This window comes from Salvia splendens, chromosome 11 (genome assembly GCF_004379255.2).
Source record: "Salvia splendens isolate huo1 chromosome 11, SspV2, whole genome shotgun sequence".
Lineage (NCBI taxonomy): Eukaryota > Viridiplantae > Streptophyta > Magnoliopsida > Lamiales > Lamiaceae > Salvia > Salvia splendens.
The window spans coordinates 25,129,292-25,191,045 of NC_056042.1; the positions used below are offsets into that span (position 1 = coordinate 25,129,292).

Below are 61,754 nucleotides of genomic sequence, written 5' to 3' on the forward strand. Positions count from 1 at the left end.
TAAAAACTAAAAATTATAATTCCTACCTTTTTCCTGGTTTCGGAGAGGTTCTTTTGCTGCCGACGTGGTAAGGTTTCAAAGAAAACCTTCGGTGACTTCGGATTGTGAAGGAAATTCAAACTGCAATCGGTGTGAAGCCGTCACCGATTTGGTGTTTAATGGAGTGTAGTCACCGTCCTCCTCCTCTGTTTCTCCGTTTACGACGGAGGAGGCGGCTAGAAGGTAGAGGAATTTGGGTTTCGTCGCACAGAGTTTTCGCCGATTTGTGGTTCAGTGGAGTCCTTGTGTCGTCCACCGCCTGAGAACGGGCCATTTTTCGTCGATGGAGGCGTGGAGAAGGTGGTTGAAATTAGGGTTCCCGTCTGATGCGGCGCGCATACAATGTGACAAAGATCTATATACTCCTATATTTTTTATATAGTATCGTATTAAACACTAAGTTTTGTTAATTATGCTTATAATTTATTTAGTTTGATAAGTTATGTAAGTTTGTTTGAAATATCGTATGGGCCTATAATTAGTATTATTAACATGAGAAGTTGGACTTCTCAATTTATTTTTTTGTTTGGGCTTCTGTTTATAATTGAGTTGGGCTGTGAGAAAAAACCATTACAAAAAACGATCCATTTGTTATTTTATGATTCAATTTTAAAACATGGGCTTTTGAGTAATTGTTTGCATGATCGTGTCATACTTGCTCATACTTTAGAGGTTGTTGATGAGGTTAACCAATTCATGATGTCGTTGGATCAGTGTCAGGGTCGAGTTTATTTGAGTTCTGATAGTATCTCAAACTCAGATTTGACATCAAATGGCTTAGCTGAGATACATTCTGTTGAATTTTTGAATAAGTTGAAGTGTTCAGGTACACCTAATCATGAATTGTTGTTGAAAGTTGGTACTCCTGTGATGTTGTTAAGGAATATAGATCACTCGAATGGATTGTGTAATGGCACCAGACTGATAATTACGCATTTGGGTGATTATGTTTTGGAGGGACAAGTATTGGGTGGCATAATGTTGGTCATAAAGTTTTGATTCCCCGTCTTTAATACCATCTGATCCAAGGTTGCCATTCAAATTCCAACGACGACAATTTCCTTTGGATGTGTCGTATGCAATGACCATTAACAAAAGTCAAGGTCAATCTCTGTCTCATGTTGGATTTATTTTACGAAAACCAGTCTTCAGTCATGGACAGTTGTATATTGCTATATCTAGAGTTACGAGTCGTGGAGGTCTAAAGATTTTAGTTTGTGGAGATGAAGATGATAATAGAAGCGATGATATTGTTAATGTTGTTTATAAAGAAGTTTTTCAAAACTTATGAACTATTGGTTGGTTTGTTGTTATTTTCTAATTTTTCTCTTTAATCATTACTCAAATAACATGTTCTTTATTTTTGTATCTTATTCTAACTAACTTATACTATTTGATCATTAGTCATACATCTCTTATTTGTCGTTTATTTTACTTCACTTATATCATAAATTAAAATTGTATAAAATTGATTGCCGAATATGAAATATTTCAGTTATAGTTGATGAGTAAATTCTTCATTTAGTATAAATGTTTTACTTATAATCACATTATGTTTTTATAAATCTTTATATTGTTTTTAATTCTTAGTTTCTATATTTCATTAAAATTTACATTCATTATTTAAAAATTATATGCCCCGTGCATAGCACGGGTGTAAATACTAGTTATGAATAAATCGATAGTAATTTATCATTTTAAACATTGGATGCTACATATACTTTTATTTTCTAATTAATTTGAATATGTAAGTACATGTTTGTAATATGAGAAATGCCCCCAACCTATGGCTCGTGGATCTCGTGACGTGACAACGTCGACAAAGAGTATGGATTAAAATGAAGCCTAAATTGAAGTATACTAGTAGTATTAATATGTAATCAACAAAATAAACAAAAATTGTTGGGCCGAGCCCAAAAACAGTTTGCTTCAGGAATTTTTAGGGCTTTAGATTTTATCGCAGCGTACATATAAATCTACAACTTCTTAACAAGAGCGGCTTAGGGTTTGATTACCTCGTCGGTTTTGTAATTTTCATCTGCCAAAATGGTAAACTGTTTCATCACCTTCAATATTCTTGTATCGTTATAATATGTACCAATTTATTAATGACTTAGTTGTTGATTTATTTCTCTATTTTAGTTTCTGTGATGTATTTGACTTCCTGTAATCGGTCTGTTTAATATTTCTGAATAACGAGTCCATTTTTATCACTTTTTCGTTTTCGATAGGTGATGCATTTGTTAACACGTATTTTCTGTGTTATGAAACACTTGAATTGATATGTTTAGATGTTCTGTTTCTGTATTTTCAGATGTTTTTTCTACTTATATTTGTTTCTTAATGATCTAGGAAGATAAGATGTATACAGTAATAGATAATCAGGTTCCTATCTCTTTATTAATTACTGTGGCATTTCTCCTTAATTTGGTAATTAACGCCCAAATTTTATACTATATTCTCGTGTATGGTTTTTACATTATTAGTACCTGTTTTTAACATTGTGATTGACAGACTATTGTTCAATTTAGTGTTTCTCTCAGTAAAAGTGTATGGTTTGAGCTTCAATGAGGATAGCACTATGGTTTGACTGATTAGGTTTTACCAGCGAACTTTTTAATCAACTCTTCCTCTGCTCTATCGTGTAACTTGCAGCCGAAGCAGATTCATGAGATAAAGGATTTTCTTCTGACAGCTAGAAGGCCGGATGCACGTTCCGTGAGGATCAAGAGGAGTAAAGAAGTGGTTAAGTTCGAGGTTAGGTGCTCAAAGTACCTATACACCCTTTGCGTGTTTGATCTCGAGAAGGCTGAGAAATTGAAGCAGTCCCTTCCACCCGGTATGTTATTTCAACTTTATTTAATCGCTTGATTTTTCTTCCTTGTACATATTTGTTGCACAACTTGCGATTGATTTAAAAATGTATTAGCTTAGCTTTTGCTTGTTTAAAAAACTTGATTTTTATCAATAAACATTGATTTCTATTCATATGAACAATTTATAGTTGGAGCATAACTGTTGAGATTATGAGCTTCTCACTGTTACTTCTGTTTTTTCCTATACTGAAAAATTGACCCTTTAACTTTGTTTCCAGGTTTGAGTGTGCAAGACCTGTGAGCATGCTAGCCCAAAAGTTTTTTGGTGGATTTTTGTAAACAGATGGTGAAAGATTTCTTTTATTGGGATTTTGAACATGTTTTGAGATGGATTAGATTCTAGAAGTTTGGTGACTATTTTGCCATTCTTCTTCCTGATTAACTTTGGTCAAGACGCATTTATCCTATTTATGTTTTTTAGGTATGTCTATAGTAAACATTTTGAAGTATGATTTTATTCAAAATATTTCTCGTTACTGTCAATGACTATCCAGTCCAGTTAAGAGCGTATTTGGGAAATAAATGTTGCGGGAAAAAGGCTTGTCATATTATCTGACATTTGGTTACATTTACAAAAATATGTATCTTAAAACATTCGAGTCGAGACCCTTGTGGACGTATGTAGTTTACATTGGGAATAAGAAGTCAAACGTTGAAAATATATAAATTAAAGGTTAAAAATTTTATATTTGAAGTTTCAACAAGCGATGCAATTACTCATTTAAGGGAAAATTGCTATTTAAATTATGATTTTGGTTGACTTTATGGCTATCCCACAATTTGTAATGATATGAAGACCGAAAATTATGATCTAATTGAGTAAAGATCACTGTTAACAGTTTCTAAAACCCAAAATTTTACATGGGACCCCAACAAAATGGTTTAAAGTTTTTGAAAGAATTGAAAAGCATATACAGTAATAAAATAAAATAAAGCAAAAAACTAGTACTACTATATTAAATTTCGTAACGCTCACGATGCAAAAACTAAATTGTTGCATTCCCCCAACTATCCCACCTCACTTATCAAACGGGCCTCAGTAGATGTTTGCAAAATTTTGTTGACACCTATATTTCCATGCAGATTAGAGCATCTCCAAAGAAGAGGTAAATGAAAAGTTAAACTAATTGTTAAAATTCATAATTCTTGTCCCATATCGACTTGGTAACGATCCTAGCTCACCTATATAAGTGTGGATAACCCTCCCCCTTATGAGGTCTTTTAAGGGGTGAGTGTCCAATTTCTAATATGGTATCAGAGCGGGCCCAAGTCAATGATGGTTTTCTCTTTATATCTTATCTACCTCACGAGTGGAAGACCGATGTCCTTTCCGGCCCACATCGATGATGGTTTCTCTTGCATTGCCTACCCACGTGATGGAAGACCGATGTCCTTTCCGGCCCACACGTGAAGGGGCGTGTTAAATTCTCTAAATTTTGTCCCACATCTCTTGCATTTACAAAAATATGTATCTTAAAACATTCGAGTCGAGACCCTTGTGGACGTATGTAGTTTACATTGGGAATAAGAAGTCAAACGTTGAAAATATATAAATTAAAGGTTAAAAATTTTATATTTGAAGTTTCAACAAGCGATGCAATTACTCATTTAAGGGAAAATTGCTATTTAAATTATGATTTTGGTTGACTTTATGGCTATCCCACAATTTGTAATGATATGAAGACCGAAAATTATGATCTAATTGAGTAAAGATCACTGTTAACAGTTTCTAAAACCCAAAATTTTACATGGGACCCCAACAAAATGGTTTAAAGTTTTTGAAAGAATTGAAAAGCATATACAGTAATAAAATAAAATAAAGCAAAAAACTAGTACTACTATATTAAATTTCGTAACGCTCACGATGCAAAAACTAAATTGTTGCATTCCCCCAACTATCCCACCTCACTTATCAAACGGGCCTCAGTAGATGTTTGCAAAATTTTGTTGACACCTATATTTCCATGCAGATTAGAGCATCTCCAAAGAAGAGGTAAATGAAAAGTTAAACTAATTGTTAAAATTCATAATTCTTGTCCCATATCGACTTGGTAACGATCCTAGCTCACCTATATAAGTGTGGATAACCCTCCCCCTTATGAGGCCTTTTAAGGGGTGAGTGTCCCATTTCTAATATGGTATCAGAGCGGGCCCAAGTCAATGATGGTTTTCTCTTTATATCTTATCTACCTCACGAGTGGAAGACCGATGTCCTTTCCGGCCCACATCGATGATGGTTTCTCTTGCATTGCCTACCCACGTGATGGAAGACCGATGTCCTTTCCGGCCCACACGTGAAGGGGCGTGTTAAATTCTCTAAATTTTGTCCCACATCTCTTGCATTTACAAAAATATGTATCTTAAAACATTCGAGTCGAGACCCTTGTGGACGTATGTAGTTTACATTGGGAATAAGAAGTCAAACGTTGAAAATATATAAATTAAAGGTTAAAAATTTTATATTTGAAGTTTCAACAAGCGATGCAATTACTCATTTAAGGGAAAATTGCTATTTAAATTATGATTTTGGTTGACTTTATGGCTATCCCACAATTTGTAATGATATGAAGACCGAAAATTATGATCTAATTGAGTAAAGATCACTGTTAACAGTTTCTAAAACCCAAAATTTTACATGGGACCCCAACAAAATGGTTTAAAGTTTTTGAAAGAATTGAAAAGCATATACAGTAATAAAATAAAATAAAGCAAAAAACTAGTACTACTATATTAAATTTCGTAACGCTCACGATGCAAAAACTAAATTGTTGCATTCCCCCAACTATCCCACCTCACTTATCAAACGGGCCTCAGTAGATGTTTGCAAAATTTTGTTGACACCTATATTTCCATGCAGATTAGAGCATCTCCAAAGAAGAGGTAAATGAAAAGTTAAACTAATTGTTAAAATTCATAATTCTTGTCCCATATCGACTTGGTAACGATCCTAGCTCACCTATATAAGTGTGGATAACCCTCCCCCTTATGAGGTCTTTTAAGGGGTGAGTGTCCCATTTCTAATATGGTATCAGAGCGGGCCCAAGTCAATGATGGTTTTCTCTTTATATCTTATCTACCTCACGAGTGGAAGACCGATGTCCTTTCCGGCCCACATCGATGATGGTTTCTCTTGCATTGCCTACCCACGTGATGGAAAACCGATGTCCTTTCCGGCCCACACGTGAAGGGGCGTGTTAAATTCTCTAAATTTTGTCCCACATCTCTTGCATTTACAAAAATATGTATCTTAAAACATTCGAGTCGAGACCCTTGTGGACGTATGTAGTTTACATTGGGAATAAGAAGTCAAACGTTGAAAATATATAAATTAAAGGTTAAAAATTTTATATTTGAAGTTTCAACAAGCGATGCAATTACTCATTTAAGGGAAAATTGCTATTTAAATTATGATTTTGGTTGACTTTATGGCTATCCCACAATTTGTAATGATATGAAGACCGAAAATTATGATCTAATTGAGTAAAGATCACTGTTAACAGTTTCTAAAACCCAAAATTTTACATGGGACCCCAACAAAATGGTTTAAAGTTTTTGAAAGAATTGAAAAGCATATACAGTAATAAAATAAAATAAAGCAAAAAACTAGTACTACTATATTAAATTTCGTAACGCTCACGATGCAAAAACTAAATTGTTGCATTCCCCCAACTATCCCACCTCACTTATCAAACGGGCCTCAGTAGATGTTTGCAAAATTTTGTTGACACCTATATTTCCATGCAGATTAGAGCATCTCCAAAGAAGAGGTAAATGAAAAGTTAAACTAATTGTTAAAATTCATAATTCTTGTCCCATATCGACTTGGTAACGATCCTAGCTCACCTATATAAGTGTGGATAACCCTCCCCCTTATGAGGCCTTTTAAGGGGTGAGTGTCCCATTTCTAATATGGTATCAGAGCGGGCCCAAGTCAATGATGGTTTTCTCTTTATATCTTATCTACCTCACGAGTGGAAGACCGATGTCCTTTCCGGCCCACATCGATGATGGTTTCTCTTGCATTGCCTACCCACGTGATGGAAGACCGATGTCCTTTCCGGCCCACACGTGAAGGGGCGTGTTAAATTCTCTAAATTTTGTCCCACATCTCTTGCATTTACAAAAATATGTATCTTAAAACATTCGAGTCGAGACCCTTGTGGACGTATGTAGTTTACATTGGGAATAAGAAGTCAAACGTTGAAAATATATAAATTAAAGGTTAAAAATTTTATATTTGAAGTTTCAACAAGCGATGCAATTACTCATTTAAGGGAAAATTGCTATTTAAATTATGATTTTGGTTGACTTTATGGCTATCCCACAATTTGTAATGATATGAAGACCGAAAATTATGATCTAATTGAGTAAAGATCACTGTTAACAGTTTCTAAAACCCAAAATTTTACATGGGACCCCAACAAAATGGTTTAAAGTTTTTGAAAGAATTGAAAAGCATATACAGTAATAAAATAAAATAAAGCAAAAAACTAGTACTACTATATTAAATTTCGTAACGCTCACGATGCAAAAACTAAATTGTTGCATTCCCCCAACTATCCCACCTCACTTATCAAACGGGCCTCAGTAGATGTTTGCAAAATTTTGTTGACACCTATATTTCCATGCAGATTAGAGCATCTCCAAAGAAGAGGTAAATGAAAAGTTAAACTAATTGTTAAAATTCATAATTCTTATCCCATATCGACTTGGTAACGATCCTAGCTCACCTATATAAGTGTGGATAACCCTCCCCCTTATGAGGCCTTTTAAGGGGTGAGTGGCCCATTTCTAATATGGTATCAGAGCGGGCCCAAGTCAATGATGGTTTTCTCTTTATCTCTTATCTACCTCACGAGTGGAAGACCGATGTCCTTTCCGGCCCACATCGATGATGGTTTCTCTTGCATTGCCTACCCACGTGATGGAAGACCGATGTCCTTTCCGGCCCACACGTGAAGGGGCGTGTTAAATTCTCTAAATTTTGTCCCACATCTCTTGCATTGCCTACCCACGTGATGGAAGACCGATGTTCCTTTCCGGCCCACACGTGAGGGGGCGTGTTAAATTCTCTAAATTCTGTCCCACATCGACTTGGTGAAGATCCCATCTAATCTATATAAGTGTGGATAACCCTCCCCCTTATGAGGCCTTTTAAGGGGTGAGTGGCCCATTTCTAATATGGTATCAGAGCGGACCCAAGTCGATGATGGATTATATCTCTTTATCTCTTCTCTTGCCTACCCACGTGATGGAAGTCCGATGTGTCATTCCGGCCCACACGTGAGGGGGCGTGTTAAAATTCATAATTCTTGTCCCACATCGACTTGGTAACGATCCTAGCTCACCTATATAAGTGTGGATAACCCTCCCCTTATGAGGCCTTTTAAGGGGTGAGTGGCCCATTTCTAATACTAATATAACTACCATATTAATTTTTTTTTCATGAAAAATCATTCTCCAAGAAAATAGGTATTCAACAAAGTATTATACCTTTTCCCATTTTGAGAGGTAAAATATTATAACTACCATATTTACCTTCTTTTTATGAAAAACCCTTCTCCAATAATTTACCTTTCTATATACATTTTCCCTTTGAAATATGTTACTTTTTAAAAGGGTATATTTCACTTTATAAAAGGTAAATACATACTATACCTTTTCTATATACCTTCTTCTCCCGTATAGATGCTATTAGTGAATTGTAATTCCATATGATTAAAATTTGGTGGTTCTAGAAAGTAAAAGATACTACTACTATTTAATCTTTTCATACACACAGTTTTACTTACCTGCCTGTCCACACACTTGATACAAATTGATGGAAGAAGCAAAAAAGTATGATACATTGAAACATGAGTTGCAAAGATTCGAGGATTGATCATCTCAGCTCTCATTTATTCCTCAGTGACATCTCAATTTCTTCAAGAGATCGCCCTTTAGTTTCAACTGTAAAATAGTAAGCAAATGCAGCTGCTACCAACGACACCCCACCGAAGCCTGCGTAAACTGGACCCAAACCAAACTTCTCCACCAATTCAAGGAAAAACAGTCCCACCAAGAAGTTGAACACCTGATTTCACCACACACCCAAATCTCATATTCATACTATTTTTATTGATTCTAGTTATCTTTGGAATCCCTTTAACGAGAATGAGGTGATGCCCATGCAATTCTAGACTACAGAACATAATGCAACTTCACTATTTCTTTATGATGACTAATTTAGAGAGACTTGAGGAAATAATTATTCTTAATTTGGATGTGTTATGATTTTCTGTACATACCCAGTGAACAGAGAAGCTGAAGCCCATGATTTTCCCTCGTGTCCTGCTGCTGCTAAGCTCTGGAATAATAAGTCCAGTAACTGGACCGGCTCCAACAGCAAACGAAAATATATACCTACAAAATTTAACATGACATGCATTGAATTACAAGTGCTGAAAATTCACCAATATGGATAAGGACAACAGAAAATCACAAAGCTAACATGGAAACAAAGGTGTAAATGTAATGCATGAAAAAATAGGAAGGCACATAGCAATATCTGTTGTTTCACTTGTGGTATTTTGTTAGTGGACATACATGATAGTGCCCAATATTGATAAATTGCTGCTGATCTCAGAGTCAACAGGAAAGCTGATGGCCCCAACTGTCACAAACATAGACATAGCCTGCAAAAAAACAGATATGTAAATTTTTGTATTCTGTTTGTGTGTGAAACTAATTAGCACCCTTGGAAAATCAATTGCTGAGGTAATACAACATTTCTTTTAGATACTCCTACAATACACTTGAATGCCTTATTTAAAATAAACTGAGCTCCAATTTCAAAATAGCAATGTTATGATCTACCAGTGCATCGTTCTATGTAGATATGCATGGTTAACCGTAACCGAAGCAGAACCGCCAGTAATTGAACTGGTGGCAGCACGTCTAGTTCTATGCAATAGACATAGACTTAAGTGGCTATCTGAAAATATGCTATTTTGTCACGTTTATTTAGATACCATTCCAAGGTAACTTCCAATCAGAAGCACTTGTCTCCCTTGCTTGTCCATCAAGGACAACGCACATAGTGCACCTGAAAATCAGAGCATACCAGAAAAATGAGGGCTTTACATGAGGTTAATGTGAAAAGCCAACACATTTGGTAGAGTCCACACCTGCAAAGTTCGTAAGTCCAATAAACAAACTTGCTAAAGCGCTGCTCGTGATTCCAACGTCTTGAAAAGTCAATGATGAAAAATATAGAACCCCATTTATGCCAGCAAGCTGCTGCAATATAAAAAGGGCACCCCCAATGGAAGCAACTGCACAAGAGCCACAACACATATCCAATAGTTAGTCCCATAAACGATAATGCTAAATTTTTTTCAGATTTTTAATAGCATCCAAGTTCTTCAAGCACATAATTTTTTTCAGACTACTAATAGCATTCAAGTTTTTCAAGCACATACGTTGCCAAACAAGAAATGAAAATACACCTTGTCACCACCTCTAAAGTGGGGCTCCTCAAATAGATCCAACCAACTGCTATCTAAATCAGCACCATCGTTTCTGATTACGGACTGAATTTCTTCAATAGCTTGATCTACTTTAGATGGCCCCCAGAGGTTACGTATAACTCCTCTAGCATCATCAACTCTCCCTGCCTACAAAATTCGTCAAGAAATACAAAGTCAAGAGGATGAGATCAAAGAGGCATCTGAATAGACAAAGAGAACATTATTTCATACTTTCCATAGCCAGCGAGGGCTGTCAACAGCAAACTGCATGCCAAGTGCCAGAGCAATCCCAGGTGCACTAGCCATGTATAATATTGTTCTCCACCTAATAAATAATAGTACAACTATCAGCACTGGATTAATGAAGTACTGTCATGGAGCCGATTCTATATGATTACTGGAAGTAGATGAGACGAAAGATAGAAGTAGTGAATAGTCAAGAAGAGGATGGCTGAATACATACATTTCAAAATATAGAATAGAAAGTAGTTCCATAATTCTTATAATAAAGTGAGAATCCATACAAAACAATTTGACAGGGGGGTGCTTTACTATCCACACGAACCTGGCCAAGCTAGAAGAGTTGGATAGTAAACCCTTCATGATAGGGGTATTCAAATTCCCTCTGAAAAAACTATACCTAATCCCTCCTCCAAGATAGAATTAGAACCCATTGCATCAAATTACATATTTTCCCCTAATTGAATTGCAAGAATCATTATTAGGTAGACAAAAGAAGGATTATAATTCAACATAGACAACATGTCACATTATAACCTTGTTGCCATTTTTCCCTCCAATAGTTACTCCAAATAGTTATGAACAGAAACCTTTAAAAAACTAAGAACATTACATTTGGTTCTAGTCCTTTAGAGCCAATGGAGATGCATACATATGTATACTTACCAATGGGGATCAGATTCTGAAGGAATAGCTAGAAATAGTGAAACTATGATTCCAAGGCATGTCCCAATCTGAGAAAAGGTCCCCAAGAAACCCCTGAAGTTTGTTGGGGCAACCTATAAAGCAATGTAGAAGTTAACAGCAGAAGTAGAAATCCATATTAAAGCTGTTAAACATGAGTACTGCAAAGTGAAATTGGTTTAGGAAGGTTATATTTTACTTCGCGAGACAAGAATCAATTATTTAGTCTGAGGCTAAAAACTCAAACCCTCAATAGCTCCATATGGCTGAAGAGATAACTCCTCATATGGGGCAGTAAAGAGAGCCTAAAACCTTTTCAGTGAAAAGTGGTAGCATGATAATATACATGGGTAATCATTTTATTGTAGCTTGAATAATGAAAAATTACATTTTTTTTTATCAAAATAGATAATTTTATCCAGGTAACAAATTTTAGATGCTAACCTTACCTCTGAAATATAAATAGGAACAAGTACTGTGTTCACCCCAATACCAAGGCCCACTAGAAATCTTCCAAAGAGTATTTCGTCCAGGGAATGTGCTTGAGCACTGCATAGTTATTTGAAACTATTATTAACACGACAATTCATGATACGAATCGCACATCAATTAGAAAATTCAAGTGTTCTAATTTATGCGTTTTTTCATGTAAATAACTTACATAGTATCAGGCGCTCAACGAATTAGTTCTTCATATTGCAGTTTTTTTTACAGCATAAAAGCCCAAATGCACCGTCATGAATCCATAAGAACATTTTGCTTTCTAAATTTAAAATGCCAAAACATTTCTAGAAACAGATATACACAAGATCATGTGCCTATAGTAATTTGTGAAAGATTCGAGCAATTTTCATGATTAGAACAATACGAAATCATGATAATTGGACAAACTCACCTTACAATTGCACCTAAAACGAGAGGAATAGTAACAAGTTGGAAGGTGCGGCGACAGCCAAGTTTATCGAGTAGGTAGCCGCAACTTATGCTTCCAATAAATGCACCACCGATGAATATACTAACCACAAGTCCCTCAAGAAAGGAATTCCCTTCAAACCCGAGCTCTTTGGCTATAGACACAATAGGGCCATTCATTACACTGCACCACAATGAGATCACAGCAACATCCAGATAATCACATTAGTCATATGCATTCCCCAAGCTAAATCCAAGTCTACCAAGTTCACTTTTTTCCAAAGCCAAAATAAGCTACGGTTCAAGTGGAATAAAGTATTATGCCATAAAAAAGGATCTAAAACACTTTACCCAATATGATAGCCGAAGAGAAAATTGGACATGGAAGCAGTTAAAACATGGGGAAATGCAGGCAACCACCCAAAATCCACCTCTTTGCCACCTTTTTCATCATCTGAACAGTAACACCAAAGCACATATAAGTATATAACCAATCCCCAAGATGATCCTCATGACAAAAACATAAATAGCAAAAAATAAGCAAAACCCACAACTGGAAAAGGATGGGAAGTTCTGATTAAAACCTGGGGTTTTGTTGGCGTGGGGATCCAAATCAGGAGGCTGCTCTGGTTTTGTACAAGTGATTTTGAAGTTGTTGTTAGGCAATGAGCGAGAAATGGAAATTGAAAATGGGTTCTTGATTGTGTTCCGTGAAATTGTGGTAGGATAGAGGGAAATTATTGGGTGACATTTTGAGGTGAGGAGCAATGGAGTAGCCCTTAACATCTGAATCACGAAAGGAGATTTGAGTTGAGTGGTATGATGCTGGGATGACAACACTGTTCTCCCGAATTAAATACCTATCTATAATTCCTACCTCTTTTAAATGTGAAGGTTTGCTTTAAATATCTCGAACCCTCCTTTGTTTTCTTTAAGTTTTATCCTTGTATTAAATTTACGTGTTTTGTATAATTATAGAATAATAAGAAGAGTAATTTGATTTCTGTAAAGAAAATTATACTTCCACGTCCCCATCATTAATGACACATTTTTATTTATTTTTGGTGGTTTCATTTTAATCTAATTGACGTATTTCCTATTTTATTATTTTCACTTAATTTATAAAATTAAAATAAATAATAGTAGCAAATAAAAAATGATCCATTTAGAGTTAACATCAATGTTTTAAAAACCGGTTCAGTGATCGAACCGATGAAGTTATCGGTTCATGGTTCAACTGGTCCAACCGGTTAGACCATTAGTCGGACCGAATTACTATTATTATATAATATAAAATATTTATAACTAAATATATAGTATACTAGAAATCACCTTTCAAGTGATTGAATACTGTAAAACTCAAATTATTATTTTCCAATAAATGCAATAGATTATTTTTGTCGTAATGTTGTTATGTTTTACATTTAATGGATGTTTATTGCATATTTAAATGTATAAGTGAACATAACAAAGTCTAAGTCTTTGTTTTAGTAGACCGGTTGTGGACTGCGCTCAATTTAAGGTACGCGGTCAGTACTAAACAAAGAAAAATAAGAATTTCACAACCTAGATAGGCCTAGACTACATATCGTGAAAGGTTGCAATGTCAGTCCGATTATTTCTAAGTCTTATTGAAATATGATGACGTTGGTGTGGTATAGCAATCAATGGATCTAACAACAAGACAAGTCTTTATGCTATCTACTGAAAGACGAGGTATTGATAATTAATTTCTTAATCAATGTACGTTAGCATTGAGCATACGATATTGAGTATCTACTACTTTGACTTACCAAAGGTGCAGGTTTTTCGTCACCCAACGATCCAGGTATATTGGGTAGTGGTGATCATTATCTAGCGGTGCTAGGATTGCTATTATATTGAATCGTGCGCGAGGAGAGTCTCGTTTGATAACATCCACAAGAGGAGTTCGAAACAAGGTTTTATTATTCGAAATCTAGCTAGTTGGAGTTTGATTAATAATAAATAAGAGATTCTTGCTAAGTCCACTCTTGGAAATTAAAATATGTTAATTAATTAAGTCCATAACAGACATTAATTAATTAATGGATGTTTCTATCTTAAACGCGGGAAATGAATTAAACAAATAAAAGGAAATCCGGAATACTTGTAATTTCGGATTTGGAAAGGCAGTGCAATATTACTTCTGTAGTGGCTGCTTGTAATATTTCAATATGAGCTTGTATTAAATTGTGGGTTCAATTTAATTAGTAAAAAACTAATTGGGTGAGGCCATGTCCAAATTCTTCCTTAGATCCCTGACTGGGCCCTATATGTGACTTAATATAAATATGAGAATAAAGGAGACAGAAAACACACTTTTCCCTAACAAAACTTTTGCCCACCTCAGATTTGAGAGAGGATCGAAATTATTCTCTTTCCGTGAGCAGATTTCTGTCTTCGTTATTTAAGTCCTAGTACACTTGTGAGATTTTCCCACACAAATATCAGTCTACAGTCCGGTACACCGGTCAGAAGATCCGAGGTCGAGTTCTGAAGATCTTCACGTGGAGAAGACGCAAGCCATCTTCGATTCTTAAGTGAATCAACGAGGTAAATTGGCTAACTCCGTAGTATGCATGTTTTAGGGATTGTTTGATCTAAAGCATGATTATAATTTAAGTTATGAGCATGATACGTGAAAAAAATTACGCGAATAGAATTTGTCTAAATAATCAGCTAAATAGATCAAATTCATGTGATCGGTTTTTATGCACGCTTCCGCTGCCAACACCTTCATAAACAAATTTTAATTTTGTAAATAAGGTATATATATATATATATATATATTTTTGTTTATATATATATAAACAAAAATTGAATGTAAATATTATCTAAATCCAAATATGGAAAGAATTTCAGATAATAAAAAACGAATTAAAAAGCAAAATACATACCCATACCCACCAAGTAATTTGCAGATAGAATATAAAATTAAAATGCAAATGTGCACAGATATAAAAAACTTTTTACTTTTGTTGCGATTGTTGGTTTCTGGTGATTACAAGAGATAACAAAACCGGGCGTAATACAACCCAAAAGAAAAGGAAAGGAGGAACTGAACTTAAAAATTACAACGTAGAATCGAAACTACTAAACTAATATGATTAGCCGAGTCGAGGAGACCTCTTCCAGCAAGACGAGATACGCCCCGGTAGTGCTCTTCGGTTTGGCGTGTCGTCCCCAAAGGTAAAACGGCTACGTCTCTATTGATGCAGCACCGCAATCAGTAGAGCTCCGGCGAACGGGATGGAGGAGAGAGCAGAGCTTCGACAGAAAGACAATGCAGAGAGAGGGAGAGAGCTTATGCAGAGAATGCTTGTATGTGTTGTGTCCTAATGCAGTGGTATGACTAGCCTATTTATAGCCCAAGCCACCATGCAGGGTCAACCAGCCATTGAAGGCTCATCATGGCCAATTCGTAACCGACGTCGGTTACAGGCGTGTGGCAGGAGTGTGCCATCCGTGTGTGGAGCGTGTGGATTTCTCACGTGGCACCCGTGACTGTGCCTCGCTTGACGACGTGTCAAGCCACTTGGATTGCTGACTCGGCGGTGGTCCAAAAAGAATAGTTTGGGCCAAGCCCCAAGCCCAAAGACCACCCAAAGACCAAGATCCAAGTCCAAGTCCAAGTCCAAGTCCAAGATCGAGATCGAGATCGGGATCGGGCTCGGGCTCGGGCGGCGGCGGCGGCGCGCGCGTGTACGCGCGTGTGGGCTTTTTCACCCATCTTGATCCACTATAATTATTAAGTAACATAAAGTCACTTAATTTAAACACATTAAAGATGTATTAATCTTCCAATGTGGGATAATTAACACTAATTAATTATTCCCTAAGCACATGCTCCAAGCTTTAATTAAAAGCTAATTATGCCCAACTTTAATCCACTATTTCTCACTCACCGGAAATCGGATTTGAGAAAGTGAATATACTACATTTATCTACGTAAAATGTAGATCGACGCTATATCATTTAATTTCACAAAATTAAATGTCTCGTCACATTTATTCTTTGGTCAAAACCATTGACCGGGCATATTTAATCCATGATTTTTACAATCCCCCACATGAGTGGAAATAGCCAAATGCATATGCATGCAGACATAAGCTCAACCCTCGAGAGGTATATAAGCATAAGGATATGTAGTTGTTGACTTTGAACCCTCCATAGTCGACACCATCGGATACACAGGCGGCTTAGTAGCGCGATGCTTTGAACTAATCCCCCACGGCGTGCACCGAGACAATGGTGTTAACGCTTAAACACGTCAACCTCATCCGTTCTCACGTTTTGTGTCCATTGCGGTCTTGGACACCACTTTGGATTCATAAGTACGTTTTATGAAGCGACCACACTTCGCACTTACATAGGTGATTCTTAGTCAAGTACCTTGCCATACTTGGTCTCTTTGAGAACTCCATCTCTTTGAGATCCTTAAGAATCATTAAAAGTCATAGACTTAGCCTTTACCACAAGGCAAGTTCTCCAACACTCTATTGCTCTTAGGGAATAGATATAGTTGAGTGTTTCTCTTGAACTCTCATAGCTTAGTTGTCCCTTTGAACCAAGTTCTTGGGATCTCTAGTCATCATGGTTGGGTTACCACTATGATAATTCTTTAGTTTGTGGATTTCAAACCCATTCCCTCTAGCAACTTATTCATTTGATCACGGTTTAACCCTTTGGTTAGCGGATCCGCTAGATTATCTGTTGACTTCACATAGTCAATTGTAATCACCCCTGTTGTGATCAAATGTCTCACGGTTTTATGTCGTCGACGTATATGTCGAGACTTACCGTTATAGAAGCCATTGTTTGCCCTTCCAATAGCTGCTTGGCTATCGCAGTGGATCAGCACTGGTGGCACTGGCTTAGACCAACATGGAATGTCTTCAAGGAAGTTCTTAAGCCACTCGGCTTCCTCACCAGCCTTATCCAAGGCAATGAACTCCGATTCCATTGTTGATCGGGCTATACATGTCTGTTTTGTGGATTTCCACGATACAGCACCACCCCCAATAGTAAAGACATATCCACTTGTTGAAAGTGAGTCTCTATTATCGGATATCCAATTGGCATCACAGTACCCTTCAAGTACCGGGGGGTATCTCGAGAAGCGTAGCCCATAATTTTGAGTATGTTTTAAATATCTCAAAACCCTTACAAGAGCTCTCCAATGCTCTTTGCTTGGATTGCTCGTGTAGCGACTCAACTTGTTCACGGCACAAGCGATGTCAGGTCGAGTGCAATTAGTCAAGTACATAATGCACCCGATGACCCGTGCATACTCTTCTTGAGCAACGGGCTCGCCTTTGTTCTTGCTCAAGTGAACGTCGAGTTCAATTGGAGTCTTAACCGGCGCGCCATCATAGGCTTTGAATTTATTCAATATCTTCTCAACATAATGTGATTGTGTTAAGATGATTCCATCATTCGTTCTTAGAATCTTCATTCCAAGAATTACATCGGCTAGACCCATGTCTTTCATGTCAAAGTTTCTCTTTAACATGACCTTTGTATCGTTAATTACTTGAGTGTTGCTACCCAAGATTAACATATCATCAACGTAGAGACACACTATAACATGACCGTTATTAGTGCTCTTGATGTAGACACATTTGTCGCACTCGTTGATTTTAAACCCATTTGATAACATCACATTATCAAACTTCAAGTGCCATTGCAATGGCGCTTGTTTCAATCCATAGAGGGATTTAACCAGTTTGCAGACCTTTTTCTCTTGTCCAGGTACTACAAACCCTTCAGGTTGTTCCATATAGATTTCATCTTCTAGTTCACCATTTAGAAACGCGGTCTTTACATCCATTTGATGAATCTCAAGATTGTGCAATGCAGCAATAGCGAGAAGCACTCGTATAGATGTAATCCTTGTTACAGGTGAATAGGTATCGAAGAAGTCATGTCCTTCCTTTTGTTTAAAACCCTTTACTACTAATCGGGCTTTATACTTATCAACTGTTCCGTTGGCCTTAAACTTTCTTTTAAGAACCCATTTGCATCCTAAAGGTTTAGCACCTTCGGGCAAATCAACCAACACCCATGTGTGGTTTAGCAAAATTGAATCAATTTCGCTTTGAACAGCTTCTCTCCAATGCAGCCCGTCTGGGCCAGCAAAGGCTACTTTTATCGATGTTGGTTCTTCATCCAACATGAAAGCAATGTAGTCAGGACCAAAAGTTTTTGGTGTTCTGACTCTATTACCACGTCTTAGTACTGTATCTTTTGGATCGGGCCTTGCACGCTTGCGCGATTCAGGTTCCGCATCTGCTGATTTAGAACTAGTGGCTTCTTCTTCCACTTGTTTAGAACTAGTGGCTTCTTCAATTCTTGTCTCAGAATTGGTTGAGACTTTTTCCTTGTCTTTGCAAGGAAATGTATTTTCGAGAAATACAGCATTCCTCGACTCAATTGTTGTTCCTACTGTGATAGTCGATATTTCAGACTTGTGAACAACAAATCGATATGCACTACTGTTAAGTGCATATCCAATGAAGATGCAATCAACCGTCTTAGGTCCGATTGTAACTTCTTTGGGCGGAGGAACCATCACCTTTGCTAAACACCCCCACACTTTGAGGTATTTGTAGGATGGCTTCCTTCCCTTCCACAACTCATAAGGAGTGACATCTTTTCCTTTGAGAGGGATCTTATTCAAGATATAGTTGGCTGTCAAAACAGCTTCCCCCCACATGTTATGTGGTAATCCTGAAGTTAGTAGCAGTGCATTCATCATCTCTTTTAGAGTTCGATTTTTGCGTTCTGCAACACCATTAGATTGTGGTGAATATGGAGCAGTTGTTTGATGAATTATACCACTTGCGTTGCATAACTCCTCAAACGGGGCTACATATTCGCCTCCTCTATCGCTTCGAATCGATTTGATTTTACAACCAAGTTGATTCTCAACTTCGTTCTTATAATTTTTGAACGCTTCTATTGCTTCATCTTTGCTTCTTAAAAGATAAATGTAGCAATACCTTGTGCAATCATCTATGAAAGTGATAAAGTACTTTTTACCACCTCTAGTTTGCACCATCTTTAAATCACATACATCCGTGTGAATTAATTCTAGGGGTTTTGTGCTTCGTTCAACCGAGTGAAACGGCAACTTAGTCATTTTTGCTTCAAGACAAATTTCGCATTTATCTTGGATATCCAATTCATTAGCCTTTAGTAAATCCAAATTTACTAATCTTTTAATGGCTTTTGAATTTACATGTCCCAATCTACAATGCCACAAATTTGAAGACTCGGTCAAATAAGAGGAAGTAGATGCTTTATTATTATTCGCCAATGGCTTTGCAACACTGCGAGTTGCTACACTAAGCTTGAAAAGCCCATCGGTTACATAACCTTTTCCGAGGGATTTTCCAAACTTATACAAGACAAACCTATCGGACTCAAATACAAGTTTAAACCCCTTATTAACTAGTATTGATCCTGACACTAGGTTCTTGCGGATGTCCGGGACATGCAGCACATCCTTCAAAGTGATTGTGACGCCAGACGTCATCATGAGAATCACGTTGCCAACGCCGAGGATTTCAGACGATGCTTGATTCCCCATGTTGATTTTCCTTCCTTCAACAGCCGTGTAGGAGGCAAACTTGCTCCTGTCGGAGCAAACATGAGCAGTAGCGCCGGTGTCGATGTACCAGCCTCCCTTGTTATCAACAAGGTTAACCTCTTCAGTGACCACTGCAATGAGGTCGTTCTCATCCCAGTCCTTGAACTCCTTCTCAACGACGTGGGCTGCCGGCTTCTTCTTCTTGCTGCGGCAGTCTTTGGCAAAGTGGCCCGGTTTGCCACATTTGTAGCAGTCGCCTTCAAACTTCTTTGAAGGCTGCTTTCCCTTCCCTTTGTCGTTTGGACGGTTTGGGCGAGGGCGTTTGTTGGAGGGTCCGCCCCACTCCAACAGATTGGCCTTGGCTTCATTTGGGGCGAATCCCTTAGCCTTTTGATCACTTTTGCGCACGTCGGCCTCAATGCGCAACTTCACGATCAAGTCTTCAAGGGTCATCTGCTTTCGCTTGTGCTTGAGATAACTCTTGAAGTCCTTCCAACTTGGAGGGAGCTTGTCAATGATCGTGCACCTTAGGAATTTATCGGGCAAGGTCATTCCTTCAGCCACTAATGAGTGGATGATCATTTGGAGCTCTTGGACTTGCTCCATGACGGGTCGAGAGTCGACCATTTTGTAGTCCATAAACTTGGATGCTACAACTTGTTCCGTCCCTGCAGCATTATCTATGCTATACTTCTTTTCTAGGTTTTCCCACATTTGTTTAGATGTGGTTACATTGGAGTATACATTATAGAGGCTATCATCTAATGCACTTAAAATAAAATTTTTACATAGATAATCCCCTTTTCTCCAAGCTTCATAGTCCGCCATGACTTCGAGCCTAGTCTCTTGGTCGCTTGGCGCGGGTGGCTCGTTCTCCGTGAGGAAGTTGGCGACGCCCAATGTTGTCAAGTAGAACAACATCTTTTGATACCACCTCTTGAAGTCTGATCCTCCAAACTTGGGTGGTTTCTCGGCCGGTGGCATCATTCTTGGTGCCAAAGGTGCCGCAGTTGGTCCTTGGAAGGAACCAATTCCGTTGCCCCCGAAGGAGCCAACACCGTGGTTGGGCATAGAGCCCCCACCATTCACGTTAGGCATAGAGCCCGCCATGAACGTACTATCCCCGAAGGGACTAGCACTCGCATGAGACCCGAAGGCCCCAGCATTCGTGTGAGGCCCGAAAGCCCCAACACTCGATCCATTAAAGGATCCGAAGGAACCACTAAAAGTGGAGCCAACCGATCCACTCGAGGTGGATCCACCAGTGAGCCCAAGGGGGTTAACGAACTCCCAAGGGGTTGTTGATGAAGAGGGATAGCGCCCGGGAGTGGGCATCATCGAGGGAACCGATGAAGTGTTGATCGGTCCAGTGGTCGCCATGGTTGAGGGAATGGCGGCGGTGGCGTTGGCAGCAGCAGTGTTGGATTCCGTCGACATCTCCAGCAAAGGTTTTAATTGTTTCGAAAGTTTTAGTTCAGTTTAGGAGGTCCAAATCCCTTCAAAGGCAAGTTATCTCGTCTTGCGATTGTTGCGATTGTTGGTTTCTGGTGATTACAAGAGATAATAAAACCGGGCGTAATACAACCCAAAAGAAAAGGAAATGAGGAACTGAACTTAAAAATTACAACGTAGAATCGAAACTACTAAACCAATATGATTAGCCGAGTCGAGGAGACCTCTTCCCGCAAGACGAGATACGCCCCGGTAGTGCTCTTCGGTTTGGCGTGTCGTCCCCAAAGGTAAAACGGCTACGTCTCTATTGATGCAGCACCGCAATCAGTAGAGCTCCGGCGAACGGGATGGAGGAGAGAGCAGAGCTTCGATAGAAAGACAATGCAGAGAGAGGGAGAGAGCTTATGCAGAGAATGCTTGTATGTGTTGTGTCCTAATGCAGTGGTATGGCTAGGCTATTTATAGCCCAAGCCACCATGCAGGGTCAACCAGCCATTGAAGGCTCATCATGGCCAATTCGTAACCGACGTCGGTTACAGGCGTGTGGCAGGAGTGTGCCATCCGTGTGTGGAGCGTGTGGATTTCTCACGTGGCAGCCGTGACTGTGCCTCGCTTGACGACGTGTCAAGCCACTTGGATTGCTGACTCGGCGGTGGTCCAAAAAGAATAGTTTGGGCCAAGCCCCAAGCCGCCCGCGCCCACGCCCACGAGCACGGGCTCGGGCTCGGGCGGGCGGCGGCGGCGGCGCGCGTGTGCGCGCGTGTGGGCTTTTTCACCCATCTTGATCCACTATAATTATTAAGTAACATAAAGTCACTTAATTTAAACACATTAAAGATGTATTAATCTTCCAATGTGGGATAATTAACACTAGTTAATTATTCCCTAAGCACATGCTCCAAGCTTTAATTAAAAGCTAATTATGCCCAACTTTAATCCACTATTTCTCACTCACCGGAAATCGGATTTGAGAAAGTGAATATACTACATTTATCTACGTAAAATGTAGATCGACGCTATATCATTTAATTTCACAAAATTAAATGTCTCGTCACATTTATTCTTTGGTCAAAACCATTGACCGGGCATATTTAATCCATGATTTTTACAACTTTGAGATTAACTTTTTCTATTTCCAGTTCGATGTAATTCCAATTCACACGGCACATTCTTTCTATTCCCAATTCCCTTCGCATCAATGTCTCTTTCTGGTCTTTTACTCATTTCACCATTGAAGCACTATTCTAGCTTCTTTTGCTTCCAAATCGAGGGGTTCTCCAGCGGCGATCAAGCAGACTGACGGTGCTGTCGCGGGCTAGCGATTGAGTTCGGGGCCAGCAGCAGCAAATTCAAATCAAGTGTACCGGTTGAACCGATTTCCGGCCAAACCGGTTTGGCCGCTTAACCGAGTCAAAACGGTTTCAACGTCAAACCGGTTTAACATGCTCAACCAGACTGAACATCATGACGGTTCGCAGTTGAACCGGTCGAACCGGCCAGTCCAGTCCAATTTTTAAAACACTGGTTAACATTGAAGGGAGTATAAAAAAATGATTCTTTTTTACTCGTCAAATCCAAATACGTACTATTATTATTTTTACTTAATCTAGGATTTTAAAAGAACAGTACTATCACATTGTGTCTCTCTTCTCGATTGTCACACATGTGAAAGATGAGTGAAGGATGGCTGTTGTTCTACCGTAAGTAAGCTTACATTTATCCGGATTAAATGATTTTGATACAGGTAAAAATTCATAGTTTCACGTAAGAACATCCACTAAGCTGTCCCCTCACCGTCCCTTAAACTACTATTTGAGAGCTCCACTGTACTTTATTCCTCCATCCCTTAACTAAGGGACGGAACCTGCAACGCTCCGTCCCTTAACCGTCCCTTATTTCATCCCTTAAATTACTATTCATTCAATTTCATTTTTTATTTTTTTTCCAACCCAATTAAATTAAAACAAACACACTTTATTAAAAAACAAACATCATTAAAATTAAAACAACATTAAAATTCAAAAAAATAGAAAAAAGACATAATTAAAATCCTAAAAAAATAAAAATGGCATAATTTAATTTTCTCCGCCAAAGTTTTCCCAAATGTGCTCAATTAGATCCTCTTGGAGTTGGGCGTAGGCGCTAGAGTCGCGTGTCCTTGCCCGAATAGACAACCGTTCTTGTATTGACGGATGCGCTCCACTTCGCGGCGGACTACTTGTGGTTGAGCTTCCGGGGGATTCGGGGTCGAACCAATTTCCCGCCTCGGGTCCTTCGTCTTAGACAATCATGTTGTGCAAGATTATGCACGTTTACATGATGTCGACCATGCTCTCCATGAACCACGAACGACCCGGGGCTTTGATGATGTTGAAGCGCCCCGAACGCCCTCTCCACATCCTTGCGAGCAGCCTCCTGCTTCTGCGCAAAAAGAGTCTGCTTTGGATTCGCAGGCCTGCTGCACGTCTTCACGAAGGGCGGCCACTTCGGGTAGATGCCATCGGCGAGATAGTACCCCATTTTATACAGCCGACTGTTGCCGACGAAGTTGATGGCCGGCGCTTTACCATCCAAAACTTCGGTAAAGAGGTCGGACTGGTGGAGCACGTTTACGTCGTTGTTCGAGCCAGGGACCCCGAAGTACGCGTGCCAGATCCAAAGCAGGTAGTCGGCAACGACCTCGAGTACAACGGTTGGGTGGGTGCCTTTGTGGCCGCTCGTGTAGGACCCCCTCCAAGCCACCGGGCAATTCTTCCATTGCCAGTGCATGCAATCGACACTGCCAAGCATCCCGGGGAATCCGTGCACTTATTCGTACAGGTCGAGGAGGAACTGACAATCGGTCGTGTTTGCCCTCCGGAGAAATTCATCGGTAAAGGCTGCCCGGACGCCTTTGCAGAATTTGAGCAAGCACATGCGCCCAGTGGTGTCTCCGATGTGGAGGTATTCGTCGAACATGTCGGTCGTTTGTCCAGTCGCAAGCTGACGGATTGCTGCAGTACATTTATCGCAGAAGTAGTCGCGTACTAACCGTGCGGCGGCTTCCTCCCGGTTCCGATGGATGTACTTCCGGGAGCGTCGTGGGGGCGGCGCGGCTTCCTCCGCCTCTCGTCGTCGATCTTCTTCAAGTGATTGTTCCATTAGTTGACGCATTTGCTCAAAAGGATCCATTTGTTTGAGTTGATTTAAGATGAAATTGGAGTGGTTATAGAGAGGATTTGAGAGGAATAGATGTGTGTTTGTGTGTGAAATGAGTATGAAATAGGATTATTTATAGAGTAAATAAATCAAAAAAAGAAAATAAAAAATTAACGGTAACATTACCGTTTGAAATTTTTTTTTTATTAAAATTCGAATTAAAAAAAACGAATTATTGCGTCATCCGTGACGACGCCCACTCGCGGGCCAGCGAGTGGGCGTCACACATGCATTGGGCGGGCGACGCGTCGCCCAGGCACGTGTCGGGACGGCGCGTCCCTTGCCTCGCGGCTACGGGCTATGGGACGGGCTCGGGACGGGACAAACGTTGCAACGCGTCCCGCGGCGGAACCGTCCCTCCGGGACGGAACGCGAGCCGCGCGCAGGACGCGTAGTGGATGCTCTAAGGATGCCGATGTAGCCTGGCCCGAATAGCCTGCTAAATTTATAGGGTTATGGAACTTAGGGTTGAAAATTACTAGCCCGATAAAATTATAATCTGATTAACCCGCACACGATTAACATGCAACCGGTTAAGGTCAGACCCAAAAACTTGATAAAATTTCTATGGTTCTATTAGTTTGGCTCTTAATTCGCACTTCATTAATTATTTTTATAATATAAATAACTAAAAAATAAATTTCAATTTATATTAAATATACAAATTATTAATTAAATATTTATTAATATAATAACAGATAAATAAACTAGAAACTTTAAATTCACTAAAAATATATTTAAAATTTCTCGATGTTTATTTTTATTTTGCACAAATGTCAAATATTAGTATGTGGTCATATTTATGTTTGATTTTAAGCATATATCTCAAATCTATCATAATTAAATGTTTTTCAGTTTATAAATATAACTAATTTCATCATTATTTATTGGATTGATCGCATGCTAATTTTATCGGTAGCAACCCGATTAACCCGCTGGGCTAACCCGAAACTTGAGCTTTTGGGTTAGATTTGAACTTTTATAGAACGAAAAAATCACAATCAGATTAGTCCGCACGACCCGCGATTCGAATAGGGTTGGCCTGAAATCAGCTGGGCCGACCCCATTGACATCCTTACAGAAATCTAACAAATTTTCTAACACATTAAAATATATTTTCCTTGAAAATTATATTATCACAAATCATATTCTTTATAATTATAAATCTTAGAAATTATAATCTCAATAATCATATTTCTATAAATCATATTTTCGTACTTTCCCTAATAAATTTTACTTTCCTAATACTAGCAAATAGGCCCACTATGTTTTAAGTTTATCTTATCTTTTCTAAAATCTAAATCCTAATTATTTTACATTCCTAATACTAGCAAATAGGCTCACAATGTTTTAAGTGTTCTTATAGAAATCTCATCTTTATACTACTTTTTCACTATATGGCTCGTAGATTTCCTATTATTCATACTCTTGAAAAGGGATCTTTATAAATGTCATATATCAAAAATAAATAACTTTAGAATTTTAAAACAAAACAAAGTGAAGAAACGAGGCTGACTTGGGTGTAATAAGTCCAGATTGAACAGAGATGAATAACAAATAGGTTGGGCGGGAGTAATTGGAATACTCTCAGTGACCCATAAAAATAAGGATATTATCATTTTTTATCCGTTCCATAAAAGTATTTCATTATTATTTATAGAAAGTTCTTTCAACTTATTAATATTACTTATATATATTAATTAATTTACAACTTATATTAGTGGCGTCCATCACTAGAGTTATAGCTTCGTCATGAGAACATGAATTGTATTTTAAAAAAGAGATGAATAGATGATGATAGTAGCTTAGTAGAGAGTCCGTCCGTCTACGGATAATTTCACAATATGGATGTGACAAGTCCTCCCTGCACGACCGATCATCCTAAGAATTAGCTATAGAGTGAAATCGTCTTCCTTCCAATATCCCTGTTGGAGTATCATATACTTAAAAAACTACGGAGTACTCCCTTATAATAATGTACTGATTTGAATTTTTAAAATTAGAAAGTTTATATATTTCAGTTAAAAAGAATATAATTCAAAGTATTTTTCAAGGAGGGAGGGAGTAGTATTTATGTTCTAGAAAGTAAAGAGATCTAAGTTATGGTAGTACTTAAATTCATAACATAACTAGCACCATGATGGTGGTGGCCGTTGGGAGAAAACCACCGCTTTCACCACCAACGTTTTTGAAACAACTTTTTTTTTTTTGCAGTGTTCTTGCATTCGTTATTGAACCCAAAATATTTTTCTTTCTTTTCCATAAGTAAATATCGGGGACTAGTCCTCTCTAACAAACTATCCTAAACAAATCACTATTTGTAATCACAATTAAATGTCAAAACGTTAGATTTGAGAGATCGAAACGAACCGTAGGAAAGCCGAACGTCCGATCACAAAATTAAAATAAAAATAAAAAACAGAAAAGAGTTTAATGATTTATGTGTTGTACAGTTGGGAAGCAGTTCCAAGTTTGGTGTTGGTATCTAAGTAGGGGTCCTTCTCTAATAGATTATGAATGAAAGGGTCCCTACTTTTGCAATATGATCTATAATATAAAGTGACAAAAGCAAAAATTTATAAAGTGTGCAAAAATTAAAAATCAAGAGTGGTCTTATCCGAAATCTGGAAAAGCATTTACCCACTACATTTTGTTGGTGGAAATTAAGGGAAGCTAATATGCTCTTCATATCACATTTTCCTTCTTACATCTCAGTAGACAAAAAGACAACTCTGGAATTCATTTGGTGTACTTTTGCTTGCCACCCACACCTCCACCCAATGGCCTACTTTGATTAATCAGTGCTCAAGTAGTTGGTATTCTCATAAGCTTCAATCCTACTACCATATACATCGATCATACATTTTGAGATTTATTCTATTTCAATTTAGGTTTATTCAATTTGTGATCTGATGTTCAATTTAGGTTTATTTAATGGGAATTTCATATTACAATCAATATATAATTAGTGTGTAAGCAGTAAAGTTTGCTCCTTTACTAATTGTGTAGATGTATTAGGGTTTTAATTCTTAATGAGTAGTTCACATACTATATAAATTAATATCAACTAGTTGAGTGATAATTAATACATTAATCCATTTGTACCATGATGATGCATTCATGTAAGCTAGGATACAAATATAACCACTACATGAAATAATAAATATTACTCCGTCCGTCCCTGAAAGTTTGTCATATTTTTTCATTTCCGTCCGTCCCATAAAATTTGTCCATTTTCACTTTTTACCATTTTTGGTAGTGCACCCCAGATTCCACTAACTCATTCCTACTCACATTTTGGATCTACATTCCACTAACTTTTCATTACATTTCTTAAAACTCGTGTCGAATTTGGGGAAGGAGGGACTAGTACTAGACTATTACATATATTTACTATAGTTAACTACAGTATTGAGCAGTGGTAGCTTTAGCTACAGTAGGTAGCTAGGTTAATTAGACACAGAAAAAGCATATCCATCTTCCCAAAACGATTCGTTACACAAGTGCAAAAGCTTTCAAACAAGAAGAACTCTAAAAAGCACAGAATTAAAAAAGCAAAGGAGTATATATATAACACCATGAATCAGAAATGTGATGCTCTTATAATTATCTATGCCATTTATTTCGATGGTTTCCATACCGATGCCCATACTACCGGTTCCTCTTTCCACGCCAAAAAAATGCCAGTCTGATCATCCTCCGCCGCCAACGACCACCCCGCCCTGTACCTCTTCAGCAGCGCCCTCACGTCGTCCACCACGTCCTCGCTGTGCGCCACCGCAGCGAATCCCGCCTCCCGCAGCCTCCCCGACCACTGCCTCCCCCTCTCACAATCACGCTCCTCCACTTTCTCACCATCACACGCCAAAACCCTAACTATCTTTCTCAAGCACTCCCTCTCCAGCATCAGCTTCTCGTTGCTCGTCGCCGCGAAGCTCTCCTCCAGCATGTCGAAATACACCGTGTGGAACCTCAGGCACTCCTCGAATCGCTCCGCGAAATCGCCCGAGAAATCCGCCTCTTCCTCCACCACCGTCACCACCTTAGGGTTTAGCGATTTCATCGCCTCGATCAAATTAGGGCTCAGCGCGCCCACGCAGTTCACCGCGAGGGCTTCGCCCTCGCGGACAGCGAGCGCGTCGAGATCGGCGATGACGGCGAGCTCGAAGGGGACGCCCATGAGCCTGGCGAATTTCTCGATCCGCGGCGTGATCTCCTTCATGGCGGATTTAACGGCGGCGGCGGCGGCGACGACGGTTAGGCGGAGGCGCGGGGTGTCGTCGGAGCGGGTGGCGAGGGCTTCTAGGAGGGTGGGCCACTGGGTGCAGAGGGTGGTGCTGAGGTCGATGATGTGGAGGTTGGGCTCGCCCTCCAAGGCCTCCAGCGTGGCGCCGTTGGACGCCACGTGGCCGAAGGTGGTCCAGGGGCTGACCTCTTGGAATTTCAGGATTAGTCTTCTGGACGAGTCAAAGGAGTGGCTCCGCTCGGCGACGGAGGCTAGGGTTTTGAAGCAGCGGCGGCCGGAGTCGGTGGCCTTGCAGAAGAGGGCTTGGAGGAAGTAGGCGGCGATCTTCTGGTCGGGGTCGCCGTAGGGGCAGGCGAGCTCGTTCAGCATCCAGAGGAGGTGGTGCATCTTGCCGGAGTCCTTTTCCGACATCGCGGCAGCGCACTCGCGGAGGAGCTTTGGCGCCCACTTGGCGTCGCCGTTGCCCTCCGCGGCCGAGTCGGAGGAGGAGGTGGTCGGCTGCATGTCTCCGTTGATGTTGATGATTCTAGGGTTGAGGAATTTGGGATTAATGGCATCCATGGATTTCTCTGCTTGGGGCGAGGCTAAGGTGCATTTGGCATAGGATAAAGAGGAGAAAACAAATGCATATGGAGGAATTTAATTCGTATTCAATCAGTTTGGTTTATATATGCTCATTCTCTTATTAATATGTTACTTACTATTTAAAGAAGAATGGGTCCATCACCATGCTATTACTATACTTAAGTATCATCTCTCTGTTCTGCTGTAGTGGAGTCATTTCCCTTTCTTAAATCGTGTACCGAAATGAAACGTCTCAACTACTAAGGAAAGAGGGAGTATTAATTAATTAATTAATTTTGTGGTTTTTAAGTAGTTTGACATCCTTGCTATATACTTCTCCCTCTGTCCCATTACAAGTGAGGCGTTTCGTTTTTACAATTATTTTGCTAAGATTATAATACATAGTAGTTAGTGAGAAGAGAAAGTAAAGTAAGAAAGTAAATACGTAATATAAAAGAGAGTCGTATATACATTATTCTCTTACTTACTTTACTTTCTCTATATTCTAAATATTTATTATCATTTGCAAAACAACGTCCGAATTGAAGCACCTCACTTTTACTGAAACGGAGGGAGCACAAAGATATATGTCATTTTCGGTGTTATTTAATCATGTGGGAGAAACCAAATTAAATTGAGTATTTGGTGCTTCAATTAGCATTTTGGATTTGGAATTATTGGTTGAGTTTGCTTCCAAACTTTTATTCTATTTTGGATTCAATAGAAATTAATTATATATACTTCAACTGATAGCCTAGGAACAAACGGGAAGACAAATTAAATGATCATATATTAGATCATCAAAGCAATAATTAATGATGTTTATGATGTTCGCCTCTCAACAAAACACTAATATTAATCATTTTCATGGGGTATAAACAATTAAGCATATATTTGAGCTCAAGGGAATCACGATTATATAAATAATGCTTCTCGGTTTAAGGCTAATTAATTAGTGGAGTCCAGGTAGGACTTGTGCTCTAGGTAGGCTAATGATGACAAGTAGATGATGATAGAAACTATATGCTGAAGAGAAAACGTATGCATAATCCTTCATTTTGACTTGGTTTCTCCAAACATTTGGTGTAAATATGTTTTTATATTTTCCTTGTTAATAGTAATTCTGTGTTGTTACATTTATTAGCTGCACTATTGAAACTCAAAAGTTGTATCTTTAAATGATTATACTATCATTTAATTTTTTTTGTTTTCTTCTGATTATATATTATTATTAAAATTTAAAAATAAAAAAATCATTAAAACAATTAAAAGTACATAATTGAAAAAAATCACAATTTAAATAAAAAGTTGAATAGAAAATGAAAACAATACATAATTTATAACACTTTAATTGGATTAATTTAAGTTTAATGCAAAAACATATGTTATTAATTTAGGTACATAACAACATTTTTGAGCAAATTTTATAGAGTTTCAACTCAGTATTATATTAAACTTACATATAATTAATCACGTTGTGAACTTTTGCACAATGCACGTAATTATGCAAGTACTTCCTAAAACTTGCCCTTATGTGCTAAATTCAAAGGATTAAAACCTAACCTATAAAAAGTTAGGTTAAAGTGGATGTAAAAGATAGATATGAAGAACTGTAATGAATAGGAGAGTTTCTTTAGGACCTTGGACCTTTTTTCAAAGAATGAAGACAATTCTTGGCTATATTTACCAAAGCAACTCACCTACAATGACACTACTTAGCTAGCAACACAACACTAAAGCATACCTGTACATCACATAGGGGCGGATACGAAAAAAAATACGATAAGGGCTGCAGTATATGTATATATACATTTTTTCTCATTCTTGTTAAGGGCTCAATATTGATTTTTGAAAATTAAAAAAAAATTGCAGTAGAGTAAAAGGAAAAAAAAAATTTGGGTAAGGGCTTAAGCCCTACCCTTTCTCCATGTGTCATCACATGATTACTCAAACAACCAACTAGATTGATTGATAAAGCTCTTCCTTCTAAAATAGAGAAAATACACTCAAAGTGGTTATAAAATTTTAAAATTCTGATATATGAAAGGTTTTACAGGAAGCTTTTATACTTGGAAGATGAAAGAATGTTGAGCACAAACCTATCCCACATTGGTTGTTGAAGGGAAGTTGGAAGGTGTACATAAATCTTGTCCAACTCCAATTAGTTTGACCCAAAATAAATCCGTGCGCTTGACCCAAAGCGAACAATATCAAACTACTATTGTAGTCGACTTTCCAAACAAAGAACGTGTTAAAACTCTTATATCTTATCCCACATCGACGTATCAGAGCAGGTCCAAGTCAATGATGGATTTTATCTCTTTATCTCTTCTCTAGCCTAGCCATATTATGGAAGTCCGATGGGCCTTCCACCCGGCCAGGTGGTGTCAGGACACAGAGAAAATGACCTATCCTCAAACTCAATATGACATTCCAAAAGGCCACCACATGCTCATCCATAGATTGGGTACTCACGAAAGGATCATTAAAACATGCAAGCTTCGACCCATCGATCTTTGCAAAACAAAGATGTTAATTTTCCACATTCACAAAATTTCCATAATAAGGAGGAAATCTAATAAACTTAACAACCCTATTCTCCACACTTAAACCGAAAAGTCAAGAAAAAATCAACACAAATACTTATTTGCGCATAAAGTTACGACACGAGTTTTAATGTAAAATTGGTAAGTAAGAGAGATGTAGAGAGAAAAGGTAATTAAAGTATTGTTAGTGGAGAATTGGACCCATCTTATTAGAGATAAAAGACTTTCCAAAATTAGAAAGTGCATATTCTGGTGGGACGGACTAAAAAGGAAATAGTGCATATTCTTGTGGGACGGAGGGAGTATGTTATTTAAGAAACACTCGTTATCAACATAAACAAGACTTATAGTAAACAAAAGTAAAAAGTAAGATTGTATAGTGACGGTCTTACTACAAAAAATATCTTTTAGCACAAAATTAGAGATGCAATTACTTGCGTTAACCACAATTTAGGACGCAAAAGAATGTATTGTGCTTAAGTTGAGGATAATTATCTTAATATTTTGTATTTCAAGGATGTTTCCATTTGCGTCTCCTAATTTTAGTTGGGACACTAAGAAAGCGGGCATTTTTAAAAGCGTACTTTGGTGGTATATTTTTGGAAACATAAATTAGCGTTATTAATACGTCTTTAGTAGTTTTTTTTAATAGTGTCTTAATTATGAGTGAAAATTATTATTGATATAAGTTATAAATAAAAAAGTGATACTTTATTATTATTAAAATTGATATTTTTCTTAATAAAAATGACCATTTTAATGTATTAAAAATTGTTATTAATTAAAAATATACTTTTCAAAGAAAATTCGAGTCAGATTGAGTTTGTTGCTCCTCAAAAATTAATTTTAGGCTACTCTAGGCTGCTCCTAGTGGTAACACTCTCAAAACGAACCATAAGATTGTAATCAATTTAATTTTACAATAAAAATAAAAAGTGATTAAATTAATTGACCCGAGCTACTAGCAAGGGTTGTATAAATTTGCAAGTGGCATAATTTTATTGATCAGGCTCTCTTTTTTCTTATATTACTCAGCCTTAATCTTCTTTTCACTTTAAAGAGTTATTTATACATTGTTTTTTATTATAATTTTCAATAGTATAGTATAATTTATTAATACATATATACTCTAAATATGAAAAATATGTTATAAGTTGTGTTGAAAAATAAAAACTTTTATTAATAAAAATTGAAATAAATTAGATTGAATGTCATAACTTAAGATTGCCTTAAGGCACCAAAAATCAAAGGGCACATTAGAGAAATAGTTAGAAAATCAGAGAATACAACAAACACCAGATAATGGCTTCTCCTTCAATCATTGGAGTCTTGTCTTTGATTCCTATACTATTCTTAAAAATAATGGGAATTTTCATTCTTGGGCCCATCTAAATCCAATTGAATCGACTTTTGAGCCCGATTTATAACGGCTGACATTATAGTACATAAACTAAGCATATCTAACCTTCTTAAACATTCTTAAACCTTAAACGTCGAAAAACATCAGTATAAGATAACTTAGAGTTCATTATAATAAACTAATAACAAATTACTAATGAACATTAGATTCTTAAATTATAGAAAATTCAGAGATTTGTTATTAGTTTATTATAATGAATCTTATACTGATGTTTTTCGGCGTTTAAGGTTTAAGAATGTTAGATATGCTTAGTTTATGTACTATAATGTCAGCCGTTATAAATCGGGCTCAAAAGTCAAATATCTGAATTTCCTATAATGAACTACAAATAAAGTTATAATGAACTCTACGTTATTTTATAATGATGTGTTTGGCATTTAGCGTTTAAAACTAGTTAGTATTAATAGAACCAGATATTGATATTATATTTAATTATAGAAATATTACTTCGAACACAAAAGAATACGTGATATCTGAATATTGAAATTATATTTAATTATGAAAATATTACTTCAAATACAAAAGATTATGTGAATATGAAAACTAGAATAAAAATTTAAAACCTAAAATGTTAAAGGAATAAAAGGCGGCTGGAAATAGGTTTGAAAATAATGGACATGAGATCGGGAACATATGGTGCTCGATGGAAAGAGTGAAATTCTAATACGCCTTAAATATAGGAGTATCATTTTCTTCATATGAGAATGACATTTTTTTGCTGTAAACACTAAAAAAGTAGGATTACGGATGGAATTACTGACAATGGCCAGTTCCTCAGTAATTATTGATGGATTACTGATAAAATTTAACAGTATTACCAACAGATTTAACCGATTACGACTAAATTTCTTTAGTCCGCAGCTATAAAAATATTCTCCCTCTGTCTTATTAGTATTGAACCGTATTCATGTTGGTCCATCCATCCAGTTCTACTCATTTCTTTTTTGGTAAAATCTAACATATTTAATCTCTCATACTATAGTCTCTATCTTACTATATATTTTCACTATTTATCTACATTATTTTCGCTATCCTACTTTATTCACACTCCACTTAACTCGCTAAATATTTATTTCTTACTTTTCATGTTCAAAAGAAATGCCACAATACTCATAAAATGGAGATATTACAATGTAAGCCTGAAAAAAAAATGTAAAAAGAAAATAATCAGATAATATTATTTAGGATTTGAGTTAGGCGTAAATAATTGAAATATAATGGTTATTTGACGCGACATTTATTGAAAAATGAGTTTGAGTCTAGGGCATCCACAATACGCTCCGAAAAATACAGCCCCAACACCATTTTTCGGCTGCCACATCAGCTTTTATCATTTCAGCACCAACATCTGCAGACTGCAACAGCCACAATTCAATTTCACGACCATGATTTTATCCAATTCGATTTCAGCCTTATATTTGGCCTTAGTTTTAAGATTCTATACTCCTCCCTTTTCCATAAAAATAGAAACAGTACGAGTTTTAATGTATAATTAGTAATGAGGAAGAAATGAAAAGAAAAAAAAATTATTAAACTATATTAATAAAGAATGTGATCCATCTTACTAGAAAAAAATGAGTTATAAATATAAAAGTGGATTATTTTACAAATAAAAATTAAAAGAGTCTTAATTTTTATGGGATGTGATAGTATATTCGGTATCCCACCTCAAGTACATATGCAATCAGATGCACAAATCTGTATAATAATATCAAGACAACATCTATATTAAAAGTATCTTGTGTTTTGAAGTAACACAAAATATTAGATGTTCTCCGAATTTTAAACAAGTTATTTGATGTTCCCTCTACAAAAACATTAGGATGCCTCTTATATATATGTATACTCCTTTTCTTATTTATACACTTATCAACAAGATCAAAAATAAAAATAACATATAATCCACATTAATTTAAGGTGTACTACATCATAGGAAACCTAAGATTAATTATATTTGAATTAAATATGTTTATGATATAGTTTAATTTGTAATCATGATGCCGACTAATAATTGAACCAAATTATATGAGGGCTAGGTAATTGAATGATCATCACATCTTTTCAATATAAAGTGATGACAAAGAGAAAATTTCACGCAACCTAAAGATACACATGTCATGTTTCATTAAATTATAACAGAAGCTAGCACAAAAGTTGGTTGCCTCAATAGTGTTACTTTTTAAAAGGATAGCTAGCAATTTTCACTTCATTTTAATAATTTTGATATTTATTCCAATTTGATTTCATACCTATCTAGATCAAGTTCAGAAATCTCGAGAAAATCACAATTCTTGCCTAAACCCAGCCTCTGTTGTTCAGAAAAATCAACGAGACTCTTAATGTGAGACTGAGAGGGTAGTATTTATCATGCGCAAGTGCTCAGTATTTTATGATTTTGCTTGGTACATGCTCGATAAATTGGTGATGAGCCTTTTATTGAGCGCTTGAGTACTCGCTAAATATTTTTTTTAAGTACTGCGCTCGCGACAACGTGAAAAACAATTGGGATAAATTCCTATTCAATTCACTATTCAAATGTACAATTGGAGGAGCCTATACCGAGTCTAAAAAAAATAAATTGAGTTCTATCTAGGTGTAGTCCCAAACAATTATGAACGATGGAGTGTAGAGACATCCTAATAAATGTAAGTGGAGACCCAAGAAGTTTGAGCATGGATCCGAAGTTGAGAAGGTTAGAAAATGAGAGTGTGTTGTGGCAATTTTAAAGTATCAAACTCGAGAAATGTACAACTTTGCTCAAACAACATATGCCGTTCTTACTTGCTGCGCTTTCAAGATGTACATTATACAACCACTGTTCCCATCATGTCTTTACATTATTTTGGTTTGTTTGCAACCCCATGATTTTATTTTTACATAAATAATTTATCGTCTATGAGCACTAGGAAGGTGACTTGACTAGCATTGGCTATAGTGGTATTTATATCGAAATTAAATAGTCATACAAAATTATGTAAACGTACATAAAGGTTAACTTATGGAGTACTCTCTATTTTCTCGAACAAAGAAAGTTACCATCCTGCAGTTAGAGTCATTAGTTAACTCATTTCCATATTTCAAAATAATTAGGAATTTTAATGATATTTTAGGATCCTAGATAAAACATCATATTACCTTTTAATTAAATATTACTCCATTTCTCATTTTAAGTGACACATTTTCTTTTTTTTAGATGTCTCGATCTAATTGACACATTTCTTAAAATGAAAACATTATTATATCTACTTTATTCTCTCTCCACTCAACTCACAAAATAAAAGTCATAAAATCTCATATCGAATAAAAAATATTCCATTTAGAGTCAGATCGTGGGGCTCCTTTGCTGATAATGGAAATAGGTTAAGATAATGATAAGCAAGAAAATGAAAACTGTTGCGACAGAATAGAACAATTGTGTAATCGAGACAAACTGAAACATAAAGAAAAACGGAATTTACGTGGTTCACCAATTGGCCACATGCACGGGCAAGAACAGAGAACATATTTTATTCAGATTGTGGCTACAGATTTCAGATTGTTTATATGCCCTACTCACATATAAATAGGCACACATGAGATCCTATCCCAATTCGGAAACATAATCATATCCCAAATCGAAAACATGATTTATACATATTCAAGGCATACTAACAAATCTCCACCTTGACTTGAATTTTTCCTTGCAGATACATCATTACAATGCCAGATAAACAGACTTCTCATTTCTTGCCTCAGATTTGCCAGATAAACAGACTTCTTCTTTCTTGCCTCAGATTTGTCCTAGTCCGAAAACCAGGCTCTCCCAATGAATTTGTCGACCTTCACGTTCAGAGCAAACATCTTGATCGATTAACATAGAAACTCTAACAGATGCGGTATTCAAAACCCTAGTCCGAAAACCAGGCTTTGATACCAGTTTGTTGTGACAGAATAGAGCAATTGAGTAATCGAGATAAACAGAAACGTAAAGAGACACAGAATTTACGTGATTCACCAATTGGCTACATCCACGAGCAGGAACGGAGAACAAATTTTATTCAGATTGTGGCTACAGATTTCAGATTGTTTTCAGATTACAGAATTATGTGTCCTACTCCCATATAAATAGGCACACATGAGATCCTATCCCAATTCGGAAATATAATCATATCCCAAATTGGAAACATGATCTATACATATTCAAGGCATATTAACAAAAACATCAATCCGAATTGAATGTAGGAATGGAAATTAACCTATAGTTTATTATCATGTGGATAATGTATTGCATTGGGCTGTAAGTTCATTTCAATATACAAGTCATAATTTCATTATTCTCAAAAGAAGAAATGGAATGAGTTTACAGGGGCCGGAAATTTCTAGCCTGATAAAATTAAAACCTGATAAGCTCGTACTCGATTAATCAGCAACTCGTTAGGGCTAGACCCGAAAACCCGATAAAATTTCTATTATTCTATTTTTTTACTCCTAATTCGACACTTCATTGACTAATTTTATGATATAGATAACTAAAATAAATAACTTTCAATTTTATATTAAATATACAAATTATATATTGAATTTTTATTAATATTATACTCCTTCCGTCCCATGTTACTTGAGATGTTTCTTTTCGGCACGAGATTTAAGAAAGTTGTGTTTAGTGAGTTAAATAAAGTAGAGGAGTGAATAAAGTAAAAGAAATGATAAATTAGGTGTAATTAGATGTTTTGTTTTTAGCCAAAAAGTGAAATGAGTCAAGTAACTTGGGAAAACCCAAAATGAAATACGACTCAAGTAATGTGTGATGGAGGGAGTAATTGTTAAATAAATTAACTCACTAAAAAAATATTTAAATTTGTAAAACATGCATTAAAATTTCATGAAATATCTCAAATATTAATATTTGATCGTGTTTATGCTTTAGTTTAAGCATATATCTCAAATTTATCATAATTAAATATTTTATATTTCATAAATATAATTAATTTTCATCATGATTTATTGGATTGTTCGCATCTTAATCTTATCGGCAGAAACCCGATTAACCTGTTGGGCTAGCCTGAAATCCGAGCTGTTAGGGTTATGGTTGAACTTTTATAACCCGAAAGAAATCACAATCCGGTTAGCCCGAAACCCGATAGGCCGGCCCGATTGACATCCCTAAGCCTGGCCCAAAGTTCTGTAGGGTATTTCCAATCTTGATACTTAAATAGAAGCACGAATTAAGTTTCTATTTCATTTCTAAGTCTAAGGTACGTATTTAATTTTGAGTCCAAAGAATGATTGGTTTTGATGATGTCCATGTGCATAAATAGAAAGTTGGTGCATAAAAAAATTGGCACACTAACAGTATGGTATTTTCTATGTGATACCCGATATGATATTTTCGGTATGATATATCATATCTTCTTAATTTTAGTTAGACTAGTTCGAACATTCGACTGTTTGAATGTGTGTATATATACGGAGTGTTAGGATAAATCCAAATTTTGTATCAGAACTAAGGTTATATATGATACATTAGATAAAAAATGGATGGTAGATCTAATTTATTTCTTTGTTCATTATATGTACAAGAACATACCATCACACGGATAAATTTCTCTTATCTGACAATCATATTATATAATACATGGATGATATTCGCTTTTATCTCACAATTATATTATATAATACGTAGTAATAACATATTCTCTTTTATCCCATAGGAATAAACTGAATTTTCTTCTCTTTTACCCTATAGGAATAAACTGAATTTTCTTTTTCATCTGTTTCGTAGAAATAGTCTATATTTGTTTATGGACCTTTTTTTACTTTATCATTTACAACTTAACCATCAACTACTATTTCTACTATTTTTTCCCTTTCTCTCTTACTTATGCATTAAAACTTATGTCATCCCAATTAGTTCATTTTTATGGGATGGATGGAGTACATTTTTGCATTCATCTGATGCATGGTTCAAATTAATTAGCTTTGATTTCTCTTCCTCATATAAACTAAGAATTCCTAAATTCTTTAGGTTATTTTGATATTTATTTGCTTTACTGGTTAATTAGAAATAATAGATAGAAATATTGATCAATATTAATTGGCTTTAATATCATTTTCTACTAGCTATTAGGGTTTTTATCCTACTTTATTTCCTTTAAGTTATACTCCTTCCGTTCTAGTCTAAGTGAGGCGTATTCCTTTTTGGTACGTCCCAACCTAAGTGAGACGTTATGATGTGAATCCGAGTATTCACAGTCATATAATACAACGATATTGAGGGTCATGAGTTGATTGAGGTCCTAGAAGAGACAGACACATGGCAAGAAACCAAGTGGAAATGGAGTTTGATTCAAGTAGTAATTTTCCTATCAAGATGACATCCAAAATTCGACTCTACAACCACCATTGTCTTCGTCTTCGAAAGGGCTTCGCGTGAGTACCTTGCACGCTCCAATCGTAGTCCAAGAGAAGAAGTTATAGTCAATTTAAAAAAGGCGCGCAATGCAGAAAGAAACGCGCGGGCGGGCGTTTGGTCAACCAGAAAACGCCCGGCCAGGCGTTTTATCGAGAGATCAATTTTTGTCTTGAAACTTGGCGCGGGCAGGTGAAATGAGCCGTCGGAAGAGCCCCGTCGGGTGTTTTGTCCGGAATGTGACTTTTTGACTAAGACTTGTTTTATTTTGCTCATTTTTAACTCCTAGTATAAATATTCTTGCTAGGGTTTATTTCATGGCAGCTTTAAACTCATTTGTAAACAAACAAACAAATTGATATGTCGCATGGTGTAATCTTGACTATTGATCACCTTAATATAAGGACTGTATTACTCGATTCAAGTAGTAAAACACCTTAAAGTATGGAAATTACCTACTTAAAATTATCAAAAGGGAGCAACAAAACTACCCAATCGTTGGTCCATGCTTGAAAGAAGACTGTAGACTGTGGAGTAAACCCCTATAAGGCTATGAACTATATATATGTTTAATTCGAAATTTTAAGTGATGGAACAAAACCATGTTTATTTAGTAAGCATATTCAAGTCCATTCAACACAACATCAACAAAAACTAGCAATTTTCCATATATTTGTTCTCCATGGATAATCTTAATAACCAATTACTCCTATTAACTAAAATTGCAAATATTACAATATAATCATAAACCTAATTGGATTGATGAATCGTAATTAATAATTGTAAAATTTTGCTAAGAACACTAGACACTTCAATAGGATAAACCGATAAAGTATCTAAAGTACTTGTTGGGTAACGCACAAAAATATAGTACTATTAATACTTCAATTTTAAGAATAGTAAATGAGAAATCTCGACCGACGTGAAAACCCCATCTCCAAAGCTCTAATGAAAAATTATAATACTATCAATTAATCATCTATGGCAACGTAAACGTATTATATACGATGGATCTAGAATAATAGTATAAGGTGGCGTGAAAGCCGTCCAAAAATATTCATCTAAGTTGCATTAAATTGTATGGCAACATGAACATAGTACATTAATTGGAGAATAATAAAAGAATGCATCTAAGGGAACAAGCTAATTAATGAAGCAAACATATACTAATACTATTATTTACAGATTGGCTTTCCGATCTGCCTATGGCTATGCTTCACTATATATTCACTCACTTTTCACATCGAGATTGGTTAGATTAGTTTTGGTACAAAAAAAATGAGGAGAGAAGGTGGATTTGATTTGATATTGATATCGTTGGCGGTGGCGCTGGGGCTGAGCTTGTACGTGGGGCGGATGCAGGCTGCAGTGACGCTGCCACCTGAGTCGAGGGCGCTGCAGCGGCACTTTTACAAGAAGCTCAACAAGTGCGCGAATGTGGAGCCGTTTGTGAGGCATCAAGTGAGTTTGTGGTGGAATCGAGAGAAGAATATTACCGCCAAGCTGCTTAAGCTAGTCTATGCCGACTGCATGGTTAATGTCAGTATTTCTTTTCATAAAATGCTTATATACTTATGTTAATTTTGAGCCATTTTTTGGTTTGTAAAAAAAATCTTATGTTAATTTTGTTGACTCGTGGGACTAATTCACAGTATTATACTTGTGATGTTCACGCAGGGGTGCGACGCATCGATTCTACTGGACGGGCCACACACGGAGAAAACATCTGCAAAAAACTCGGGGTTGGATGGTTTCTTACTGATTGACAAGATCAAGAAGGTTCTTGAAATACGATGCCCCCGTGCGGTTTCTTGCGCTGACATCCTCCATCTTGCTACTCGTGATGCTCTTTATTTTGTACGTACAATGGCCATGAAACTTGTATAGTACTTTAAGTTCTCTATTTACACCGACACGAGATATTGTTATAGTAGTAGTTATTTTTCTTTCATTTGCCAACCGTAATACTGATTAGCATGTATAAATTATAATAGGCGGGAGGACCCTCATATCCAGTCTACTTAGGCAGAAGAGATGGAATGGAATCGAAAGCATCATGGGTGGATCTCCCCTCGCCGGCCATCTCCATCGATCAAGGAATCACCTACTTCAAATCGAAGGGCTTGACGATATGGACTACGCTACTCTTCTTGGAGCACACACCATGGGGAAAACGCACTGCGCCAATCTCAACGACCGTCTCTACAACTTCAACAAGACTAGGAAACCCGACCCCTCCATCGCCAAATCCCAACTGGATGAGCTGCGAAAGCAATGCCCCAAAACCCTCAAGAAAGGCCAGAAAGACCCGACCATGTTCCTGACCGACGACCAATACAGGTTCAGCAACAAGTACTACAGCAACCTAGTGTCCAACAAGGCAGTTCTGAAGGTGGATCAAGACCTGCTCCAGAGCTACAACACGAGTGAGCTGGCGCATGAATACGCAGCCATGTTTCAGCACTTGAAGCAGCAGTTTTCGCTCTCAATCAGCCGGTTGGGAGGCCTTAAGGTCCTCACAGGGAACCAAGGGGAGATTCGCCTAAACTGCCGTTTCACCAACAAGAACAACCCCTACACCTAGAAATCTAGGATCATTCATCATCTACTCCAAATAAATTGTTTCTTTTTTCTATTTGTTTTTACTGTTATGGAGTGTGTTCAGGTGTTATATTTTTGCGCTGAATTAGTGCTGCTATAATATGGGATTTAACAACTCAAGTATGACTGAAACAATTTTTCAGAAATTATTTTTTCAAGATATAAAAAATAATAGGCAAATCCTAAAGAGTAATATCATAATCTATATGTACAATAAGTGCATTTAGAGAGAGGGGAAAACCTTGAATCTATATGCATCCGAAGGCGCTAGGCAACGAAGGGAGCCTCTCTATCTTCTGGGACCACAATGTCAGCCCTCATCATCGGCTTGTACTTGTTAGGCACATGGGCACCCGCCTGCGCGCACACCTCGACCACCGCCGGAACCTTGCCATAGAATCTCTTGAGCGTGCTCTTCAACGGAGGCCCTTTCGGGTCTTCCATGTGCCACACGTAATTAGGCGGGAACACCTCATCAACCGTCGCGTCTTGCCACCCGTGCTTCCCATCCCTCCACTGATGCTTGAACTCTCCACAGAGCTTCGCGTTGTGGCCCCACGGCCCCACGTGCACTTCTGAGCAGTAACCACACGCCTTGACGCTGTATTTTCTCATCAGCTTCGTCACGCCCCATCTGACTTTCTCGTAAGCATTGATTGTCGCCTGCGCAACCATAGGGACCTCCTCCTCCAACGGAGGAGGAAACCGCTCCAGGGCCCGGTAGGTGTCGAGCTCAACAATCTGCGACCCTGGACTACCTGGTTGGAAGGGTTTTGGCTCATCGACATATCCGCCAATGTCGATAACTTTCTTACCGAGCATTCGGATTGGTTCTGTTCTCCTTCTCGAAGGATATTCTGGCAACTCGATCCCAGCTTGGATGCAGAGTTCAACTACCGCAGGAATCCTGTCGTAGCTGAATCTGGTTTCATGCTTAATTCGCCGGCCATATGGATCATACATATGGTACGACTCGATGGGGGTGAGAACATCGTTGATGGAACCCTTTATCCATGAATGGTAATTTCTGCGGCTTCCACTAGTTGAGCCATGACAGTCTTGAATCTTGTGACCAATCTGGGCAACATGAATTTCTGAACACTCGCTGCAAGAAAAGCACAAGAAAGTTACTCCAAGGGCTATATAAATCTTGTGGCTGATCTTCGTACATTCTGGTTCTATGCAGTACCTGCAAGCATGGACTGGAACAACGTGCAGAAGCTGCGCTAGTCCACTAATTAAAACTTTCCAAGCATCAAGTACGTCATAAGCCACTGGTATCAGGCTGGGTACTAGTATTCCATTCTTTGGAGGCTCGAGGTGTTTCTCAATCCCCATTTGTGCAAGCTTCTTATCCTCTCTTGCTGCTTCCACAATCTTCTTCAGGGGAATGGGAAAGGGCTTCTTCTTCTTCTTTGGCAATACCGGTGGAAGATCCACATTCTGGGGTAACATCTCATGCTTCTTCACCCTACGATGATGGTTAGTCCTTCCATATCCACCACATAATATTTCAGGTCTCAGTATGGAATTAGCTTTGCTGTGCACAAGGTGAACCTGAAACTACAAAAACATTTATTAACTTTCTTCGGGATAGGGAACACAATATTTCAAGTTACCTTTGTTTGCTATTCAAGAATTAATTCTTAGTAAGACAAAATTTAAAAGATATACACAGGTCCAGGGGAGTGGCAACTAAAAGTGACGGCTGTGCGCTTGTGAAATAAACTAAAACAAGGTACAAAGCAACAGACATGGGCACACAATTTACATCATCAGATGAGTAATCTTCATCAATATTACTAAGATGCAAACTAATTTATCAAATCAAAGTCTTATGAGGCATATTCCCCCGTGCAACATGAGATTTGTCAAGATATTGCAATTATCTTATGCATGTGATGTTACAAAGTAGATTGTAGTTTTAATATTAAAAATTGATTTTTGACATTGTGAGTGCACATTTCAAGAGCATCTGAGATATTACAACTGAGTTTGGATTATACAGTCAATGCACTTCACATTAACGGCAAAAAAAGATAAATACGAGGGCCAGTTTGACTTTTACATTTGATGTTAAAGGAATAAGGTTGTCTTAAAGCAATTGTAACTGAAATCACTGCACCTTTGTAATTGGAAACAGAACTTTTCAGCCTTTTTGTGCAGAATAGCAGCAAATTCCATGACTTCTTCATAAATGTTTATTTTCTTATAGAAGCAATGAAGCATCCTAGAGCTTTTAGAAAAAATAAACACACACGCTAATGTGAATCAATAAGGATCTTTTGAACATGTCCACACGTTCTCAATAAAGCAAGGTCTTTTCCCACTCACTTCTACAAAATAGCAAAAAAAACATCTACTCTAATGAAAATGTAATGGATGGAGCTAGATATATTATTTCTCTTCCTCAAATGAATGAATGGCATGTAGCAGTATCCTCTTGCATTAGTTCTCTTCTCCTTCACTATTCATACATATTTATTGAAAATTACTATTGTAGCATCCGAAGTGTAAGCTGGTAGATGCAAATGTATCCTCTAGCCTAAACTAGGTAAAGCAATGTTGCAAAACCACCATGCCACTTCTTTGAAAGCGGAAAACAACACATAGCCATCATCCCGAGTTTCACTCAGTAAAGATATCATAAGAATTAAGTATAGTAGTATTTAACAATAATGAACGGTTTTTTGGAGATTTTCACTAGTCAAAGGCCTTCATAATAGCATTTCAATGAACAAAGGATTCTTTCTCCCAGAAGATATATCAAACAATAAAGGAGAAGAAATGAGCAATGTTGATGGAGTAGCTTCCATGGACAATAACTGATGGAGGTGATGAATCTTTTACACAGCTTCTAGGTTATCTACTTCGATCAAACACAAGACAATATATAATAAGATATGTTGAGTGTCAGACCAAACATGTCCTAAGTCACCAAGAAGCCATAACAAGACAATAGATGACAAACATGCTTAGCAGAGACAAGAGAGCCTGTAATTGGTGAGAAAGAACCTTTTGTCCAACGAAAGTTGATCTTGGAAATAGAGTATCAAACGACTTAATTTCTGTCGGACATAGTGAAGCACCTGGCAACAAAAACATAAAGGATAAAGCATGTCATCGTTTGCAATTCATAATTATGAAGAAAGGAAGAAATAAATAACCTTGGAGATGATGCCTCAAATTGAATTCTCAGGAAATCAATTACCATAAAAAGGTCATGGGGAAAAAAATAAATGCTTACCCCCGTTTAGTGGAGTCCATGGCACAAAAGCACCTATGGATAGTTGCTGGAGCATTTAAACTCCAGAAGGATTTCTCCACAATTCCACAAGGTAAAATAACTTAGAAACCTGCAATGGAAATGCATTGGTATTATAAGGAAATAGCAGAATATCAATGCGAAGACATAAACATGGACCCTGCTATTGGCTGAAGTGAAGTTCATAACATACTAGGATTAATTGTAGAGTAATCCTGCACTCAGAATACAAAATTTGGGGCTCACAAGTTAGGGCTCTAGAGTTTTGAGTTAGGGAATTGTTGCAAACACAGCGGCGGTCTGAGCTCACGGAAGCAGCGCTACTCGAATTGGGGCGAGATAGCACCGCGACGTGGCGAAGCTAAGAAAGAGAGAAATATGGTGCGCTGAATTTCTAGAGTGAGAGAGAGAATGGGAAAAAAATCTGGTTTGGTGGAGAGCTCACAAATAACCAAATACTCCCGCATAGGCCAATTTTTTTTAGTTGCACGAATTTTAAAAAATATTTAAAAAAAGGAAAATAATATTAAGGACGTGTTCAGTGACTCATATTTGATTAGGCCAAGAAATAAAACTGGTCAAGAATTGTGTCAAGACGGCCCACGACCCTTGTTTTATTTCTTCCGTTCGATGGAGCTGATTTGGGGAAGAGGTTGAAATATGTCAATGTAAAGTATTGTCTAAAAAGACCAAAAACACCTCAAATGTTTCCTTTATTTCCATGAGTTGTCCCTCTGCAAAATAATGGCCGCCGTTAGAAGAGGTGAAGATGTCACCCCCATCGCCTTCAATTTCATCCACGCCCGTCTCCTCCGCGCTGCCCCTGCTCACCGTCGTCCTCAGTTCTGTTCGACTCATCTCCTCTCTCTCTTCTATTTGGTCTCTCTCTCTCATCTCCTACATCATCGTTCGCCGCAACTGGTCTCGCCTCCGCTCCGTCGTCAGTCTCCCACTCCCTTCCATCTCGATCTCACTCTCCACAAATTGGATGAAACTTGTTGCTGCTTCAATTAATATGTTGCGCCGACGGAAATTGGAAAGTGAAGACTGAACTTTCTGGTCTTTGATTTTGGGGGAATGAAAACGATAGGGGTAAAATTGTAATCTTATCTTCAATTCTTGGTGTCAGCCGCACTCCCAGATTCATAAACCACCTATTGAACAAAGAAATGAATTTTGCATATTTCTGATGAACAGTGACGGGCCCTTACTCATTTCAAGGGCTCGCATGAATTATATATTGTAAACCGAACGCATGTAAATGGACAGAATTGGAGTCATTTCTTGGTATTTCTGACAGAGCGAACACGTCCTAAATGAAATGTGAGGGAAATGAATTAGTGAAATGTGAGACTATATTAGTATTTGTGGTAAAAATGAATCAAGATTCCTATTTACTGACAGATTAAAATGAAAAAATGGGGCTCCTATTCGCGGGCAACGGAATGAGTAATCCTTAATATTCACCACAAGTTTAAATACTCCAATTTTATTTTACCATTAATTCCTCTCTCTCTCTCCCAACAACCATCTCCCACTCCAAGCCCTTCGGCGCTCCCATGGCGGAAAACGCCCATCTCTATTCCTCTGCCCACCAAGGCCAAATTCCTTCACAATTGCATAAACCACCCCATTACTAATCCAACTACAAAGGTATATCTTTATCTCTCCCACCATCCAATACCAATTTTCTTCCATGGATGCATCCATGTAATCCGCAAACTAAATCTAATTAATCGAACAACCCGAAATTAGAGTTGAACTTTAAAGAACACGGAATTGAATTAAGAACTTAACTAGGAAAAATGGGGCTGCCCGACCAAATCTTCTTTTGAGAGAGGAGATCGAGAAGGAAAAGAGAAAAGAGAGGGAGGTTGAGAATCTAGTAGGCTGGATAGACAGAAAGCAATGGCGTCAAGAGGGAATGAAAATTTGAGTTTCTCTTTTAGATGGATCGAAAGAGAGATAATAAAACTAAAAAGAGGAAACATATTTTTTATTACATTAACGATTCCAAATGAGCAAATTTGGTCAATAACATTTCATTAATATCTATTAAGGTCCATCAACTATAAATTAATATCCATTCAACTATTTTTTGGCTATTTTCAATATTTTTATGACCAAAGTATCCTTAAGTTCAATGAGGGCAATTCAATCTATTTACCCTTTCATTTTCATTGAAGTATGTAATTTGAGATAGTTAATGTACCAAAAAAGATGTTCCGTCTAATTTTAATTTCAAACTAAAAATATCTAAATTATATTAATATTATATTATTATTAATTATTTACGTTTAGTTTTACTTATTTGTAATATTTTAAATCATTGTACTATATTTAACTTAATAGTGAAATAACTTAGATATAAATATATGTAAACATTATACTTATAGTATATAAGTTCAATTTATTAGATGGAATATTATTTTTTCACTCTTAAAGCTATACATGGAATATGTTATTTTTAAGTGCAATACAAAATTGATTATTAAAAATAAATTGAAAATTTATTAACATACATAGAATCTTAAATAATTCAAAGAGCTAAGTTTTATTTTATCTACTCTTATGTAGTAATTGTAGTCTAAAAAAATTAGTTGAAATTATCAATAATCAATTTAATAAAAAAGACAATGACATTCTTAGTTGAATTTTAAATCTATGATTGTTTAATTCAATAAAAAAAATCAAGTTGCTTCAATTGTTTAATATCACAATGTCGCGTCTTAATATTATCATTAGACCATTTACAACATCATGAAAATTGTTAATAGTTCTCATATCAATTCCCTTGACTATTCGTGAATCATATTTTTCTACTTTATTAAATTTTTATTTCAATGTAATATATATTATATATTATGATTAACTTAAATTTTCAGTTAAATAAAATTACGAGATTCATTAAAATAAAATATTTATCTTACTTTTATCTAAATAATTGAGAGTGTAACCATATAAAAGTATTAACTAGCACTAGAAAGTAACATCTGTAACACCCCGAGTTTTCGTGCACGGATTTTTGGAGTATAAAAAAAAAATATTTGGACGAAGAGATACTTGGAATCAAAGTGCAAGGAAAATCTTCAAGAATGAGAGTGAAGGATATACTTCTTTTAAATGAACACTAAGGAGTAAAGATACAAGAATGATCCAATTAGTACAATGTTACAAAATTGAAGGAGATAATATTTCTCCATGTACTCTATGTCTCAGATGTACATTCTTAGCTTTGCACAAAAAGGGAACAAGAGCCAAGATTATAAGAATTTCTACTTTAGAAAGAAAGCATAGAGAATGATATGAGCAAAGACTCCATCTCTTATCTCTCTCGATTTTCCTTCCACAAAGCTCCAAGGAGGCAGTTGTTGTACCTACAATATTTACACCAAAAGGGCATCAAAATTTTGTCACATAAAAAAAGGAGAAAGGAGACACAAGCCAAAGAGGATAGGGGAATGGAAACCTCTCATCGAGGCTGGAGAAACTGCCAAGGAGGGGCTGTTTTCTCCCAAGAATTTCACCATTCTAGCATAATCACAGAATCACAAAACTCAAAAAGGAAGCCAACACTGCAGCCTCAAAATAGAAATTGGAGCTCCCCAATGCCTTACACCAAGGAGGCAAGAGGCTTATGTGATGCTAAAAAGGGGAAGGAACCCATAGCTTGAAATAGAAGAGCATCCTTCCCAATGCTAACACCAAAGGGGTAGTAAAAGCTTTTATCACAAATCCAAAAGTGAAGGAATCTTTATCCCAAATTAGACACAAAATGCCAAGGAGTTTTGGCTATAAATACCAGCCCACCACCACCTCCTTCCTCACACCTCTCTAAATTCACAAATTCACAAGAAGTGCAGCAAGAGAGGAAGGAGTGGCGGCGAGCTTAAGGGCAGTCCGGTGTTCGAAGGAGTCATCGAGAAAGAGGTAAACACTAGCACACCCTCTGCTTTTGTTTCGAACATCATACTAGGCCCAAGAACATAGAAGCTCACTAGGTTCCCACAACGACAGTAGCGATCAACTAATATAATTCCATCATAATTGACAATTAACCAAGGATTTCAGCTCAATCCAGTGAGCACACATAATACACTCAATCTTGGAGACTTAGAACATAGCCGCTGCCCCAAAGGAATTAAAACTTAACATAACAAGTAAAAGGGAAGGGTAGCTTAGCTTTAGAACAATGGGCTGCCCGGCGAGGGTCGGGTGACGGCGGAACCCCAGAGAGCAGATGGAGGCGGCGGAATAGCAGCTGGCAGCGGGAACTCCACTCACCGAGTACCCTAAGCGGGGACGGCGGCGCTACCTCCCAGAGAGCTTGGCGTGAGAGGAGGAGCTCGGAGATCGATGAGCTGCCATCGGTGAGGTCGGCGAGAGGAAGGGCGCTGGACGGAGAGCCGAGAACTCCTCTGACCTCGACGGAGGAAGAGATAGAGAGGAGAGTGAGGGACGGCTAGAACTCCGGTGGAGCTGATCGACGGCGATTCGCCGGAGAGGCCGCGAGGACGAGTCGCCAGAGAGAGAGGTGCTAGCGGCGTGAATTCGTCGGAGAAATTGAGGATACGCGCTGCTGTTGTGTTCTTCAATTTGGGGATTTGATTTGAGGGAGAATGAATTGAGAAATTAACCGATGGATGAAGGGAGTATTTGGGTTGGTTGGTTTAACTAAATTTTTGGGCCACTTTGAATTTAGTAGCTGGGCTGGAGTATTTAATTGATGGGGCTGTCCCAATTAATTAATTAGGCCAATTCTTGTGTAGAAGGACTACACAAATCAAGAAGACTAGGTTCTAATTATGGACCGATGGGTTCTTAAGGAGTTTAAGTTTGGCCTATGTTACATTATTGAGTGGGAAGATTAGAATAAGGAAAGATGGGTTGTGATTTGTATTCTCATATTGGGCTGGAATAATTGATCTTTGGGCCGAAATAATTAAAGAGGGAGAAGAGCAGTTGGGCCGGATGGAAGTAATGGGATGCAAACTAATTTGGTTTTGAGCCGGAATTCTAATTAAGTTCTTGGGGCTATGATTAATTAGGGCATGCATTCTAATTCTAATTAAAAGTTAAAGAATTTTCTTAAGTCTTGTTAGTAAGTTGTGTTGTTTTCAAAAAGGTTATCTCCGCGAGCTAAGGTCGGAGTCAGGAAAAATCAAATTAAGGAGTTTTAAGCGAACGAGGTGGACTTTCGAACTAAAGTATTTTAGTGAGCTTTCTATTTATTATGAGATGTTACGTGGGCTTTTTGTTAAAGTTACAGTTTTTACGAGAAGTGTTTTTATGTGCTTTCTATTTAAGATATGATGATAAGTGCGAGCTTGCTTTTTAATGTGAAGTGTTATGATAAGTGCTATTTGCTTGGTGTTATTATACGACGTTATGTGTTGCTTTACGAGTGCTTATGAAGTGAAGCCTCTATTGAAAGTTTCGAGTTCGGTTTTGACCGATAGAAATGAGTTTTGTTAAAAGTATGTGTACGAGGAAAATGAAGTTTCAAAAGTTTTGAGTTCGGCTTTGACCGATAGAAAAGTGAGCTTAAGTTTCAAGAGTGTTTTATGAGGAAATGAAGGTTTTGAAAGTTTTGAGTTCGGCTTTGACCGATAGAAGTGATTTTTGAGTTCGGCTTTGACCGATAGAAATAAGTTTTGATCCAAATACGTTTACGAGAAAAGAAGGGAAGTTTTGAAAGTTATGTGTTCGGCTCTTGATGAAAAAAAGATGAGTTTATGTTAAAAAACAGTTTTATGAGAAAAATAAGGTTGCAAAGGTTATGTCAAGCCATGTTTTGTTTTGAACGTTGCCTATCCGACTAACTAGCAAGGACGATGTCCCTACTAGACCAGAAGTTTCAATTTTGTGAATTCAGGTTTGTAGTGGGATGAGCCCATACATTCTGTTTCACCAAGAGTTAGTGAATTCGGGTTTGTAGTGGGGTGAGCCCATACATTCCGTTTCACCAAGAGTTAGTGAATTCGGGTTTGTAGTGGGGTGAGCCCATACATTCCGTTTCACCAAGAGTTAGTGAAGTCGGGTTTGTAGTGGGGTGAGCCCATACATTCCGTTTCACCAAGAGTTAGTGAATTCGGGTTTGTAAGCGGTTGAAGCCCATACATTCCGTTTCACCGAGTTTCGTGAATTTTGTTCACGAGGAGGTTAGTGGGCTTCTGTTCCCCAGGAGTTAGTCAGATATGGCATATGTTCCAGGAAAATAGATCGAAAGATCGCTTTTGAAAAAGGAAAAGGAAAATGTTTTAGTGTTCTCGGACTTTTCCTAAAACCCCGAGTTCACTCAAAGAGTGGCTTGACATAATCAGTTTTTATGAAAATATATTTTGGCACGTGTCCACTGAGTACACCAAGTACTCAGCCCTGCATATGTTTTAAAAATGTGCAGGTTGAGCAGTGATGACGCCAGGCGGTGTTGAGCATAGACGATGAAGATCCTTCGATAAGAATAGTACTCGGATGCGGCGTGTCTCCATACACGACGTCATCTACTCTTGACTCTTCCGCTGCAATGTAAAAAAATCGAGTTTGCACTCTGTATCATGCACTCTGATATATACTATTTGAGTTATTTTGGTTCAAGTTTCAGTTGTGACACAGTATTCCCCTTTCTTCCCCGCTTCTTTCATCCTCCCCTAGTCGCGATCAACCGGGCTTTCTATCCTTAGAAAGTGCGGTCATGACAACATCGTACTTAATATTCAAATAAGGTATGTTAGATGATAATAATAATAATAATAATAATAATAATAATAATAATAATAATAATAATAATAATAATAATAATAATAATAATAATAATAATAATAATAGTATAAGATCTACTAAACTTAATCCCAAATAAATTAGAAGAAAGAAAAAAGTGGATGAATAAATAGATTGAATTGCTATTAATGGCCTTAAGGGTACTTTGTCATAAAAATATTGAAAATAGTAAAAAATTAGTTGAATTGATATTAACATATAGTTAATGGACCTCAAAGATATTATGAAATGTTACGGACCAAATTTGCTCATTTGGGATAGTTGATGTACTAAAAAATATGTTCCCTCAATTAAAAAATATAAAAGTATTAAAATGTGGTGAATATATACTGTGGGTAATTTGGTTATTTGTAAATATTATGAAAAAATAATAAGAAAGAGGAAAAAAAGACATGAAAATTTGTAATTCTTTATTTTGAAAAATTCGCATGTCACGATCTAATATTTCAAAAGATCAACGAAATTAATCCCAAATTTTGAAAGGTAATTGTGACCCTTTTTTCTGAAATCTTTCGGTTTGGTGAATGCTGAGTAAAAGGGTAAAAGGAGATGTTGAAAATATTTACTGGTAATATTTGATTGGTTTTGTATAGGGATGTTAATCTGTCAGCCCAATGGGTTTCAGGTTAATAGACTATACTTGAATATTTTATATATTGAGTATGGGGCGCACTATGGTCAATAAGTAAAATTTTGTCAAAAATCAAAACAAATCACAGCCCTTGGATCATTAGATTGGATGGTTGTGATAAGTTACATTATTAGACTAAGACGTTACATTATTAACCAAGCTACATTGTTAGACTATAATGGTACATTATTTTACTAAATGGTACATTATTAGCCAAGCTACATTACCAGACTATAATGGTACATTATTTTACTAAAATGGTACATTATTAGCCAAGCTACATTATTAGATGACACGTGGCATTAATCTGACCGTTACCACAAGATCCAATGGACTACAACTGTTTTGATTTTGAACACAATTTAGCTTATGAATCTGAATACATCCCTATTGAGTATTATTTAAAAATTAACTTTTACGAGTATCCATACCTCAAAAATATTTTTAAATTATTTAATTATAAAAAGTTGAAGAAGGAATTTTTCTTGCCTGTCACATAATTAAATGATATTGAAGGTCAAATTATATTTAAACATTAGGAAAAATATATAATAAAGATATTATAAAAAATATGAGTATATGATAAATTTATTAAATATATATACTCTTCAAGGTATTAATGGTATTTTCGTCAGGAAAAACTTGAAAATAGTAAAAGAATACTTCGATTGATATTAATGCATAGTTGACGGACCTCAAATAATATTTTCAAAGTTCACAGACCTAAAATAAGAGTTTAACATAGTTCGTAGACCAAAAAAGATTTTCTCTCTTAAAAAAACCATGTAACCCGACAGCTATCTCGACGGGCCAACCCGCTAAACCCATCAGCCCGACCGGATCAGCCCATCCCTTACCTGGTTACACTTTTTAAAACCCATCCCTCTAAATTTGACTAGCTATTTGGGTCAGCCTATTGGGTTCGGGCTACTGCCTCCCTAATTTTCTACTCCAAAGTACAGACCTTTAGTTTTCATAAAACGACTCTACAAAAAAAAAAGTGGAAAAGTAATACTGACGGGTGTTTATAAACTTGTAACATTAATTACAAATATATATATAGTCTAAACTTATTTTCCGATAAATGTCTAACTTAGCTTTTAATGTTAAAAAAGAAAGGTAAAAAACACAAATTCAAAAATAATAAAGAAATACATAATCCCTGCATCAATCAATAAACTCATTGCACTAAATAAATACTACAATAGAACAAAATAGACAAACCAAATTTTGTGAATTAAAGATCTTTTTCATAGTAATAGATATCCACTACGAGATTTTCTTCAATTCTAGCCATTCAGTTGGACATGAATCGAACAATTGAACACCATCGAGAAGACCATTAATTTCAATAGATTATCGTAAATAAGATCATTAATATCAATAGATTGTCCTAAATAATTTTCATTTATCAAGACTAATCACCAACGATAAACACCATCATAGAGCTACATCGCAATCGGGGGGAGGAACATTAGTAGCACAATAAGTTGATGAGTGTTTTGCCCTATACATTTCAAGGGGTAGGCTACACAGACAAGTATGTTTCAATTCAATGTACCCAGATTATACATTATCAAATAAGCATGCTGCAAATAGCAAGAGTGTCTTTAAAGTTGCCCCATTTGCTGAATTACTTTGTTTGTTGAGCACTCAGAAGCATAACATATCAGAAAGAAATGAGTTGATCTTTCATTGCCCATCGAGAGTTCCAAGCGCCTCTGTTAGAAGCCTCTGTGCTTCTTCTCTTCTCCTGTCACCGGATATACAACATGACTGATATATAGTGAAACCTTAACAACTTTAATAGAAAGCAATGCAAGAACGAAGCAGGGATAAAAACTGTCAGTTTCTAGAGCGAGAGATAGAGGGTACTGATGTTGCAATATCAAGTCTGGCTTAAATCATGCTTCTTGCATCATATTTATATTATACTAAAGAATATACACCGCTTCCCTACAGAGGTTATAAGAAACCATGCAGCACAAATATAAAGCCCTTGACTCAGCATCAATTAAATAACAGAAAGAAAACTGTAATGAGCAAATACTGTATCTTTGCTGGACTAATGGAAACAATATGTTACACAATTATCTACTCTTATGCTTGACAATCATACTTGGTTGGTGACAAGTAAAAGTTGCATGAACTGAAATTAAAATATAGGTCTCATTTACAAAACAACAGAACAGACAGATTCCATGTCATTGCAGAGTTTCGCAAAGGTGACATACCGTTTAATGTCCTCAACAGCTTGTTTACGCCGCTGTATCTGCAGTTCTAGAATATGTATCAATGTTGCTCTAGCCTGAGAAAAAAAGGGGAAAATGTATATAAAAAGAAGCCAAAAGCCAATAGTTGTTTCTTTAATCAATAAGCAAATCAATGCTTCTTAAGTTACTTCACCTGGTGCGGCCGCAGAGAATTCAGAAGGTGATATAAATTCTTGAAAATTAAAGATATGTCTTCTACTCTCCTAGCATACTGTGATGGACGCTCAACAAGAACATCAGCAAGCTCCAAAATATTTAACTGCAATTCCCTGTTAAGAGACCTGAGCTCTTTCTTGAAATCTAATGAAAAATCAAATGAACAAATTCAGGTTTGGACAGCATTCTTATACCAACTTGAGAATAATAAAGCAGATATCTACCTAAAGATATGAAATACAGGTAAGCTTGCAAGATTAAATTAAATGTTCATGCGCATGAGGGCATAGATAATTCACAAGAACAATGATGCTAAAATAGAAAGAATACTCTTAAGTCTTAACCTTTTTTTCATACCTTAATAATAGAATCTATATGTGTGATTTGATTACTGGACTGAAATTTGATCTCCTGGTATAGGGTCTGACAGGATCTAAAATGCCTGGTGTTTTAACATCAACACAATGCCAGTATCTAACACCGGAACGAGGTTAAAAGGCTAAATTCTGTAAGCTATCAGTATCATTTCCACATATCATTTAGACTGCATGCTATTAAATGTAGCTATTCTAGTCTTAATTTTTAGAGTTCTATTTTCTTCATGCTCAATCTCAATGCTCGTGACTATTATAGTGAATTCCATGGTTCATGTGGTCATTTGCTGCTGAGAAAATAGTCTTATGGGAATTAAATGGTATACCAAGCAATATACTCCATTAATTAAAGGATGAGATTGTCCAGGCTTGGTGTGATAGATGTCATAGACCAAGGTTCTTTTACAAACAATATGAACATTCCACCTATTTAACGTGGACATTTAAATTTATATAATAACAATACTGATTTATTGAAATTCAATGTATTCCATATCCAAATTTTGAATTTTTTTGGTGCCTAAACTCTTAAAGCTTATAGATCCTCTCTCTTCTCTTTGCAACATATCTATGACTCATATATAACTCTCACAAAGCCAAAGCCAAAGCCAGCTTTAAAATAAGTCAGAGTTGCAAAACATCAAATCTGACAAGAAAAGTAGAATTGCTGATACACAGATAAAAAATGGAGGTCACAGACGAAAATATTACCGAGACCATTCTATACATTTCTAGAGATGAAAACATTGGACTTGCATTATCATTCAGTCTCATAAACAACCTAAGCTATAAAACGGTGATAGGTTTCATGGAGCAGTCCTCCAAACTATGAATACTCTTTAAAAGCAAGAAATAAACATCATTCAAAAGCATAAATGAGCAAACAAAAGAACACCGTAATTGACATTAACTCGATTAAATTTTGAAATTGAATTAAGTATTTTGTGTTGCTTTGAAAGTAGGAATTCAGGCACATACCAATATTGGGCCCCTTAGGGTATAACTGACGAACGCCCTGTTCTTCTAGACCTGGAAGAACGTCATCCGTCTACAAGATAGTTCAAAGAGAAGGTTAGCGAAACAGAGCATCACATCCCCCAATTTTACTGTTGTTAATTGGTAATTGCACTCTACAACTGCAGTGTTAGCAATTTAGGTCTAGGATAAAAGCATTGGAGGGAAACGCATGATTGAGTATTGTAATTAGGAAAGACAGCAGTTGATGATTCTAGTAGACATAACACGGAAAAAAGCAGGGAGATGGAAGTTGGGGTACCGTGTAGCTGGCGCCATAGAGGGAGTAGGGGCCTTGAATAGGAGGCGGCGGCGCGGGCAGGAATGGGGGTCGTCGGAGTAGTTTTTGTAGAGCCGATAATACGGCGGCGGCGGTGGATAAGTGGCCGTCGCCATGGGATAATTGCAGATCAAGGAAGAACTGAGAGAGATCGATCAGCAATCAGTGGGAGAGAATTTTTCATATGCCAATTCAAATTTAAAATAGTTCTATTACTATGAACGAACAATTAATTTTTCATAGTGACGGTTCATAATTTAAAATCTCACAGGTGCGAGAAACGTGAATGAAAAAGTTATTGAAATACGAGTTTTACTTTCTATCCCACGATATTTAGACCATAAGTAATACTTCCTCCGTCCCAGAAAAATATGTGCAATTTCTATTTTTGTCCGTCCCACAAAAATATATACATTCTATTTTTGAAAAGTTATATCAATTTAATAACGTAGTTCTCCACTATCCATTAACTCTACTTTAACTATCATTCTCCTCCTCTATTTTACTTTACCAAACAATTCTCCTCATCTCTCCTGCTTTACCAATTTTATCTTAATTCTCGTGCCTATCTCATCCGCCTATATTTTTATGGGACGGGGGAGTATGAGATTTTAAGAAAAGTTGATAGCTGAAAATGTGAAAGAATGATAAAGAAAAAAATAATTGAATATTTTAATAAGAAATAAAAAAGGAAATTTAATTCCAATGTAGAAAATAGATATTTTAAAGAGGACAAACTAAAAAAAGATGGACATCTTTATTAAAGAAAAGGGAGTAGCAGCTAGCTTAAGTGTAAAATATCATTATATTATCAGTATTATTTTTCTTATAGTAGTTATTGTGATTTATTTGACTATTACTATGATATGAGTGTGATTCGTTGCTAACTTCTCTTAAGTTGCTAACTTATCAATGCAATGTATTAAAAATGTCAATAGGATGATACTGAAATGTCAACATAAACTTAAGTTAATATTTTAATACATTATGTTGATATTGATATTTAAATATCAACATAGTTTATTAAAATGTCAACACAAATATGTGTTGACATTTGAATGTGACCATATTGATATTTTTAATATACTACGTTGATGAGTTAACAAATTAGCAATTTAAAAAAAGTTAGCATTTTACCCATCTTATAGTATGATATTTGTTTCTAACTTGCGTTTGGCATGTTAATTTAGAATTCGATTTGTACTTTTTCAAACTTTTTAACTTAGCAGCTCCATAAATTTATAATCAAACAATGAATCCATGTAGGTTATATTTGCTTTTTTGACAACCTATTTTAACAATAATTTTGATAACAATTTATTTTTTGGTGATGGTGTTTTATTACTGAATATGTTCTTAACTAATGTTGTTGTTTTATACATTATTATTCGATATCCAAAAGACTTTAACTAAATATTTTCAAGCTATTTTTAATTACTATTTTCAATGACGTTAACTAATGTTGTTGTTTTAGTGGGTGCTTTTATATTGCTTATAGCATTATAATCCAAAAATCAAGATCAAATCTCCACCCTTAAATTTTAAAATGAGTTGATAAGAGCATCCTCATCCGTGTTCTTGCCAAGAGCACGGGCCCCGGACCCACCTTTATTACCTTTTTACTTCTTGCTTTTATGGCAAGAGCACAACACCCATATCCATACTCTTCCGCAAGGACATTCTCAAGGGTCCCCACCATTCTATTATTCAATTTAAATAAAAACATTTCCACAATATTAAAATGCATTAAAAATATCCGGAATACTATTACAAATTACAAAAAAATTAAAAATTACATAATTAAAATAATAAAAATTAAAAATTACATAATTAAAATACTAAAAATTTAAAATTACATAATTAAAATCCTAAAAAATAAAAAATACATAATTAAAAGCTAAAAAATACCTCCGTGGAAGATTATTCCTCTGGCCCTATCCCCAATGTTCTTCGGAGACCCCGTATCATTGCCAAATGTGAATCAAGTTGCCCGGAGTCATATTTGACCTATCAGCCAAATTGAGTTGGGACAAAAGGGTCCACAACGAGTTGGTGGCGGGTTGAGGTGGCACAAAGGGAGCGGGAGCAGGAGCGAGGGCGGATGGAGTCGCAGCGCAACGACGGTTGGTAATCGCCTTCTTCCTTCCTTGCGGCCGGCGTCGGGGCTACCCAAATTAGCTCCGGTGAGCAGGCTAGCCACCTCATCCTCGCTGGCGTCGGATAGGGATACCGACCTCAACGTTTGCAGGAGAAGCTGGAGGAGGATGATACGCCTCCCCTATACTTCGGATGCACACGCACCTCCTGCCAAGTGCCTGAGGGTACTTGAACGGTTTGTAATTTATGGATTGGTAGGTCGCCAAGGCGGCACTGATGATGTCGAGTTCGCTCCTACCGCTCCCCGCCGACCGCTCTTCCTAGAGGTAATACCTCTGGAACTTTTGGATTTCTTCATTGGCTCTGAATATGGCATTGCGCACCATACTCTCATTGCGCTCTATGGTTTCCAGCCGGGCGGTTTTTTCATTGTACCGGCGAGAGACGCGCCACCAAAATCTATCCCTACTTTGGTTCGTGCCTATCTCCGGATCTTCGGAGATAATCAAATAGGCTTTGAATATGTGATCCATCTCGCCGGAGTGTACGGGGGTGCGAACACCACGAGCAGTAGAGTAGGAAGAGGAGGAGTTTGAGAACCGCCGCCGCCCGCTCCCTCTCGATCTGGGTCGGGTGCCCACCCGTATCGGCCATCGGGGCATCTTGGTCGTCCACCGGGTAAGGCCGGTAGCCACCCCGAACTGAGAACCTTGGGTTTGAGGAGGGGTCCGAAAATTGCGTTTCCGGACTAGGAATGGTTGTGAGCCGAACCATTCGTGGTTCCAACCGCGAGATTCGAAGGGGTGATCGCCGGAGCCGGACATTTTTTTTGTAAGTAAGAGTGAAAGATTGAGAATTGATGAGAGAATTTAGATGAGAATTGTGTAGTGTGGTGTGAAATTTTTGGTGTAGAAGTGGGGGTATTTATAGATGAAAATTGTGTAGTGTGGAAGGGGTGATCGCCAGGGTGATCACCCCGGCGAGAGTCGAAGGGGTGATCGCCGGCGCCGGACATTTTTTTTTTTGTAAGTAAGAGTGAAAGATTGAGAATTGATAAGAGAAGATGAGAGAATTTAGAAGAGAATTGTGTAGTGTGGTGTGAAATTTTTGGTGTAGAAGTGGGGGTATTTATAGATGAAAATGTGAATTTTGGGGAAAAAATTGAAAATAAATTAAAAGTGGAGAGAAAATGGATATAATTTATTGGGAAGTGGGAAAATATTTTTTTATTTAATTCGAATTTTTTAAATTAATCTGATTTTTTTTAAAAAGAAAAAATAAAATTGTCAACGGCATTGTCGTTGGTCAATCAGGCGCCGCCACGTCAGCTGCTCAGCGGCATGGACGTGCTCGATGCATCGAGCAGCGCCGTGCCAATGGCAAGAGCACAGCGGCGAGTAGGGGTCAGCCGCGCCAGCGGCACGGACGTCGTCCTTGCCAGCGAGCACCGCTGCAGATGCTCTAAGATTAAATCTTACGAATTTCAATAAATAGTTGACAAAATAGAAATAAAAGGGCAAGATCGTCATTCTGTTATCATATCATAAATTTCGTGTTTTTTTATATCAATAGTGTATTACAAATATCAACACAATGACATGAGTATTTCACCACAAGTACACGAAAATATCAACACAGTTTTATTGAGTTTTTACATGCATTATATTGAGATTTTTTGATGTATTTGTTGATAAAAATCTGCTTATCAACATATACGAACTGAAATAAAAATCATCAAATTTCATCATTCGAACATGGTCAGAACATATGCAATTGAAATCTCGTTAGAATCCTTATAAAATTATATTTAATTTGATATATTTTTGTGAAAAAATAATTTAAATCGAGAAAGTCACGTAAATTTAATGTTTTAGAATAATTTTAATAAGAGAGAATTGATATTAATACCCTTTAATTTTATTTAATAATTATTTAAATTTAAAATATAATTCACATGACATTATATCAACCACTAGATCTCCTAATCTAATGGTTAAAAATTGGTCTTAATTTTAGATTGCTAAGTAGTTAGCAATTGATCACATCTCTGTTGTTAGGGGTTGCAAATTGTACGTGTTGGGTCGTTATCGGGTCAACATGTTAACGACACGACCTAATAAGGACAAACACGAACACGACCCGTTAGGAAAACCCCAAACCCGAACCCGAACACGACCTGCTACCCCCAAACCCGAACACGGGATGAAACCATTAATGACACGAACCACCTTGGGTCAACACGACACTTTAACAACATGTACATGACACGACACTATAGCAACACGACCTGATAACACAGTTAGAACCTGATAACACAGTAAGAACCTATTAACGACTGCTCATGATTAACAAAAGTTACAAAACCTTGAATCTGATCATTAAAAATTCGATTAAAAATCTAAAATCTGTTCATAATTACACAATTTGATTTGATGAACAATGATATCAATTGATTCATAGCAACAAAATCCAACGAAATCTAACAAAAAAACAACATTTTTAAAATAATAAAAATTAATAATATAATAATATTATTTCTTAATGGGTAAGGCCATCCGCAATGGGCGGACGATGCACGCCGATGGCGCGCATCGCCGA

The 61,754-nt window shown here is 37.0% G+C and overlaps 4 protein-coding genes, 2 long non-coding RNA genes and 2 pseudogenes across 10 annotated transcripts in view; 3 read left to right on the forward strand and 5 right to left on the reverse strand.

Moving 5' to 3' along the window:
- The window catches only part of LOC121753863, a 4,194-nt gene extending 3,755 nt beyond the window's left edge, over positions 1-439 (reverse strand). The window contains exon 1 of one of the 3 annotated variants that reach the window (XR_006040514.1): positions 27-439. This is a non-coding gene — a long non-coding RNA (uncharacterized LOC121753863). The remainder of the gene's footprint in view (positions 1-26) is intronic. The other 2 variants (XR_006040512.1, XR_006040513.1) reach the window with 2 other exon arrangements.
- Positions 440-738: 299 nt separating this feature from the next.
- LOC121754663 (60S ribosomal protein L38-like) lies at positions 739-3,156 on the forward strand. The gene is made up of 4 exons (XM_042149986.1): positions 739-865; positions 2,571-2,623; positions 2,695-2,878; positions 3,134-3,156. Exons 1-4 carry the CDS (start codon positions 739-741, stop codon positions 3,154-3,156), a joined length of 387 nt encoding a protein of 128 aa, XP_042005920.1.
- Positions 3,157-8,647: 5,491 nt separating this feature from the next.
- LOC121755967 (probable plastidic glucose transporter 1) lies at positions 8,648-13,111 on the reverse strand. Its single transcript, XM_042151417.1, has 12 exons — positions 12,844-13,111; positions 12,611-12,713; positions 12,243-12,443; positions 11,797-11,896; positions 11,330-11,442; positions 10,655-10,748; positions 10,414-10,570; positions 10,082-10,228; positions 9,926-9,999; positions 9,501-9,589; positions 9,203-9,317; positions 8,648-8,988 (listed from the first exon to the last, which is right to left on the reverse strand). The coding sequence occupies exons 1-12, from the start codon at positions 13,043-13,045 to the stop codon at positions 8,809-8,811; spliced, it is 1,575 nt and encodes a 524-aa protein (XP_042007351.1). The 5' UTR covers positions 13,046-13,111; the 3' UTR covers positions 8,648-8,808.
- A 14,834-nt stretch (positions 13,112-27,945) lies between these two features.
- LOC121753751 (protein SHORT-ROOT-like) lies at positions 27,946-29,485 on the reverse strand. The gene has a single exon (XM_042149001.1). It carries the CDS (start codon positions 29,326-29,328, stop codon positions 28,141-28,143), a length of 1,188 nt encoding a protein of 395 aa, XP_042004935.1. The 5' UTR covers positions 29,329-29,485; the 3' UTR covers positions 27,946-28,140.
- An 11,425-nt stretch (positions 29,486-40,910) lies between these two features.
- Positions 40,911-42,269, forward strand: LOC121754664 (annotated as a pseudogene).
- A 152-nt stretch (positions 42,270-42,421) lies between these two features.
- On the reverse strand, positions 42,422-45,991 carry LOC121753986 (APO protein 1, chloroplastic-like). Of its 3 annotated transcripts, none has more exons than XM_042149302.1 (5): positions 45,798-45,991; positions 45,534-45,642; positions 45,302-45,375; positions 43,476-43,849; positions 42,422-43,391 (listed from the first exon to the last, which is right to left on the reverse strand). In XM_042149302.1, exons 2-5 carry the CDS (start codon positions 45,586-45,588, stop codon positions 42,554-42,556), a joined length of 1,341 nt encoding a protein of 446 aa, XP_042005236.1. In that variant the 5' UTR covers positions 45,589-45,642; positions 45,798-45,991; the 3' UTR covers positions 42,422-42,553. The 3 variants fall into 3 exon arrangements, with proteins under 3 accessions (XP_042005236.1, XP_042005235.1, XP_042005237.1); XM_042149301.1 differs by having other exon boundaries at positions 45,745-45,991; XM_042149303.1 differs by having other exon boundaries at positions 43,476-43,843; positions 45,745-45,990.
- Positions 45,992-48,640: 2,649 nt separating this feature from the next.
- LOC121756099 lies at positions 48,641-52,148 on the forward strand. Its single transcript, XR_006040890.1, has 3 exons — positions 48,641-49,481; positions 50,677-50,740; positions 51,955-52,148. It is a non-coding gene; the product is annotated as an uncharacterized LOC121756099 (long non-coding RNA).
- A 2,150-nt stretch (positions 52,149-54,298) lies between these two features.
- On the reverse strand, positions 54,299-57,338 carry LOC121756097 (annotated as a pseudogene).
- Positions 57,339-61,754: the final 4,416 nt, after the last annotated feature.

Bases quoted from the DNA above. Each gene is read 5' to 3' on its own strand.
- LOC121753751 (XM_042149001.1), bottom strand. From the start codon at position 29,328: ATGGATGCCATTAATCCCAAATTCCTCAACCCTAGAATCATCAACATC.
- LOC121753986 (XM_042149302.1), bottom strand. From the start codon at position 45,588: ATGCTCCAGCAACTATCCATAGGTGCTTTTGTGCCATGGACTCCACTA. The intron at 45,376-45,533 runs GTAAGCATTTAT...TTTTGTTGCCAG, and splicing joins ATGGACTCCACTAAACGGGG to GTGCTTCACTATGTCCGACA. The intron at 43,850-45,301 runs GTTCTTTCTCAC...ATGTTTTTGTAG, and splicing joins CAACTTTCGTTGGACAAAAG to TTTCAGGTTCACCTTGTGCA.
- LOC121755967 (XM_042151417.1), bottom strand. From the start codon at position 13,045: ATGTTAAGGGCTACTCCATTGCTCCTCACCTCAAAATGTCACCCAATA. The intron at 11,443-11,796 runs GTAAGGTTAGCA...ATTGCTTTATAG, and splicing joins TTCCTATTTATATTTCAGAG to GTTGCCCCAACAAACTTCAG. The intron at 10,000-10,081 runs GTGTGGACTCTA...TCTGATTTTCAG, and splicing joins TGGACTTACGAACTTTGCAG to GTGCACTATGTGCGTTGTCC.
- LOC121754663 (XM_042149986.1), top strand. From the start codon at position 739: ATGTCGTTGGATCAGTGTCAGGGTCGAGTTTATTTGAGTTCTGATAGT. The intron at 866-2,570 runs GTACACCTAATC...TGTTCAATTTAG, and splicing joins GAATAAGTTGAAGTGTTCAG to TGTTTCTCTCAGTAAAAGTG. The intron at 2,879-3,133 runs GTATGTTATTTC...CTTTGTTTCCAG, and splicing joins GAAGCAGTCCCTTCCACCCG to GTTTGAGTGTGCAAGACCTG.